The 71,912-nt window shown below is 38.8% G+C and overlaps 3 protein-coding genes and 1 long non-coding RNA gene across 4 annotated transcripts; all 4 read right to left on the reverse strand.

Annotated features, from left to right (window-relative positions):
* Window positions 1-4,314: 4,314 nt before the first annotated feature.
* Window positions 4,315-22,445, reverse strand: LOC128508355 (uncharacterized). The gene is made up of 12 exons (XM_053479649.1): window positions 22,377-22,445; window positions 22,029-22,083; window positions 18,441-20,143; window positions 17,381-17,442; window positions 17,147-17,301; window positions 15,658-17,057; window positions 15,030-15,091; window positions 14,796-14,950; window positions 10,499-12,162; window positions 8,719-8,780; window positions 8,474-8,619; window positions 4,315-4,805 (listed from the first exon to the last, which is right to left on the reverse strand). Exons 2-12 carry the CDS (start codon window positions 22,066-22,068, stop codon window positions 4,720-4,722), a joined length of 5,535 nt encoding a protein of 1,844 aa, XP_053335624.1. The 5' UTR covers window positions 22,069-22,083; window positions 22,377-22,445; the 3' UTR covers window positions 4,315-4,719.
* An 8,029-nt stretch (window positions 22,446-30,474) lies between these two features.
* On the reverse strand, window positions 30,475-35,001 carry LOC128508467 (serine-rich adhesin for platelets-like). Its single transcript, XM_053479814.1, has 4 exons — window positions 33,469-35,001; window positions 33,304-33,365; window positions 33,050-33,204; window positions 30,475-32,963 (listed from the first exon to the last, which is right to left on the reverse strand). The coding sequence occupies exons 1-4, from the start codon at window positions 34,999-35,001 to the stop codon at window positions 30,688-30,690; spliced, it is 4,026 nt and encodes a 1,341-aa protein (XP_053335789.1). The 3' UTR covers window positions 30,475-30,687.
* A 61-nt stretch (window positions 35,002-35,062) lies between these two features.
* On the reverse strand, window positions 35,063-35,783 carry LOC128508365 (uncharacterized). The gene is made up of 3 exons (XR_008355906.1): window positions 35,470-35,783; window positions 35,305-35,366; window positions 35,063-35,205 (listed from the first exon to the last, which is right to left on the reverse strand). It is a non-coding gene; the product is annotated as an uncharacterized LOC128508365 (long non-coding RNA).
* Window positions 35,784-37,262: 1,479 nt separating this feature from the next.
* Window positions 37,263-40,382, reverse strand: LOC128508468 (probable serine/threonine-protein kinase dyrk2). Its single transcript, XM_053479815.1, has 7 exons — window positions 40,104-40,382; window positions 39,915-39,976; window positions 39,661-39,815; window positions 38,895-39,574; window positions 38,729-38,790; window positions 38,560-38,629; window positions 37,263-38,189 (listed from the first exon to the last, which is right to left on the reverse strand). Exons 1-7 carry the CDS (start codon window positions 40,284-40,286, stop codon window positions 37,263-37,265), a joined length of 2,139 nt encoding a protein of 712 aa, XP_053335790.1. The 5' UTR covers window positions 40,287-40,382.
* Window positions 40,383-71,912: the final 31,530 nt, after the last annotated feature.

The following is a 71,912-nucleotide window of genomic DNA, read 5'->3' on the forward strand; positions in this document are numbered from 1 at the left end:
AGGGAAAAATTGCAAACCCCATGCACACAGAGACATGGCCGGGAATATAAGAACGTTGATGCAGAGTTTCAACCCATTTGACCTAATGATATTCAAAGTTAAGGATTAAAGTGTCCAGCCCAATACAATGACTGATTATACAGGTGTGTGTTAGAACCCAACTGAACAATAAAACACAAAGCAATAAAACAGTGATGAATTAGTGAATAATGGATTAATATAAAGATTAAAAGCCAACACAAAAGATAATCATGAGAAGCTGTTAGATGAGTTTAATCATTATTTTCCTCAGACACTGTGTCTCACATACACTCTCTAACGATTCAGTACTTGGGTTTGTTTTGCAGCTGCTTGGCATCCCGTATGGTTTGGGAAGAGGTGCAGTGAAGAAGGGGAAATGGTGCAGAGGCCCTAAGCCAATAAAAAGTTCTCACCTGAACTTCATGGCAGGGACCTCCCAGACATCCCCATATTCAATAAAATATTTATTTATATAGCGCTTTTAACAATGTTTTTAAAAAAATGTGTATAAAGCATAATGATTAGATTGTCCCTGATAAGCAAGCCACAAGCAATAGCAATGGTGGCAAGGAAAAACTCCCTTCGATTGCATTACGCAGAAACCTTGAAAGGAACCAGATTTAATAGGGAACCCATTCTCATTTCAGTGATAACGGATAGCAGGGATTGATCTGCAGTCATACTGTGTTTTAGACAGCTGATAGTTCATAATAACAGAAGATGTCTAAGTTAACACAGAGTCCAGTTCAGCACCAGTTCGGCACCAGGATGAGTCAGACAGAGTGAACACATGACAGATAAGTATTTTATAATATAATAATTTAAAATGCTTGTTATATCATTAGTTTTAATTGTTTTACAGCACACCTGCTTCTAGCCGGCTAGCCTGTTAGCATTGCTAGCCCGTTAGCCCAGCTATCATAAGTTTGCCTACGCTTTTTCACACTAAACACCATGCCGGTTGTGTGTCTGCCTATGAGTGCAGGTGAGGATACATTCGGTGATGGACACTACAAACCATTTAACTGGTGGTAAGTTATACCATAGATTTTAATTATAATAGCCCCTTTACTCACTATACTGATGGACGCGCACACATTGTTTATCCTATGGAAACTATGTCGTTTCCCGAATAGTGAGAAAAAAGAATAAAATACGTTAAAAGCTCTCGAAATAACCTAATAACCATAAAATTAGAAAAAGGCCAAATAAGTCACCAAAATCTATTTCTAAAGTTTGGGCTTCTTAACATACAGTAAGATCCCTTGTGTCTAAAGCACTAATTATTAATAAAATTATCCCAGGTTACTGTCTTGACGCACTCGAAACCTGGCTTAGACCAAATTAATATATTGGTCTGAATATGTCCACACTGAATGAGTAAGATACTCCGTCAAGATATTTCTATAAGCACAAGCCCCGTCAACCTGGTCGTGGAGGTGGTGTTGCAACTATATACAACAATTTACTTACTATTACCCACAAAAAGGAGGCCCAGGTTTAACTCATTCGAAGTGCCTATCATTAATGTTGCACTTACTGACATCCATAATAAATCCCTGAATTTTCTCAAAATTTAGGTTCTTATTAGCACAGTGGCTAGAGTAACACAACCTAAAATATCTGCAGAGAGTACTCCATCACAGTTTAGTAGTGAAGATTTAGTGAATTTCTTTAATGAAATCTATCTAAATCGATAGAATCAGGTAAAACATAATGAAAGTTCAACCTCTAACTGCATCTTGTGTTCAAATCCAGCCTAAAGCTTTACATTTAGATTTTCAGTGCTTTACAGGTATAGGACAGGAAGAGCTGTATAAACTTATCACCTCGGCTAAATCAACAATGTGCTTGTTAGACCCAATACCAACCAAATGTCTAAAAGACATGATATATACAGCTGGAGAGTCGCTTCTAAACATTATTAGTTCCACATTATATTTAGGTCACGTCTCTAAATCTTTCAAGTTGGCAGTTATTAAGCCGCTTCTTAAAAAAATGCTAAAATATGCACATTCTTAAAGGAAAACAACATCCTCAAAGAATTTCAGTCAGGTTTCGGGCCTCATCATAGTACAGAAACTGCACTAGTTAAAATCATAAATGATTTGTTTTTAGCTTCAGACCAAGGCTGCATCTCAATACTAGTCTTACTTGATCTTAGTGCTGCATTCGACAAAATAGATCATAATATTCTCATAGAATACAACATCACATAGGTATTCAGGAACAGGCATTAAAACGGTTTAGATTATACCTGTCTGATCGATACCATTTTGTAGACCTGAATGGAGAACTGTCTGGTGTAATGCCAGTGAAATATGGGGTCCCACAAGGGTCAGTTTTAGGACCTCTGCTGTTTTTAATATACATGCTTCCCTTGGGTAACATCATTATTTCCATTGTTTTGCTGATGATACCCAATTATATATCAAGCTGTCCAAGATATAAAAGATTGGTTGACCGATTATTTTCTTTTCCTTATTTCAAATAATACAGAGATATTACTTATTGGCCTAAAAACCAGTACACACCAGCTCTCAGAATTCAGCTTGCATTAAGAAGGATGTACTGTTACCACCAGCTCGACAATAAAAGACCTGGGCGTAATATTAGACAGTAACTTATCCTTTAAAAATCATATTTCCAATATTACAAAAACAGCCTTTTTCCACCTTAGAAATATTGCCAAGCTTAGGAACATTCAATCCATATCTGATGCAGAAAAGCTAGTCTGGCATTCATTCATGACCTCCAGACTGGACTATTGTAATGCATTACTAGGTGGTTGTCCTGCATCCTCAATAAACAAGCCACAGTAAGTCTAAAATGCAGCCGCCAGGGTTCTCACCAGATCCAGAAAATATGATCATATAACCCCAATATTATCATCCCAGCAATGGCTACCTGTTCAGTTTAGAATTAATTACAAACTAGCATTAATTACATACAAGGCTCTAAATGGTTTAGCTTCCTTATACCTAGCCAGTCTTCTGACACATTACAATCCACCACGCTCCTTAAGATCACAAAACTCGGGACTTCTGGTAGTTCCCAGAATATCAAAATCTACAAAAGGGGGTAGAATGTTCTTATCTTTAGCTCCTATGCTTTGGAATAGCCTTCCAGACAATGTTTAGGGCTCAGACACAGTCTATCAGTTTAAATGTAACTCAAGGTGCATCTCTTTGTACACAAGTATATCTAAATGCACACTTCTATTTAATGCTGCTAATATTCTGAACGGCATCTACGTTTTTTTTTTTTTTCCACCTGTTTTTCCTTTCTCTAACTATCCCGAGGCAACCGGGGATTGTGCCAGGTCCGATAGGCAGAGGTCAACCCTGCGAAGATCTTAAGGCATCGAGAGAAGGACCACCTCCAGCTGGATTCTGCTTCATGATGGTTTGGATCTAAGCATGCTGCTCCTGAGCTTCTAGTGATCCAGACCCCCCTCTGTCCTCTGCACCTGCTGACTCATCCCTCATCCCGGGTCCGTTTTCACCCAGATGAGGATGGGTTCCCTGTTGAGGCTGGATCCTCTTATGGTTTCTTCCCATAGCCATCTTAGGGAGTTTTTCCTAGGGAGCACCGTCACCCTCGGCTTGTTCATCATTCTGATTTACATACATTTACATTTCATCCATAATTTCTTTTGATTGTGTAAAGCTGCTTCGTGACAATGACAATTGTAAAAAGCACTATAGAAATAAAATATAATTAAATTGAACTGAATAGTCAGCCTACCCTTTTCTGTTCTGTTCAGCTGATCACTGGGTTTCTCCTGGAAGTTTTGTGAAAGTAAATGGAACCAAAAAACAAATGTGTAACATAAACAAAATATAACATGTGGGGATTCATTATAAAGCACATAATAATAATAATAATAATAATAATAATAATAATAATAATAATAACAAACATCTGCAGCCTTATTTAATATATATATATATGTGTGTGTGTGTGTGTGTGTGTGTGGTTGCGCTACATGGCAGGCCCAAGGATTATAGGAAAATGTCTATGAAACTCATATGTACCTCTCTAATTTTTTTAACAAATCTATGGAATTCCACTAGCTTTTGGAGTATGGCTTTAAAGATTTTTTAATTGGTGAGGTGAGGATCAGATGGTGAGGCCTGGGATGTAGTCAATCTTCAGTGTTCAAGGTGATTGAGTTCAAGACCCTGTGCCACTCAAGTTATTTTAGTCCAACCACAGGAAATCATGCATAGGCGTGGTCATGTTTACACATAATTAAGTAGTGCACTGTTATAGTATTACATTAGATGCATAAAGGTGTGCAAAGCTTTATTTTCATACATACATTAATCACTGTGCATAAACATATAGACATAAACAGTAATAAGTAGAGTTAGATATAGATTTAAATGTTTATAAATTATGCTGAATAGAACAACAATGATTTATAAAAATTTTTATGCAATAGTTTTAAAGAAATTCAATGCATTTAAATAAAGTATATTTGTTTATTTATTTATTTGTTATAGAATGTGGAGAATTGTTCAGGCAAATCCGAACCCTCATTAAGTCTCCAGTATCAACAATTCAAAATATATATTTTTTGCATTCTTTTCTAAAGATATTTGGCTTATGGCAAAAAATATATATTTTTTCTTTCATGAATTATATATGAGGATCATATATATGTTTGTTTATGTTTTATAATTGGATCTGGAGCTACAAGTGCAGGGAAATCAGAAGTGATAGAAGAGACATCCATATCATGGAAACTGAGCTGGCAATCACTGGCGGCATAGAATTACCTGCAAAAAATAAGCATATGAATACAATTTAATGCACATAAATACATATTATAACTTTAAGTAATTTTCATTAATTCTAATTGATAAGCAATAAGTAGTCAAAACCTTTATAAAACATTAAGGTCACTAAAAATGAATTTCTCATTTGAAATTCTTTATAGTAACATTCATTTGAAATTCTTTATAGTAACATTCATTTGAAATTCTTTATAGTAACATAAGTGTATTTAACTATATTAAGTCAGCTCAGTCGATCCCGCTAATTGTCATTTACAGACCTCCAGGGCCGTACTCGGAATTTCTTAGTGAATTTGCAGATTTCCTCTCAAACCTAGTCATTTCTGTAGACAAAGTGTTAATTGCTGGAGATTTTAATATTCATTTTGAAAACCCAGAAGACCCTCTGAGAACTGCATTTATGTCTATACTGGACTCGGTAGGAGTAAATCAGTGTGTAGTAGGACCCACTCATAAAGCAGGTCACACTTTAGATTTAATAATATTATTTGGATTAAGTATAAGAAATTTATTCACAATACCACTATCTGAAGTTATCTCAGATCACTATCTTGTCTCAATTCAAGTGTGTCACAATAATAATGTACACACAGCGCCGCGCTACCGTATGAAACGTACATTCACATCAACTACCAAACAGAGTTTTATCAGTAATCTCCCAGAGTTCCCAACTTCGATTAGATTACCGTCTGACCCCACAGAACTCGATCAGGCGACTGAATATTTAGAGTCGACATTTCGCTATACCCTAGATAATGTAGCTCCAGTCAAAAGAAAAATTATTAGAGATAAAAAACTTGCTCCCTGGTATAACGATCACACGCGCACTTTAAAACAGACCGCTCGGAAATTAGAACGTAAATGGCGTCAAACTAAATTACTAGTATTTCAAATAGCATGGAAGGAGAGCATCCTGAACTATAGAAGAGCTCTTAGTGTAGCTAGATCAACATATCTCTCCACTCTTATAGAAAATAACAAAAATAATCCTAGATTCTTATTTAATGCTGTAGCCAAATTAACCAGAAATAAGACCACTGCAGAAATCTCCACAACGACATCATGCAATAGTGAGGACTTCATGAACTTTTTTAATAATAAAATTGTAAATATTAGGCATAAAATTGAGGTTTTGAAACCGAACAATGTAATTGATGCAGATGTTAATCTAGCCATGTCAGACCAGAACCTAGAATACTTTACTCCCCTTGAAGAGAATGAACTAATTTCACTCATCTCTTCTTCAAATTCATCAACCTGTATATTAGATCCTGTACCGACACATTTTCTTAAACAGATAGTACCAGCAATAATAGAACCCCTGTTGAGAATAATTAATTCTTCACTCAGCATTGGATATGTTCCAAAATCTTTTAAATTAGCAGTTATCAAACCAATAATTAAGAAACCTGACCTCGACCCCTGTCAGCTGTCCAGTTACAGACCAATATCAAACCTCCCCTTTATCTCTAAGATCCTGGAAAAGATAGTAGCGGAGCAGCTATGCTCATATATACATAGGAATGGCATACATGAACTGTATCAGTCAGGATTTAGGCCTCATCACAGTACAGAGACGGCGCTCGTTAAAGTAGTAAATGACATTCTATTGGCCTCTGATCAGGGTTGTGTAACTATGCTTGTATTACTTGACCTCAGTGCAGCTTTTGACACTGTTGATCACGCTATTCTTCTTCACAGATTAGAAAATGTAGTGGGAATTAAGGGTACAGCCCTCTCCTGGCTCAGATCCTATCTGACCCATCGTTATCAGTATGTAGACTTAAATGGTGATTATTCTGCATGTTCTCTAGTGGAGTTTGGCGTTCCGCAGGGTTCAGTTTTAGGTCCACTGCTTTTTTCCCTTTACATGCTTCCTCTGGGCAACATAATCCGTAAGCATGGTATTAGTTTTCATTGTTATGCTGATGATACACAGTTGTATGTCTCAGCAAAACCTGATGAGAAAAAACAGCTTACTAAAATTGAGCAATGTGTGCAGGACATAAGAAATTGGATGCTAACTAACTTCCTTCTGCTAAATCCGGATAAGACAGAAGTTCTAGTCATAGGACCGCATACAGCTAGGAGTAAAATTTTAGATCATACCGTAACTTTAGATGGCCTTTCTGTTCCATCAAATGCAACAGTGAAAGACCTTGGTGTGATTATTGATTCCAGCCTTTCATTTGAAGCACATGTAGATAATATTACCAGGATAGCATTCTTTCACCTCAGAAATATTGCCAGAATAAGAAATTTATTGTCGCTAAACGACGCAGAAAAACTAGTTCATGCTTTTATCACCTCTAGGTTGGACTATTGTAATGCCTTACTGTCTGGTTGTTCAGCTAGATGCATAAATAAGCTTCAGCTAGTCCAGAATGCAGCAGCGAGAGTCCTCACCAGAACCAGAAGATATGAGCACATCACCCCTATCTTATCTTCACTCCATTGGCTCCCTGTGAAATTTCGCATTGATTTTAAAATACTACTCTTGACATATAAAGCATTAAATGGTCTCGCGCCGCAGTACCTGAGCGAACTGCTAGTGTCTTACGATCCGCCACGCCTACTTCGATCAAAGGATGCAGGCTGCTTGTCAGTACCGCGTATTATGAAAAATACAGCTGGGGGCAGAGCTTTTTCTTACAAAGCCCCAAAGTTATGGAATAGTCTTCCAAATAGTGTTCGGGACTCAGACACAGTCTCAGTGTTTAAGTCCAGGCTAAAAACCTATTTATTTAGCCGAGCATTTTTATAAATAGATTTGCCATAGGTAAAGGAGCAGATCTGGGGGACTCATGGACGTAGAGTATTATGGTGAACTGGTATGTTTGGATGCTGTCCTCCTCACTCTCATTGATCACTCAGGTTTGCTGACGGTGAGGGTGTGACTGTGACCATACCTAACTGCCATCTCTCCTCTTCTTCTCTTTCCCCCCCTCTTTCTTTTTCCTCTCTCCTCCTGTCCCCCCCTTTCACTCTTTCTCTCTCTCTCTGTCGAGCTACACATGTCGTTCCTGAGCTGCCAGTGATCCAGACTCCCTCTGCCCTCCGGACCTGTCTGACCCGTCCTGGTGCCCCGCTTCTGGCTGGAGATCTCGTCGCATGGATGCCCCGTGTGTCTCTCTGGGATGCGTCTGGTGTCTGGGAATGATTCTCTCTGCCTAGAAGATGGTTCTGGCCTTGACTGGTGTTGGCAGCTGTTTCTCTGGGGACTTGACAGTTCGATAGTTCATGACTGGAACTTCTTACAAGTCTACCTGGGTCTTCAATAACTACCTGGACTCCATATTAACATCAATTAACATCAGCTATTATAGCTGAACTGCCTCCCACCCTACACACTGTATAAATGCAGATCATTTACTGCTTTTTGTTTCACCCAAATGAGGATGGGTTCCCTGTTGAGTCTGGTTCCTCTCAAGGTTTCTTCCTCTTACCATCTCAGGGAGTTTTTCCTTGCCACTGTCGCCCTCGGCTTGCTCACCAGGGACAACCTGACCATTTTGATTCATACAAATTCACATTCCATACAAACCTAAATAATTCTTTTGACTGTGTAAAGCTGCTTTGCGGCAATGAAAATTGCTAAAAGCGCTATACAAATAAAATTGAATTGAATTGAACTAAAACTGAATACTCACCTAAAACCTGAGTGACATTAAAGGAGTTTACAGTAAAATTGTAGTTGTTAATTCCACTTCTAAAGGTGTCTGAAATTTGGGTGCTAGTAACGTTTGAGCCATTCGAATTGAAATATAAAGTGGTGTTTGCCACAGTAGAACCGCTCCTAAAGGGACACACATGTAGAGATACAGGGTTAAATTAAAATATCAATAAAAAGTATTTAATAAGAAATTAATATTCAAACCCATATCTTAATTTTTACCAGAAATTAAAAATGCGCATGATGAGGAAGTTTTTATAGGCTTTCTTGAATACTGGTTCAACCTAAAGGAAGGAAATTAGTAACAATTAGAATTAGAATAAAAAAGAGAAATAAATCGAGGTGATAAACAACAGTGTCAAACAGACTGATAATCAAGTCAGTCACATTTAGTACTAAATATTTAAAAGTTACATCTTAAAGTAATAATAAACATTCTTTCCCCCCCTTTTTATTATCATCCTTCTCTGTCAATGTCCCAAATCAATCACTTCCTTAATATTCAGCTTATATTATTATTATCTTCTTTTACCTCGTCTCTCTTGTGCCAACTTAACCTACTCAGCCATCAGTCCTATCGCATGTGCAATTCTTTAATATGTGTGCTATACTGTCCGTCCTTAATGACCAACCCTCCAGGTGGACCTGTTTAGTCTGCTAAGTATATTTATTTTATAAGTTAATCATTTTCCTCGCTAATAACCATCCTCTTTGTTATATGGACATTAACAAATTACATGGATTGCACAGTGTTTGTTTTCTGCCAGTATGTTGGAGACAGTTTTTCTCTGCAAATCTGATTGCAAAGTTTAAATAACATTTTCACAGAATGTGTCCTTAAGTCTGTATCATCTCTGCGGTGATTTTATCTTCTCTGTGTGTCTTCCTAGGTTCCAGCTTCTGTATTTCAAATGATATCTTCCTCAGTATATTTAGAATGACTTAATGCTGGTAAGTAATTCAGAATAAAAATGTCTCCTAAATTAAATGTACAAAAGTTCAAAGTGTTTCCTTCTTTTGTTTTTTATCTTTTCTTTATCATTATTATTTTTTTTGCTTCTGGAAATCTATTGGTCTGCCATAAGAGTTTTACCCAAGACATTTTCTGCTATGCTGGTGTATATCTCCTTTACACAGTGCCAGATTTGATTACAGTATTAGGACTTCCGATTAGAACTTTCTGCTATTTATGATCTATTATCTGTCTATATTCTCTTTTAATGGTTTATTCTGCATTTTATAGACTAGCAATGTTTTGAGCATTCCTTGCTTTAAGTTTACTTCTGTTTAGTTCATTATGCCACGATAATAATTCAGTAATCCGACCTCAGGCCTCACTAATTTACTAGCACAACATTTATCATGTTTCTGCCTGTGCCATTTGGTGACTCCAAGACTTTATACTGTCATTTGTTTGGTATGTATCAAGGCTCATTTCCAAATATTCCCCATCTTTAGGCTCGCTGTTGGGTCTATACCATGATCCTTTACACTAAAATGTCCTTCAGTGTCTTTTTTTTAATAGTTTCTCAGATTTGCCATTTCGAGTGCAATCTTCAGGTTTATAAGTGTAACTGGCCGAACCACCAACTTGTCCCACCACAATCTTGTTAATATTACAATAACTAGTAATTCAAAACTAAACTACTACACAATGCTCATCCACTAACCTCTATAGTAAGTGAACACAGTATATCACTGTAGTTCCAAAAAAATTATGAATAAATAGAGAAAAATGAATACAAAGAGACTTAATGTGCTAGTTCACATATTATGTTGCCCCGTGGCATTTTCTTGGAATATGAATTCGCAATATTCCTATATTTTAATAAAACTAATATTAAAATATATGAAATATGAAAATGAAATGAGTGCAACAATGTGTACCATCATGAGTTTTTTATGTATTTTTTCATGGCAACAGAACTTTTTGGTAGTGAAATGTTTCTTGCGTAGTAAAATCAAATAGACTAAAAATTAAAGCATTACAAATAAAACCTACCTGATTACGAATATTCATAACCTTTGCTGAAAACTGTGGAGAGTTGTTATCGGCTAGCGCTGGATTGAAGGTTTCTGTTATGCTGAAGATCAAGTTAAAAATTGCAGTTGTATCTGGAGGCACTAAAGGCGTGCTTGTTGTTGAGCTGGTAGAAGTGGTGCTGGTGGATGAGGTTGTGCTTGTTGTTGAGCTGTTACTAGCTGTGCTGTTAGATGAAGGCGTGGTTGTTGTTGAGCTGTTACTAGCTGTGCTGTTAGATGAAGGCGTGGTTGTTGTTGAGCTGTTACTAGCTGTGCTGTTAGATGAAGGCGTGGTTGTTGATGAGCTGTTGGTAGCCGTGCTGTTGGATGAAGGCTTGCTTGAGCTGTTGGTAGCTGTGCTGTTGGATGAAGGTGTGTTTGTTGTTGAGCTGTTGGTAGCCGTGCTGTTAGATGAAGGCATGGTTGTTGACGAGCTGTTAGTAGCTGTGCTGTTGGATAAAGGCGTGGTTGTTGATGAGCTGTTGGTAGCCGTGATGTTGGATGAAGGCGTGGTTGTTGATGAGCTGTTGGTAGCCGTGCTGTTGGATGAAGGCTTGCTTGAGCTGTTGGTAGCCGTGCTGTTGGATGAAGGCGTGGTTGTTGATGAGCTGTTAGTAGCCGTGCTGTTGGATGAAGGCGTGTTTGTTGATGAGCTGTTGGTAGCCGTGCTGTTGGATGAAGGCTTGCTTGAGCTGTTGGTAGCTGTGCTGTTGGATGAAGGCGTGGTTGTTGATGAGCTGTTAGTAGCCGTGCTGTTAGATGAAGGCGTGGTTGTTGATGAGCTGTTAGTAGCCGTGCTGTTGGATGAAGGCGTGGTTGTTGACGAACTGTTGGTAGCCGTGCTGTTGGATGAAGGCGTGTTTGTTGACGAACTGTTGGTAGCCGTGCTGTTGGATGAAGGCGTGGTTGTTGACGAACTGTTGGTAGCCGTGCTGTTGGATGAAGGCGTGGTTGTTGATGAGCTGTTGGTAACCGTGCTGTTGGATGAAGGCTTGCTTGTTGTTGAGCTGTTGGTAGCCGTGCTGTTGGATGAAGGCGTGGTTGTTGATGAGCTGTTGGTAGCCGTGCTGTTGGATGAAGGCGTGGTTGTTGACGAACTGTTGGTAGCCGTGCTGTTGGATGAAGGCGTGGTTGTTGAAGAGCTGTTAGTAGCCGTGCTGTTGGATGAAGGCGTGGTTGTTGATGAGCTGTTAGTAGCCGTGTTGTTGGATAAAGGCGTGGTTGTTGACGAGCTGTTAGTGACTGTGCTGTTGGATGAAGGCGTGGTTGTTGACGAGCTGTTAGTGACTGTGCTGTTGGATAAAGGCGTGGTTGTTGATGAGCTGTTGGTAGCTGTGCTGTTGGATGAAGGCGTGGTTGTTGATGAGCTGTTAGTAGCTGTGCTGTTGGATGAAGGCGTGGTTGTTGATGAGCTGTTGGTAGCTGTGCTGTTGGATGAAGGCGTGGTTGTTGATGAGCTGTTAGTAGCTGTGCTGTTGGATGAAGGCGTGGTTGTTGATGAGCTGTTGGTAGCCGTGCTGTTGGATGAAGGCACGCTTGCTGATGAGCTATTTGTAGCTGTGGTGTTGGATGAAGTGTTGGGTAATGAGCTGTTTCCAGCTGTGCTCGGAGCCAAAGTTGGGTTTGTTGATGAGCTGTTTGTTACTATTATATGAGAGATTAAATATAAATTACAATATTTACACAAACAAAATGTTATTAAAATGCAGTTTAATGTATAAGTGTGTACTGACCAGAAACCTGAGCGACGCTTATGGTATTTGTAATAATGTTTAAGCTTGAGTTGGTGTTCGTCGCATTAATGAGGATGGCTTGTACTGTGGAGTTAGTTGGGATGGTGCTGTTCCCACTATATTCAAGGCTGGAATTTACTACAGTAGAGCCGTTCCTAAAAACATCCTTAGTTAAATACACATTCAAATCATCAAGAGAAAAAAGTTTCAGAGTAATTTTATATTATTCCTCACCTAAAGTTAAAAATGTTCATCCTAATGAAGTTTGGGTTTGTTCGTCTGTATAATGGCTCAACCTGGAAGATAAAACATAATAAAAAAATCAACAACATCATCATATTATAAACAATGTGCTGATCACGCTCATCACTCATGCTCACACTCAAGTCATTAAACAAGGCATTAAACAGTTCTTATCCAGTTCTCCGGCGTTTTAGGAGACTACAACCGCTATTTTTTGAAACCAGGTCCCAAAGTGGATAAATCTGAAAACGACACTCTTGCGGTTTCGTGAGTACGGCCAATCCGTATATTTTGTGAAACGATGATGTCATCACATCACATGTCGGCTGCGTCACACGTAACAGCAACAACAATAATGGCGGACTACATGATTGTGTTCATGTTGCTACAAAGCCTACTAGCTTAATTACAGCAAAATCTATTTCTTCTATGCAACTGTTATGAGCAACAAGCGATAATGGACAACACCATCTTGGTTCGTATACAGCGCAAAGGTTATGCGCATGCTCAAAGTCTTCTTCTCCGTGTATAGTGTATCTCTATGGCGGAATTACAGCGCCCCATACTGGTCTGGCATATATACTACACCGTTTTCAGTGGGTTCGTGTGTACACAGATATTTTTTGAGACGACGCCATGTTTACGCAAAAAAAATGGGCGGATAGGGAACGCACCGGCTTCATGTGGACGAAGTCTTAGGCATACTTTGTGAATCATAATGAACCGTACTTACGGCCACCGCGTGAAACTGCGTAGGTGAGTTAGGGGTATTAGTAGGTGAGATAGGGGTATTAGTAGGTGAGATAGGGGTATTAGTAGTTAGCAGATTATGGACCAAACTTCACTGAGTGATAATGGTAGAATAATCATAAAGGTCTTGACTAAAACAACATGCATAAGGAATCACAAAGGAGTTTTTATTTTCTGCAGTGGAAAAGTACTCGAACTAGTTACTTTTATCAGAAAGTATTACTGTAATGTAACTGATTACTTTTTAATGACGGTAATTTTGTAATGTAATTGGTTAATTTAAAAAACTCAACACTGGTGTTCACACAGAGCCACCACATGTACCATCATGGGTTTTTCACATTTTCTTTTATACCAGCAGAACGATTCATGAAGAGTTATTTAATTTGTATTGCACAATTTCTATTATTAAGAAAACATACCTGATCACGGACACTTGTTACTTTTGCCTTAAACTGTGGAGAGCTGCTATTGTCCAGTGCCTGGTTAAAAGTTTCATTAATGCTAAAAACTAAGCTGAATACTGCAGCTACTTCAGAAGTGTTTGTCAAGACGCTGTTTGGAGCTGAGCTGTTGGATGAAGGCGTGGTTGTTGATGAGCTGTTGGTAGCTGTGCTGTTGGACGAAGGCGTGGTTGTTGTTGAGCTGTTGGTAGCCGTGCTGTTGGATGAAGGCGTGGTTGTTGTTGAGCTGTTAGTAGCTGTGCTGTTGGATGAAGGCGTGGTTGTTGATGAGCTGTTGGTAGCCGTGCTGTTGGATGAAGGCGTGGTTGTTGATGAGCTGTTACTAGCCGTGCTGTTGGATGAAGGCGTGGTTGTTGATGAGCTGTTAGTAGCTGTGCTGTTGGATGAAGGCGTGGTTGTTGATGAGCTGTTGGTAGCCGTGCTGTTGGATGAAGGCGTGGTTGTTGATGAGCTGTTAGTAGCTGTGCTGTTGGATGAAGGCGTGGTTGTTGATGAGCTGTTGGTAGCCGTGCTGTTGGATGAAGGCGTGGTTGTTGATGAGCTGTTAGTAGCTGTGCCGTTGGACGAAGGTGTGGTTGTTGTTGAGCTGTTGGTAGCCGTGCTGTTGGATGAAGGCGTGGTTGTTGATGAGCTGTTAGTAGCCGTGCTGTTGGATGAAGGTGTGGTTGTTGATGAGCTGTTGGTAGCCGTGCTGTTGGACGAAGGCGTGGTTGTTGATGAGCTGTTGGTAGCCGTGCTGTTGGATGAAGGCGTGGTTGTTGATGAGCTGTTGGTAGCCGTGCTGTTGGATGAAGGCGTGGTTGTTGATGAGCTGTTAGTAGCTGTGCTGTTGGATGAAGGTGTGGTTGTTGATGAGCTGTTGGTAGCCGTGCTGTTGGATGAAGGCACGCTTGCTGATGAGCTATTTGTAGCTGTGGTGTTGGATGAAGTGTTAGGTAATGAGCTGTTTCCAGCTGTGCTCGGAGCCAAAGTTGGGTTTGTTGATAAGCTGTTTGTTACTATTATATGAGAGATTAAATATAAATTAGAATATTTACACATACAAAATGTTATTAAAATGCAGTTTAATGTATAAGTGTGTACTGACCAGGAACCTGAGCGACGCTTATGGTATTTGTAATTATGTTTAAGCTTGAGTTGGTGTTCGTCGCATTAATGAGGATGGCTTGTACTGCGGAGTTAGTTGGGATGGTGCTGTTCCCACTATATTCAAGGCTGGAATTTACTACAGTAGAGCCGTTCCTAAAAACATCCTTAGTTAAATACACATTCAAATCATTAAAAGAAAAAAGTTTCAGAGTAATTTTATATTATTTCTCACCTAAAGTTAAAAATGTTCATCCTAATGAAGTTTGGGTTTGTTCGTCTGTATAATGGCTCAACCTGGAAGATAAAACATAATAAAAAAATCAACAACATCATCATATTATAAACAATGTGCTGGTCACGCTCATCACTCATGCTCACACTCAAGTCATTAAACAAGGCAATAAACAGTTCTTATCAAGTTTCTGTAATATAAATTGTTTTCTTACTTGATTTAGCCTAATAATTTGACCATTTTAAAATGGTCACTGCTTTTGAAGCCAGGTGGTGTACATGACCAGTGTTGGGTGTAATGCTTTACAAAGTAATGCTTTAGAAAACTGAGTAATCTAACGCATTAGGTCCCGCATTTAAGTACTTAATTAGTATTTTTTTTAATGCAATCCCTTATTCAGACAATTTATGTAACCTGTAATTTTGTAATTTTGAAATGTAATTAGTTACTTTAAAAGTAACGTCCTCCAACACTGGTGTTCACACAGAGCCACCACATGTACATTCATGGGTTCTTCACATTTTCTTTTATACCAGCAGAACGATTCATGCAGAGTTATTTAATTTGTTTTGCACAATTAAAATAGTTTTGAAAATGGGTTTGTATTTCTATTATTAAGAAAACATACCTGATCACGGACACTTGTTACTTTTGCCTTAAACTGTGGAGAGCTGCTATTGTCCAGTGCCTGGTCAAAGTTTTCATTAATGCTAAAAACTAAGCTGAATACTGCAGCTACTGAAGATGTGTTTGTCAAGACGCTGTTTGAAGCTGTGCTGTTGGATGAAGGCGTGGTTGTTGATGAGCTGTTGGTAGCTGTGCTGTTGGATGAAGGCGTGGTTGTTGATGAGCTGTTGGTAGCCGTGTTGTTGGATGAAGGCGTGGTTGTTGATGAGCTGTTGGTAGCTGTGCTGTTGGATGAAGGCGTGGTTGTTGATGAGCTGTTGGTAGCTGTGCTGTTGGATGAAGGCGTGGTTGTTGATGAGCTGTTGGTAGCTGTGCTGTTGGATGAAGGCGTGGTTGTTGATGAGCTGTGGGTAGCTGTGCTGTTGGATGAAGGCGTGGTTGTTGATGAGCTGTTGGTAGCTGTGCTGTTGGATGAAGGCGTGGTTGTTGATGAGCTGTGGGTAGCTGTGCTGTTGGATGAAGGCGTGGTTGTTGATGAGCTGTTGGTAGCCGTGTTGTTGGATGAAGGCGTGGTTGTTGATGAGCTGTGGGTAGCCGTGCTGTTGGATGAAGGCGTGGTTGTTGATGAGCTGTTGGTAGCTGTGCTGTTGGACGAAGGCGTGGTTGTTGATGAGCTGTTGGTAGCCGTGCTGTTGGATGAAGGAGTGGTTGTTGATGAGCTGTTGGTAGCTGTGCTGTTGGATGAAGGCGTGGTTGTTGATGAGCTGTTGGTAGCTGTGCTGTTGGATGAAAGCGTGGTTGTTGATGAGCTGTTGGTAGCCGTGCTGTTGGATGAAAGCGTGGTTGTTGATGAGCTGTTGGTAGCTGTGCTGTTGGATGAAGGCGTGGTTGTTGATGAGCTGTTGGTAGCCGTGCTGTTGGATGAAAGCGTGGTTGTTGATGAGCTGTTGGTAGCTGTGCTGTTGGATGAAGGCGTGGTTGTTGATGAGCTGTTGGTAGCCGTGCTGTTGGATGAAGGCGTGGTTGTTGATGAGCTGTTGGTAGCCGTGCTGTTGGATGAAGGCGTGGTTGTTGATGAGCTGTTGGTAGCCGTGCTGTTGGATGAAGGCGTGGTTGTTGATGAGCTGTTGGTAGCCGTGCTGTTGGATGAAGGCGTGGTTGTTGATGAGCTGTTAGTAGCTGTGCTGTTGGATGAAGGCGTGGTTGTTGATGAGCTGTTAGTAGCTGTGCTGTTGGATGAAGGCGTGGTTGTTGATGAGCTGTTGGTAGCCGTGCTGTTGGATGAAGGCACGCTTGCTGATGAGCTATTTGTAGCTGTGGTGTTGGATGAAGTGTTAGGTAATGAGCTGTTTCCAGCTGTGCTCGGAGCCAAAGTTGGGTTTGTTGATGAGCTGTTTGTTACTATTATATGAGAGATTAAATATAAATTACAATATTTACACATACAAAATGTTATTAAAATGCAGTTTAATGTATAAGTGTGTACTGACCAGGAACCTGAGTGACGCTTATGGTATTTGTAATTATGTTTAAGCTTGAGTTGGTGTTCGTCGCATTAATGAGGATGGCTTGTACTGTGGAGTTAGTTGGGATGGTGCTGTTTGCACTATATTCAAGGCTGGAATTTACTACAGTAGAGCCGTTCCTAAAAACATCCTTAGTTAAATACACATTCAAATCATTAAAAGAAAAAAGTTTCAGAGTAATTTTATATTATTTCTCACCTAAAGTTAAAAATGTTCATCCTAATGAAGTTTGGGTTTGTTCGTCTGTATAATGGCTCAACCTGGAAGATAAAACATAATAAAAAAAAAACATCATATTATAAACAATGTGCTGGTCACGCTCATCACTCATGCTCACACTCAAGTCATTAAACAAGGCAATAAACAGTTCTTATCAAGTTTCTGTAATATAAATTGTTTTCTTACTTGATTTAGCCTAATAATTTGACCATTTTAAAATGGTCACTGCTTTTGAAGCCAGGTGGTGTACATGACCAGTGTTGGGTGTAATGCTTTACAAAGTAATGCTTTAGAGTACTGATGTAACAAGTAATCTAACGCATTAGGTCCCGCATTTAAGTACTCAATTAGTATTTAAAAAAATGTAATCCATTATTTAGACAATTTATGTAATCCAAATACCCCACACCCCCCACCCACCCCCTGTTATTCCTGCTGTTATATCGCTATCTCACCTATACGGTTTAACTATGCAAGGACTGACGTGCGGAAAGATGGAAACCTACAGCGCCAAACTCGCAGTAAAACATGATGAACTGTACTTAAGGCTACCACGTGAAACTGCGTAGGTGAGTTAGGGGTATTAGTAGGTGAGATAGGGGTATTAGTAGGTGAGATAGGGGTATTAGTAGGTGAGATAGGGGTATTAGTAGTTAGCAGATTATGGGCCAAACTTCACTGAGTGATGATGGTAGAATAATTATAAAGGTCTTGACTAAAACAACATGCATGAGGAATCACAAAGGAGTTTTCATTTTCTGCAGTGGAAAAGTACTGAACTAGTTACTATTATCAGAAAGTATTACTGTAATGTAACTGATTACTTTTTAATGACGGTAATTTTGTAATGTAATTAGTTACTTTAAAAGTAATGTCCCCCAACACTGGTGTTCACACAGAAACACCACATGTACTTTCATGGGTTCCTTACATTTTCTTTTATACCAGCAGAACGATTCATGAAGAGTTATTTAATTTGTATTGCACAATTAAAATGGGTTGTAAATGGGTTTGTATTTCTATTATTAAGAAAACATACCTGATCACGGACACTTGTTACTTTTGCCTTAAACTGTGGAGAGCTACTATCGTCCAGTGCCTGGTCAAAGTTTTCATTAATGCTAAAAACTAAACTGAATACTGCAGCTACTTCAGAAGTGTTTGTCAAGACGCTGTATGGAGCTGAGCTGTTGGATGAAGATATATTTGTTGAAGAGCCATTTGTAGATGTGCTGAAGGATGAAGATGTGTTTAATGAGCTGTTGTTTGTGGATGGACTTGGGGGAGAAGTTGAATTTATTGACGAGCTGTTGGTCGATGGGCCCTGGGGTGAGAATGTGTTTGTGGAAGAGCTGTTTGTGGAGGGGTTAGATGCCAAAGATGTGTTTGAAGACGGACTCGGGGATGAAGATGTGTTTGAGGATGAGCTGTTTGCAGGTGGATTTGGGGGCAAGGTTGTGTTTGCCAATGAGCTGTTTATGGATGGGCTTGGTGGCAAGGATGTATTTATGGATGAGTTATTAGATGGGCTCAGGGTGGAGGATGTGTTTGTTAATGAGCTATTGATGAATGGGCCCTGGGGTGATGATGTGTTTGTGGATGAGCTGTTTGTGGGTGGGCTGGGTGGCAAGGATGTGTTTGTGGATGAATTGTTTGTAGATGGTCTTGGGGGCAAGGTTGGATTTATTGATGAGCTGTTGGTGGATGGACTCTGGGGTGAGGTTGTGTTTACTAAGGAGCTGTTTATGGATGGGCTTGGTGGCAAGGATGTATTTGTGGATGAGTTGTTAAATGGGCTCATTGAGAAGGGTGAGTTTGAAGAGCCATTTATAGATGGGCCCAGGGGTGAGGATATGTTTGTAGATGAGCTGTTCGTAGATGGGCTAAGTGCCAAGGATGTGTTTGTGGATGGGTTGTTTGTAGATAAATTTGGGGGCAAGGTTGTGTTTGCCAATAAACTGTTTATAGATGGGCTTGGTGGCAAGGATGAATTTGTGGATGCGTTGTTAGATGGGCTCAGGGGGGAGGGTGTGTTCGTTAATGAGCCATTTATGGATGAGCCCAAGGGTGGGGATACGTTTGTGAATGAGCTGTTCGTGGATGGGCTGGGTGCCAAGGATGTGTTTGGGGATGAGTTGTTTGTGGATAGTCTTGGGGGCAAGGTTGGATTCATTGATGAGCTGTTGGTTGATGGGCTCTGGGGTAAGGAGATGTTTGTGGATGAGCTGTTTGTAGATGGATTTGGGGGTAAGGTTGAGTTTACCAATGAACTGTTTATGGATGGGTTTGGTGGCAAGGATGTATTTGTGGGTGATGGACTCAAGGGGGAGGATGTGTTTATTGATGACCCATTGGTGAATAGGCCCTGGGGTGTGGATGTGTTTGTGGATGAGCTGTTGTTTGTCGACAGGCTTTGGGAAGAGTTTGGATTTGTTGATGAGCTATTGGCTGCTGGGATCAGGGGTGAGGACATGTTTGTGGATGAGCTGTTCGTGAATGAACTTGGGGGCAAGGTTGTGTTCGCTGAAGAGCTGTTAAAGGGCGGACTTATGGGCAAGGACATATTTGTGGATGAGTTGTTAGATTGGCTCAGAGGTGTGGATGTGTTTGTTGATGAGCCATTGAAGGATGGGCCCTGGGGTGAGGAGGCGTTTGTGGGTGAGCTCATGTTTGAAGTCAGGCCTGTTGAAGTTGTGTTTGTTGTAGTTGAAATACTTGAATTGGTTTGTGCTGCACTTGCGGCTGTCAGACAAAAAAAGATAAAGTTTTTTTGCCAATATACTTAAAGCATATTAAAATTTTAAACACTTGCTGATGTTGACAGTGAAGGTCAATTTTATTATTAGAGTTGTCAGCATGTTAAAAAAAAATAAAATTAATAATAATAATAATAATAATAATAATAATAATAATAATAATAATACATTTTAATAGAATTTAGAATTTTAAACGGTAGGCAACTTAGAGCCAATGGAGATCAGACAAGATTGGAGTTATATGAGCAGTAATATCATTAAAATAATAATTATAAACCTAAAATGCTGAAGGCTGTGGCATACTGCTTAAAATGAGATATCAGGTAAATGCAGAAGAAGCTTTTTTACATGGACAGGTAAAGATTTCCTGAATAATTTTTGTCTGCCACATCTGCAATCTTCGTTACACATGTCTCACAACAAAACATACAAACATGGTTGCCACATGCAACAGGCTCTGTAAACATGTTCACATATCACTAAACATAGATAAACAGAATTTGGGAAAAAGTGTAGTTAGATCCTTAGCATAAAAACACTTTTTCTTACACACACAATCACTTTCACAAAGGAGTACAAAAGGCTATTGTTAGTTAGTTATTGTAAATTTTTTTGTTCAAAGTTTTTGATAGGCTATGTAACTGATTAGACAATTTCCATCAGGCCATCTCAATTCCATATTCAAATAACATCATATACTTATTTTAAAGAAACAAAATCAAGCTAAGTAGAAAATGAAAAAAGCTTATTATGTTGTCTTTCACTACATACATTTAAAATAATTTTGCTGTACACTATATAGCCAAAAGTAGGTTTTGACTAAACTGGAACCACACGGTTATAAACACACAATGTACTTTTTGCACAAAAAAGCCATTTTTATTTTAATGTGATTACTTCTTTTTTAATTCATTTAGTAATCGTACAATCGCAGCTTCATTTAAAAGAATGAACCAGTTGTTGTAAACTAAAATAGGGCTGTACTATCATAATTATGAATACACAGCAATACAGATAATAATAATAATAATAATAATAATAATAATAATATAAGTACAATTAATTTGTGCCTATCTCTTTCACACACTGTTGCGTTAATAGAGAAGTTTTTACTGGTAAGCCCCTTAGTTTTGGTTAAACTATCTAAACTTAAACAACTGCAATTAAGAGGACACAAAGCCAGCTCCATGAAGACATGGTGTGTCAAGGTTGGGCCGGAAGAACTCAAATGTCCTGGACAGAGCCTTGACTGAACACAACCCAACCAAACCATCACATTAGGGAACCAGACCTAAGCTCACTACACTTTAAGCTGAATAAACGCACAATCACCACAACTACGCCATAGTTCACAGACCAGCGCATTATAACAGCAAACACAGGGAATAAATCTGTAACAGGTTTTTCAACAAGTCCTCTCTCTTTCACACTAATATGCACATTAACTGACAGACAGGCCTGATTAGTCTGGCTACATACTCAAGCATAGATATGAGTCTAAAGTGAAATGAGAAACTGATCATTCCTTTGTGATAACGGATCAAGCACTTAACACAGTTAGAAAAACATGTATATTGGACAAGTATGACAAGTCTGGGTTTTTTTTGTTCATATTCTGATTAGTCGTATTGTGTCAAAAATGATGTCATTATTCTATTGTGGTTTTAAGTCTTGCTTTTGACGGCTGTCTGATTCATTTGCTGTATAATACATGCTATAAAATTCGGCTGCTCCTTTGCCGGGAGCAGCCGAAAGACCAACAACAACAACAGTGATTGTAATGTACAGTAGTGTGTAATAATAATGTAATATATAAAAAAACTGAGAAACTGAGATAGAATTTATACACTAATGGGGGGAAAAACACTTACCAATCAAACCCAAAATAGGCAGTAAAACCCTCCAGTCCATTGTGCTTTGTCTAAGCTGAAAAAAAGTTAAAATAAAAGGAAAAAAAACATAGATTTTAGATAATTTTTTTTGTAATAATTACAAGTTAAGTAATTACTTAGTTACTATATTGTAAAATAAATAATGACTAATGTACATAAGATTATTTATATAATATCTTTACGTTTAATGTTTCAGTGAATACCTCAATGATCATCTTTATATTTAAGTAGTTTGTAGTTTGTAGCAGATTAATAAACGTTTATGCAGTATCTTCTTTCCGTCTGATTATTCTGCATAAAGTGATAACAGAGTAAGTAATGACTCACCTATGTGCACGGGTCGTGGGTATGTAGTGTTCTCAGGCCAGTGGCAAAGACAGCATAGAGAGTACAGGGAAGGTAAATGGATTATTTAACCAGAGGAGGTAACACAGTATATACCTTAAAATATCAAACCCATGATGTCAAAAGGGCCCGAGAGCCAATCACAGCTTGCTTGCTTGTTATTTACCTTGACAACCTGAAAAACTGCATTACAAACAAATAGATGTTCTGCATTGTGGTCGAATTTCTTACAGCATGATAAAGATAATGTGCAAAATAAAGTGATGTACAACTATATGTATCTATCTCTCAGTGGGTCTTCTTTAGTTCACACTGTACATTGATACCAGAAACTAGTGTCACTTTTCTTTAGGCACAATTAACAACAAAACTGAACGACAACAAAGAGAAAGTTGATGTGTTTGTTAATGTATGAAAATACACCAGTGTGCCAGCTTTTATTTAGATCAGAGCGGAAAGAGGAAACACCAGGAGACATTTAAAAGGTTGAAAAAGAGTTTAAAAACTTCTCTTACAATTTAGAACAAATTTAGAATGACTTGATTTGACTTGTAGCTTAGCTGAACAAGCTAAACCTGTTAGCTGAACATGTTTAACTTAATCCCCTAACCAGTCGCTCAACTGGATATGATTGAAATGTTACTTGAACAAGAACCATGTCAAAGGCAAGTCAAATGATAAAGTATTTGTGTTATGTGCTGAGATACCAGCAGAAGTAAGAGGAGTAAAGAGTTAGACCGCCCAAATGCTGTGTTGGCACCACGGTGAGACCACATCTGCCCTTCTACAATGTTAACTCATCTGTTGGAGTTAAGAACAAGTTTACTTGTCACAAAGTACTTGAAGCCCTGAATTCAGCCTCATTAATTTTTACAGTAGTCTCACAGGGTGAGTACAGTACGTATACTGTATGTAGCAGACTCATGAAGACCACAGTATCCACTGGCAGTTTCTCCTGTCATGTTAAAGACAGAGGAATATGTTAGAGGCAGCAGAGGGTTTGGCACTTTTTATCAGATGATAATAATAAAAAAAAATAATAATAATAATATTTTTTTCATTTAGATAGCGCCTTTTCAGAGCTCAAGGACACTTTACAATGAATGTAACAAAAAGAGATAATACAGACACAGATCTGTTGCCTAAAATGTTTTCCACTTTTAACAGATCCAGAGTGCTATCTCACGGCTCCTTTTCTATAGTAGAAATATTGGTATTCTTCCACTGAAAAAAAAAAGAAAAGAACAGTTGTTCAGTAAATATAAAAAATCTGTGATTTTACACACAAAAATGCAAGATCATTAGAGGTTTATAAATTCTTTATGTTCTGTGCTAAATGATTAAATGTAAATATGTTGCGAAAACCTGTTGTAATTCCACTGTAAATCACAATAATGTTTATTTAATTTATTAATGTTTATTCTATCAGGGCCAGTATTTACTTTTTAGCAGTTTATGCCTCACTAGCTTTTCTGTGGGATCAGACCAGATAGACTCGTCAACACTCTCTACTTGCTCTTTTTTTTCTGCTTCCAACTGACAGATTAGTTAACCTGTTCTGTAAAGTCTTCTCCAGCCCATCCCAAAGACTTTGGAGTTAAGGTCAGGACTTTGTGGTGTCCAGGTCATGTGCACTAATAATAAAATAAGTGTAAACTCGATAGTCTGCTGAAATTGCTTCTGCATCCTGAGGTCCGAGTTCTTATTTTTATACTTTTTAATTGCCGAGTTAAAGGTAGAGAAAAAATCTGATGGTATTTTTTTTTTTCTTTAAATGTTTTACAGTGTCTTGATTGATTGGAAACAAATTTAGGTGCAAATTATATTTTTAAGAGTAAGCAAAGAACAAATGAAACAGCTGAAGGTCACCTAGGGTCAGTCACCGATGTGAGGTGAGGCCTGAGATGCAGTTGATGTTCAGGTCAAGGCTTTGAGCAAGCCAGTTAAGTCCTGTTGCTCCAACTTTTGAGAAACCATGACTTTATGGAGCTCACATTATAATTTGAGTCTCTCGTTATCTCCAATAACGAGAAATCTTAATTCTACACCAGGGGTATCCAGTCTTATGCAGCAGGGACTGGTGTAGGTGTAGATTTTGAGATGAGTTAAGCCTTCATTTGTCACATATACACTATTGCACAGTGAGGTTCCTTTTTTTATATTCCAGCATGGTGCTCCGGCGCCCCTGGAGCAGATAGGGATCATGTATTAACCCTCAAGGGCAACCTGGTGGAGCCTGGAGTTGAAACGACGACATTTTAAACAGTAACTCTTAACAGTAACAGTAACAGAAGCTGAGAAAGGAAGAATGTTGTGAAGTCTTTAGGGAGGAGTTGAGACAGGCTATGGGTGGTCAGGAGGTGCTTTCAGTTGACTGGACAACTACAGCCAATGTGATCAGGGAGACAGGTAGGAGGGTCCTTGGTGTATCATCAGGTAAGGGGAAAGTGGACAAGGAGACTTGGTGGTGGAATGAGGAAGTCCAGGAGTGTATACAGGGAAAGAGGCTAGCTAAGAAGAAGTGGGACACTGAGAGGACTGAAGAGAGTAGACAGGAGTACAGGGAGATGCAAAGTAAGGTGAAGGCAGAGGTGGCAAAGGCCAAACAAAGAGCATATGAGGACTTGTATGCTAGGCTAGACAGTAAGGAGGGAGAGGGGGATCTGTACAGGTTGGCAAGGCAGAGAGATAGAGATAGGAAGGATGTGCAGCAGGTTAGAGTGATTAAAGATAGAGATGGAAATGTACTGACAGATGCCAGGAGGGAATGGGAAGATGGAAGGAGTACTTTAAGGAGTTGATGAATGAGGAAAACGAAAGAGAACAAAGAGTAGAAGAGGTGACTGTTGTGGAACAGGAAGTAGCAAATATTGGTAGAAGTGAGGTGAGAAGGGCGTTGAAGAGGATGAAGAGTGGAAAGGCTGTTGGTCCTGATGACATACCTGTGGAGGTATGGAAGTGCTTAGGAGAGGTGGCAGTAGAGTTTTTGACAATTTTGTTTAACAAGATCTTGGAGAGTGAGAGGATTCCAGAGAAATGGAGGAGAAGTTTATTGGTGCCAATTTTTAAGAACAAGGGAGATGTGCAAAGCTGTGGCAATTATAGAGGTATAAAGCTAATGAGCCAGACAATGAAGCTGTGGGAAAGAGTAGTGGAAGCTAGGTTAAGGGCAGAGGTGAGCATTTGTGAGCAGCAATATGGTTTTATGCCTAGAAAGAGTACATCGGATGCAGTATTTGCTTTGAGGATGCTGGCGGAGAAGTACAGAGAAGGTAACAGGGAGTTGCATTGTGTCTTTTTAGATTTAGAGAAAGCGTATGACAGGGTGCCAAGAGAGGAGCTGTGGTATTGTATGAGGAGACTGGAGTGGCAGAGAAGTATGTTAGAGTGGTGCAGGACATGTATGAGAGCTGTAAGACAGTGGTAAGATGTGCTGTAGGTGTGACAGAAGAGTTTAAGGTGGAGGTGGGTCTGCATCAAGGATCGGCTCTAAGCCCCTTTTTGTTTGCTCTGGTGATGGACAGGATGACAGATGAGGTAAGACAGGAGTCCCCATGGACTATGATGTTTGCAGATGACATTGTGCTCTGTAGCGAGAGCAGGGAACAGGTGGAGGAAAATTTGGAAAGGTGGAGGTATGCTCTGGAAAGCAGAGGAATGAAGGTTAGCCGCAGCAAGACGGAATACATGTGTGTAAATGAGAGGGACCCAGGAGGATCGGTGAGGCTACAGGGAGCAGAGGTAAAGAAGGTGCAGGATTTTAAGTACTTGGGGTCAACGGTCCAGAGCAACGGAGAGTGTGGAAAGGAGGTGAAGAGGCGGGTACAGGCAGGTTGGAATGGGTGGAGAAAAGTGTCAGGTGTGTTGTGCGATAAAAGAGTATCAGCAAGAATGAAAGGAAAGGTGTACAGGACAGTGGTGAGACCAGCGATGCTCTACGGCTTAGAGACAGTGGCGCTGAAGAAAAGACAGGAGGCAGAGTTGGAGGTAGCAGAGCTGAAGATGTTGAGGTTCTCTTTGGGAGTGACAAGGATGGATAGGATTAAGAATGAGTTTATCAGAGGGACAACCCACGTTAAATGTTTTGGAGATAAAGTCAGAGAGGCCAGATCGAGGTGGTTTGGACATGTTCAGAGGAGAGATTGTGAATATATCGGTAGAAGGATGCTGAGGTTGGAACTGCCAGGCAGGAGGTCTAGAGGAAGACCAAAGAGGAGATTTATGGATGCAGTGAGAGAGGACATGAAGTTAGTTGGTGTGAGAGAAGAGGATGCAGAGGGAAAGGGAACAGCCGAAAGACAAAGAAGAAGAATCGGAGAGTGAATCACAGATGAGAAATGGTAAAAGTAGATAAAAGGATAAAGATGAAGTTTTGTCTTAAAACCACTCCAGCGTGTTAAAATTCACTTTTACCACTTCAGCGCTGTTATTTCAACCAAAGTGAAAATATGAACTAATCCCAGTAAAAAAGGAGGAGCAGGGAGGAGGAGCTTTTCATGGGAGAAGTGGTGAAGGGTTTCAGCTAAGGGGAAAACTGGGTGGATTCGGAGCGCCGCAGGCAGCTGGAGCCGGTAGGTGACAGGATTGATTCAAAGGGTGAATGCGATATGGTCCGATGTACCTGGGGGAAAGATTCCGAGATTCGGTATGGAGATGTAGATTTTTTGACAGCTATACCTTATCACCTACATTGTACAATCGTCCCGGAGGGTGTCGACGGCGATGCTGGTTGTTATATCAATGGTTAGCTTGTTGGATGGCGGCGTTTGCTTTGTTCCACAGCCACCGACACCTGCGGACCAACTGTTGGGCTGATGGTACATCAATCTCCGGTTCTTGGCGTTCGAACATCAGAGGTTGGAAACCATGGCATACCTCGAATGGGCTTAAGTTGGTGGCTGAAGAGGTGTGGAGGTTGTGTGAGAGTTCGGCCCAGATGAGGTAGCGAGCTCAGGAGTGTTGGCGATCAGCGACAAAACATCTTAAATAACGCTCCAGTTGTTGGTTGGTCCGCTCCGTCTGACCATTAGTCTGGGGGTGGTATCCAGAAGAAAGACTACAGGTAGAATTGATCAGATGGCAGAAGGCCTTCCAGAACCGGGCGGTGAACTGTGGCCCTCTGTCCGAGACAATGTCTTTTGGGAACCCATGCAAGCAGACTTCATGTTCTAATATCAGCTCGGCTGTCATTTTTTCTGATGGGAGTCCAGCGAGAGCCACCAGGTGCATCGCCTTGGAGAACCGATCCACGATAGTGAGGATGGTGTCTTTTCCTTCCGAGGCCGGCAGGCCCGTAATAAAATCTACGGCAATGTGTGTCTAGGGTCTACGGGGGATGGGGAGTGGCTGGAGGTCCCTCGGTGGCGGCTGGTTGGTGTCTTTGGCCCTGGCACACCCAGGAAAGTGGTGGAGCGCTGGCACCAGAGAGGGTGTCCAGGGCACAGTTGGTAAGAGGCAATGGGTGTCGATTTTTAATGGTGATGTTATTGAGCCCCCAATAGTTGACACAGTTCGCCCCCTTTTATCTTAATAAAAAAGGACCCCGTGGCGGCGGCCGAGGAGGAGGGTCGGATGTACCTTGTCGAAGTGCATTAGCGACGTACTCCTCCATAGCCTGGGTCTCGGTGCCCGATAGGGAGTAGAGATGGCCACATGGCATTGGTGTAGACGTCGGGGGCCTCAGACTTCCTAGAACACGTCCCAGCCGTTGCCCGTAGGCAGAGTTCAGAACAGGTGATGATGGGTGGAGAAGAGATGGATGTAAGGTGAAATTTGAATTTTTCTTGGTGCTGTTCGATGATCAGTGTGATGGGTTGAGTTGATTGATGATAGGGCTGGAAGAAAGGGGCCGACCGTCGACAGATGTAACTTGAACCGGCTGGGATAATGCCTCGATTTCCACTCCCAGTTTTTTGGCAAAGGTAGAGTCAATGAAGTTACCGACGGCACCAGAATCGATGAACGCCGTACTTCAGACCCGTTTGTAGCCAAACTGGAGGTGTACCTGAACCGTGAGCTGAGAAATATTGGTGATGGTCCTGGAGAGTTGGAGGGAACCTGAGCCTAAGCATTTCCCGGTCGGATAGGGCAGATGGCTCGATGATGCGCCGCGGACCCACAGTAGGCGCAGAGCCCCTCTCTGAAGCAGCGTTCTCGCTAAGCTGCAGTTAGGGAGGCACGTCCTATTTGCATGGGTTTCCCGGCTCCGTTGTCAACCATGGCAGGAGGTGGAGAGCCGACATTACCAGGGGTAGTGGGAGTGAAGGTGGTCGATGGGCGTGGAGTCATGTAGGCAAAGGTGGGTGCTGGCGGCAGGGTTCTAGGGGCTGGCTTCGGGCGAGAGAGGAGGCGCTGGTCAATCCGGAGAGCGAGCTGAATCAGTCTCTCCAGTGTGACAGGGAGCTCTCGTCCAGCTAGTTCATCTTTGATCCGGGAAGCTAGCCCCTCGTAGTAGGATGTCCGGAGCGCTGCGTCTCCCTAGGTGGTTTGTACTGCGAGGGTGCGGAAGTCAGCAGTATAGCGACTGACAGACAATCCACCCTGTCGCAGGTGGTATAGCTTTGTGTCGGTCTCCACCTCGCCCGCAGGATGTTCAAAGGTAATTTTTAACTGCCGGGTGAATTCATTGTATGAGTGGGTGGTGTCAGAATCAGAACGAAGGACTGCCGTGGCCCACTCAGCTGCCTGCCCTGACAGCAACGAGACGAGGAGGGCATTGCGCACTCAAACCGTGGAGTATTTTGTGCATTACCCTGTTCGGTAATCGGAGAGTGAATCACAGATGAAAAAATGGGAAAAGTAGATTGGATAAAGATGAAGTTTTGTCTTAAAACTACTCCAGTGTGTTAAAATTCACTTATACCACTTCAGCGCTGTTATTTCAGCCAAAGTGAAAATATGAACTAATCCCAGTAAAAATATTCACTTTATTTTTTCTAATTAATATCTATTGGTGCAGGTGTTTGTTTACATTGAGACAGTAGCGCATTAGTAGATTATTTTAAAGTACATTATTAAATCCCACACATAACTGTTTATAACATCACTTTTACTCAACATTTAGATTCACTGATGGTGCAGATTAAACTTCAGGCGGAGATCTAAGGACTGCAGGAGATTCAGTAAATTCTGTCCAGACAGTTTTGTGTAATAAAATTATGTTGTAATTGTTGTTTTTGTAGCAGTTATGTAGGGGACAATTCGTGCCAGGGCGGCATTTTAGCACATAACATACGCTTCATGTATTTTACACGCCCTCACCTTGAACTGCTGTGGATATGTTTGCTCTAATGACTTCTGATAATGCTTTATCTCATAGTGGTGCTTAACATTACTGCTTTTTATCAACACCACAGTTTTGGTACATATGAGAAAAAAAATGGTTTTGAACTTATTGCACAAAGAATAAATATACATTGATGTGTTTATAGAGCTTTAAAGGTTTAGTTTTCATTGTCTACTTTCTTTTATTTTTTTATGGAGTAATTCATGTTTAATTTATTTTTTGAGTACGCCATGTTGGGTCACGGTTTTGTATCTGTTTCTTGAGGATTTTGACAGATTGTTGGTGTATTACCACTGTTTCTTTGTCTTCAACATACTTTGTATATGCACGATAAACTATTGCATTGATTGGCTCTGTTAAATGACATGTATAACCATACCCACCTCAAAGGAAAAAGCACAAAAATAGTAAAAAAAAAAAAAAAAGGGATTGATGCTGTGACATAATCTGGCACTTAACTTGCTCATAACTTTACTTGACTCCACATTGTTGTTTCACTTATGCCGCAGGTTTAACTTCAGTCAAATATCAAAGTACTGCCAAAGTATTCTGTGCAGTCAGTTTTGCGTAATGCTGTGAATCTGGCTGGACAGATAGACATAGAGAATACAGATTCTAGAGATTTTTTTTCCTCCAATGTGTAAAAAAATAAATGTGCAAAGCTTTATTTTATACAATGTTTATTATCAGGGTACAATGATATAAAGAACTTTGATTTATGTCGGTTTGCATAATCAAGTGATAAGAAAGTACACAGTATAGAACAAGATTAAGACTATAAAATATGCAGTTTAACAATCAATTTAAATATGGATTTAAATATAAGTGAAATAAAATTCCTTACAGACAAGCATCTGAAGAATATTATAAGAATCTAAATAAGTTGGTATTTCTTATGTAAAGATACATTTGTTTATAAGAATAAAACATTTCCCTAAATTTTATTTATTTTATGACTAATTATATGAATCATATATACAGGTCTTTGTGTATGATTCTGGTCTAGAGCTAGAAATGCAATGCTAGTGAAAGTAGAAGTGATAAAAGTGACATCCAGATCATGGAATTATGAATCATGGCAAGTGATGTGCTGTTTGTAGCTGTGCTCGGGGTAGAAGATGTGTTTGTCGATGAGCTGTTTAAAGCTGTGCTCGGGGTAGAAGATGTGTTTGTAGATGTGCTATTTGAAGCTGTGCTCGGGGTAGAAGATGTGTTTGTCGATGAGCTGTTTGTAGATGTGCTTGGTTTTGAAGATGTGTTTGTCGATGAGCTGTTTGTCGCTGTGCTTGGAGTGGAAGATGTGTTTGTCGATGAGCTGTTTAAAGCTGTGCTCAGGGTAGAAGACGTGTTTGTCGATGTGCTGTTTGAAGCTGTGCTCGGGGTAGAAGACGTGTTTGTCGATGTGCTGTTTGTAGATGTGCTCGAGGTAGAAGATGTGTTTGTCGATGAGCTGTTTGTAGCTGTGCTCGGGGTAGAAGATGTGTTTGTCGATGGGCTGTTTAAAGCTGTGCTCAGGGTAGAAGATGTGTTTGTCGATGAGCTGTTTGTAGATGTGCTTGGTTTTGAAGATGTGTTTGTCGATGAGCTGTTTGTAGCTGTGCTCGGGGTAGAAGATGTGTTTGTCGATGAGCTGTTTGTAGCTGTGCTCGGGGTAGAAGATGTGTTTGTCGATGAGCTGTTTGTAGCTGTGCTCGGGGTAGAAGATGTGTTTGTCGATGAGCTGTTTAAAGCTGTGCTCGGGGAAGAAGATGTGTTTGTCGATGAGCTATTTGTAGATGTGCTTGGTTTTGAAGATGTGTTTGTCGATGAGCTGTTTAAAGCTGTGCTCGGGGTAGAAGATGTGTTTGTCGATGAGCTGTTTGTAGATGTGCTCGGGGTAGAAGATGTGTTTGTCGATGAGCTGTTTAAAGCTGTGCTCGGGGTAGAAGATGTGTTTGTCGATGAGCTGTTTGTAGCTGTGCTCGGGGTAGAAGATGTGTTTGTCGATGAGCTGTTTGTAGATGTGCTCGGGGTAGAAGATGTGTTTGTCGATGAGCTGTTTGTAGATGTGCTCGGGGTAGAAGATGTGTTTGTCGATGAGCTGTTTGTAGATGTGCTTGGTTTTGAAGATGTGTTTGTCGATGAGCTGTTTGTAGATGTGCTCGGGGTAGAAGATGTGTTTGTCGTTGTGCTGTTTGAAGCTGTGCTCGAAGTAGAAGATGTGTTTGTAGATGTGCTATTTGAAGCTGTGCTCGGGGTAGAAGATGTGTTTGTCGATGAGCTGTTTGTAGCTGTGCTTGGAGTGGAAGATGTGTTTGTCGATGAGCTGTTTGTAGCTGTGCTCGGGGTAGAAGATGTGTTTGTTGATGAGCTGTTTGAAGCTGTGCTCGGGGTAGAAGATGTGTTTGTCGATGAGCTGTTTGTAGCTGTGCTCGAGGTAGAAGATGTGTTTGTCGATGAGCTGTTTGTAGATGTGCTTGGTTTTGAAGATGTGTTTGTCAATGAGCTGTTTGTAGCTGTGCTCGGGGTAGAAGATGTGTTTGTCGATGAGCTGTTCGTAGCTGTGCTTGGTTTTGAAGATGTGTTTGTCGATGAGCTGTTCGTCGCTGTGCTCGGGGTCGAAGACGTGTTTGTCGATGTGCTGTTTGTAGCTGTACTTGGGGTAGAAGACGTATTTGTGGAGGAGCTGTTTGTAGCTGTGCTCGGAGTGAAAGATGTGTTTGTTGATGTGCTGTTTGTAGCTGTGCTTGGTTTTGAAGATGTGTTTGTTGATGAGCTGTTTGTAGATGTGCTCAGGGTAGAAGACGTGTTTGTTGATGTGCTGTTTGTAGCTGTACTTGGTTTTGAAGACGTGTTTGTCGATGTGCTGTTTGTAGATGTGCTTGGGGTAGAAGACGTGTTTGTTGATGTGCCGTTTGTAGCTGTACTTGGTTTTGAAGATGTGTTTGTCGATGAGCTGTTTGTAGCTGTGCTCGGGGTAGAAGATGTGTTTGTAGATGAACTGTTTGTAGCTGTGCTCGGGAACGAAGACGTGTTTGTGGATGAGCTGTTTGTAGATGTTTTTGGGGTTGAAGATGTGTTTGTTGATGAGGTGTTTGTAGGCATGCTTGGGGATGAAGACGTGTTTGTTGAGGAGGTGTTTGTGGACGTTTTTGGGGTTGAAGACGAGTTAGTGGTTGAAGATGAAGATGAGTTTGCGGAAGAGCTGTTTGTAGCTGTCATGGTGGATGAACTTGTGTTGGAAGATGTGTTGTTTGTAGCTGTACTTGCGGTTGACGTTGTGTTTATTGAAGAGGTATTCATGACTAAATAATATAAACCAAAACATATTAGAATATGCATATGTACTAATTCTTTTTAAAATCCAGTACTTTTAAAGTTGTACACTTACCAGAAACCTGGATGACGTTTATAGAATTTGGAATAATGTTCAAGCTTGTATTGGCAATACTCGCACTGAAAAGTATGATTTTTACAGTGCTGTTAGTTGGGATGATGTCATTGTTGTTGAATTCAATGCTGAAGTTAACTATAATAGAACCATTCCTAAAACACAAGCATAAACAAATACAGATTAACAATGTTAATCATCAAATGTAAAGAAAAAAAATATATAGTGTAATGTCCATGAATAAATTTTCTCACGAGAATCCAAGAATTTGAATCCCAGCAAAGTTGTTGAAGATTTTGCCTAACATTGGTTCAAACTGCAAAATAAGATAGTTAACAATTTTCAGTATTTTTTTAATAAACACTGATCTTATATACATTAACAAGTTGATAGTTTTGTGTTGAATGTTAAAATCATACCATTTCTTTGAGAGCGCTAGCTAATAATGCAAACTGCGGAGAGCTGGCGTTGGCCAGAGCTGGAGTAAAGGTATCATTAATGCTTATGGTCATGTTAAATACTGTAGCTACTGCAGGAGCATTTGTCACTGAGCTGTTTGTAGATGTTGTTGGGGTTGAAGACGTGTTTGTTGATGAGCTGTTTGTAGCTGTGCTCGGTTTTGATGATGTGTTGGTCGATGAGCTGTTTGTTGATGTTTTTGGGGTCGAGGATGTGTTGGTGCTCTGGTTTGAAGTTGTGTTTGTTGAAGAGGTGTTTGTAGATGTTTTTGGGGTTGAGGATGTGTTTGTCAATGAGCTGTTTGTACCTGTGCTCGGGGATGAAGACGTGTTTGTCGATGAGCTGTTTGTAGATGTGCTTGGTTTTGAAGATGTGTTTGTCGATGAGCTGTTTGTAGCTGTGCTCGGGGTAGAAGATGTGTTTGTCGATGAGCTGTTTGTAGATGTGCTTGGTTTTGAAGATGTGTTTGTCGATGAGCTGTTTGTAGCTGTGCTCGGAGTGAAAGATGTGTTTGTCGATGAGCTGTTTGTAGCTGTGCTCGGGGTAGAAGATGTGTTTGTCGATGAGCTGTTTGTAGATGTGCTTGGTTTTGAAGATGTGTTTGTCGATGAGCTGTTTGTAGATGTGCTTGGAGTGGAAGATGTGTTTGTCGATGAGCTGTTTGTAGATGTGCTCGGGGTAGAAGATGTGTTTGTCGATGAGCTGTTTGTAGATGTGCTTGGGGTAGAAGACGTGTTTGTTGATGTGCTGTTTGTAGATGTGCTTGGGGTAGAAGATGTGTTTGTCGATGTGCTGTTTGTAGCTGTGCTTGGTTTTGAAGATGTGTTAGTCGATGAGCTGTTTGTCGCTGTGCTCGGGGTCGAAGACGTGTTTGTCGATGTGCTGTTTGTAGCTGTACTTGGGGTAGAAGACGTATTTGTGGAGGAGCTGTTTGTAGCTGTGCTCGGAGTGGAAGATGTGTTTGTTGATGTGCTGTTTGTAGCTGTGCTTGGTTTTGAAGACGTGTTTGTTGATGTGCTGTTTGTAAATGTGCTCGGGGTAGAAGACGTGTTTGTTGATGTGCTGTTTGTAGCTGTACTTGGTTTTGAAGATGTGTTTGTCGATGAGCTGTTTGTAGCTGTGCTCGGGGTAGAAGATGTGTTTGTAGATGAACTGTTTGTAGCTGTGCTCGGGAACGAAGACGTGTTTGTGGATGAGCTGTTTGTAGATGTTTTTGGGGTTGAAGATGTGTTTGTTGATGAGGTGTTTGTAGGCATGCTTGGGGATGAAGACGTGTTTGTTGAGGAGGTGTTTGTGGACGTTTTTGGGGTTGAAGACGAGTTAGTGGTTGAAGATGAAGATGAGTTTGCGGAAGAGCTGTTTGTAGCTGTCATGGTGGATGAACTTGTGTTGGAAGATGTGTTGTTTGTAGCTGTACTTGCGTTTGACGTGGTGTTTATTGAGGAGGTATTGATGACTGAATAATATAAACCAAAACATATTAGAATATGCATATGTACTAATTCTTATTAAAATCCAGTACTTTTAAAGTTGTACACTTACCAGAAACCTGGATGACGTTTATAGAATTTGGAATAATGTTCAAGCTTGTATTGGCAATACTCGCACTGAAAAGTATGATTTTTACAGTGCTGTTAGTTGGGATGAGGTCATTGTTGTTGAATTCAATGCTGAAGTTAACTATAATAGAACCATTCCTAAAACACAAGCATAAACAAATACAGATTAACAATGTTAATCATCAAATGTAAAGAAAAAATATATATAGTGTAATGTCCATGAATAAATTTTCTCACGAGAATCCAAGAATTTGAATCCCAGCAAAGTTGTTGAAGATTTTGCCTAACATTGGTTCAAACTGCAAAATAAGATAGTTAACAATTTTCAGTATTTTTTTAATAAACACTGATCTTATATACATTAACAAGTTGATAGTTTTGTGTTGAATGTTAAAATCATACCATTTCTTTGAGAGCGCTAGCTAATAATGCAAACTGCGGAGAGCTGGCGTTGGCCAGAGCTGGAGTAAAGGTATCATTAATGCTTATGGTCATGTTAAATACTGCAGCTACTGCAGGAGCATTTGTCACTGAGCTGTTTGTAGATGTTGTTGGGGTTGAAGACGTGTTTGTTGATGAGCTGTTTGTAGCTGTGCTCGGTTTTGATGATGTGTTGGTCGATGAGCTGTTTGTTGATGTTTTTGGGGTCGAGGATGTGTTGGTGCTCTGGTTTGAAGTTGTGTTTGTTGAAGAGGTGTTTGTAGATGTTTTTGGGGTTGAGGATGTGTTTGTCAATGAGCTGTTTGTATCTGTGCTCGGGGATGAAGACGTGTTTGTCGATGAGCTGTTTGTAGACGTTTTTGAAGTTGAGGAGGTATTTGTTAAAGATGTGTTTGTAGACATTTTTGGTGTTGAAGTTGTGTTTGTGGTTGAGCTGTTTGTAGGCATGCTCGGGGACGAAGATGTGTTTGTCGAAGATGTGTTTGTAGACGTTTTTGGGATTGAAGATGTATTTGTGGATGAGCTGTTTGTAGATGTTTTTGGAATCGAAGATGTGTTGGTGGATGAGATGTTTGTAGCTGTGCTCGCGGTTAAAGTTGTGTTTGTGGAAGAAGTGTTCGTAGATGTTTTTGGGGTTGAGGATATGTTTGTCAATGAGCTGTTTGTACCGGTGCTTACGGATGAAGAAGTGTTTGTCGATGTGCTGTTTGTAGATGTACTTGGTTTTGAAGATGTGTTTGTCGATGAGCTGTTTGTAGCTGTGCTCGGGGTAGAAGACGTGTTTGTTGATGAGTTTGTTGCTGTGCTCGAGGTAGAAGATGCGTTTGTTGATGAACTGTTTGTAGATGTTTTTGGGGTTGAAGATGTGTTTGTTGAAGATGTGTTTGTGGATGAGCTGTTTGTAGATGATTTTGGAGTCGAAGATGTGTTTGTTGATGAGGTGTTTGTAGGCATGCTTGGGGATAAAGACGTGTTTGTTGAGGAGGTGTTTGTGGACGTTTTTGGGGTTGAAGACGAGTTAGTGGTTGAAGATGAAGATGAGTTTGCGGAAGAGCTGTTTGTAGCTGTCATGGTGGATGAACTTGTGTTGGAAGATGTGTTGTTTGTAGCTGTACTTGCGTTTGACGTGGTGTTTATTGAGGAGGTATTGATGACTGAATAATATAAACCAAAACATATTAGAATATGCATATGTACTAATTCTTATTAAAATCCAGTACTTTTAAAGTTGTACACTTACCAGAAACCTGGATGACGTTTATAGAATTTGGAATAATGTTCAAGCTTGTATTGGCAATACTCGCACTGAAAAGTATGATTTTTACAGTGCTGTTAGTTGGGATGAGGTCATTGTTGTTGAATTCAATGCTGAAGTTAACTATAATAGAACCATTCCTAAAACACAAGCATAAACAAATACAGATTAACCATGTTAATCATCAAATGTAAAGAAAAAAAATATATAGTGTAATGTCCATGAATAAATTTTCTCACGAGAATCCAAGAATTTGAATCCCAGCAAAGTTGTCGAAGATTTTGCCTAACATTGGTTCAAACTGCAAAATAAGATAGTTAACAATTTATATGTATTTTTTTAATAAACACTGATCTTATATACATTAACAAGTTGATAGTTTTGTGTTGAATGTTAAAATCATACCATTGCTTTGACAGCGCTAGCTAATAATGCAAACTGCGGAGAGCTGGCGTTGGCCAGAGCTGGAGTAAAGGTATCATTAATGCTTATGGTCATGTTAAATACTGCAGCTACTGCAGGAGCATTTGTCACTGAGCTGTTTGTAGATGTTGTTGGGGTTGAAGACGTGTTTGTTGATGAGCTGTTTGTAGCTGTGCTCGGTTTTGATGATGTGTTGGTCGATGAGCTGTTTGTTGATGTTTTTGGGGTCGAGGATGTGTTGGTGCTCTGGTTTAAAGTTGTGTTTGTTGAAGAGGTGTTCGTAGATGTTTTTGGAGTTGAGGATGTGTTGGTGCTCTGGGTTAAAGTTGTGTTTGTTGAAGAGGTGTTCGTAGATGTTTTTGGGGTTGAGGATGTGTTTGTCAATGAGCTGTTTGTACCTGTGCTCACGGATGAAGACGCGTTCGTCGATGAGCTGTTTGTTGACGTTTTTGAAGTTGAGGAGGTATTTGTTAAAGATGTGTTTGTAGACATTTTTGGTGTTGAAGTTGTGTTTGTGGTTGAGCTGTTTGTAGGCATGCTCGGGGACGAAGATGTGTTTGTCGAAGATGTGTTTGTAGACGTTTTTGGGATTGAAGATGTATTTGTGGATGAGCTGTTTGTAGATGTTTTTGGAATCGAAGATGTGTTGGTGGATGAGATGTTTGTAGCTGTGCTCGCGGTTAAAGTTGTGTTTGTGGAAGAAGTGTTCGTAGATGTTTTTGGGGTTGAGGATATGTTTGTCAATGAGCTGTTTGTACCGGTGCTCACGGATGAAGAAGTGTTTGTCGATGTGCTGTTTGTAGCTGTACTTGGTTTTGAAGAAGTGTTTGTCGATGTGCTGTTTGTAGATGTGCTCGGAGTGGAAGATGTGTTTGTTGATGAACTGTTTGTAGATGTTTTTGGGGTTGAAGATGTGTTTGTTGAAGATGTGTTTGTCAATGAGCTGTTTGTAGATGATTTTGGAGTCGACGATGTGTTTGTTGATGAGGTGTTTGTAGGCATGCTTGGGGATAAAGACGTGTTTGTTGAGGAGGTGTTTGTGGACGTTTTTGGGGTTGAAGACGAGTTAGTGGTTGAAGATGAAGATGAGTTTGCGGAAGAGCTGTTTGTAGCTGTCATGGTGGATGAACTTGTGTTGGAAGATGTGTTGTTTGTAGCTGTACTTGCGTTTGACGTGGTGTTTATTGAGGAGGTATTGATGACTGAATAATATAAACCAAAACATATTAGAATATGCATATGTACTAATTCTTATTAAAATCCAGTACTTTTAAAGTTGTACACTTACCAGAAACCTGGATGACGTTTATAGAATTTGGAATAATGTTCAAGCTTGTATTGGCAATACTCGCACTGAAAAGTATGATTTTTACAGTGCTGTTAGTTGGGATGAGGTCATTGTTGTTGAATTCAATGCTAAAGTTAACTATAATAGAACCATTCCTAAAACACAAGCATAAACAAATACAGATTAACAATGTTAATCATCAAATGTAAAGAAAAAAAATATATAGTGTAATGTCCATGAATAAATTTTCTCACGAGAATCCAAGAATTTGAATCCCAGCAAAGTTGTCGAAGATTTTGCCTAACATTGGTTCAAACTGCAAAATAAGATAATTAACAATTTATATGTATTTTTTTAATAAACACTGATCTTATATACATTTACAAGTTGATAGTTTTGTGTTGAATGTTAAAATCATACCATTTCTTTGACAGCGCTAGCTAACAATGCAAACTGCGGAGAGCTGGTGTTGGCCAGAGCTGGAGTAAAGGTATCATTAATGCTTATGGTCAGGTTAAATACTGCAGCTACTGCAGGAGCATTTGTCACTGAGCTGTTTGTAGATGTTGTTGGGGTTGAAGATGTGTTTGTTGATGAGCTGTTTGTAGCTGTGCTCGGTTTTGATGATGTGTTGGTCGATGAGCTGTTTGTTGATGTTTTTGGGGTCGAGGATGTGTTGGTGCTCTGGTTTGAAGTTGTGTTTGTTGAAGAGGTGTTCGTAGATGTTTTTGGGGTTGAGGATGTGTTTGTTGAAGAGGTGTTCGTAGATATTTTTGGGGTTGAGGATGTGTTGGTGCTCTGGGTTAAAGTTGTGTTTGTTGAAGAGGTGTTCGTAGATGTTTTTGGTGTTGAAGTTGTGTTTGTCAATGAGCTGTTTGTAGATGTTTTTGGGGTCGAGGTTGTGTTGGTGCTCTGGCTTGAAGTTGTGTTTGTTGAAGAGGTGTTTGTAGATGTTTTTGGGGTTGAGGATGTGTTTGTGGTTGAGGTTGAAGATGAAGAGCTGTTTGTGGCTGTGATGGTGGATGAACTTGTGTTGGAAACTGATTTGTTTGTAGGTGCACTTGGGGTTGAAGTTGTGTTTACAAAAGAGGTATTCATAGCTAAATAATATAACACAAAACATATTAGAATATGTACATGTGCATATGATTATTAAAGTGCAGTACCTTTAAAGGTGTACACTTACCAGAAACCTGGATGACGTTTATAGAAGTTGGAATAATGTTCAAGCTTGTGTTGGCAATACTCGCATTAACAAGTGTGCCTTTTAAAGTGGTGTTAGTTGGGATGACATCATTGTTGTTGAATTCAATGCTGAAATGGACCACTATAGAACCATTCCTTAAACACAACCATGGACAAATACAGATTAACAGTGCTGGTCATCAAATTTAAATAAAACAATTATGTAGGGTAGTATATCTGTGTGTAAGTTCTTACGAGAATCGAACAATTACAATATGATCTACGTTCTTGAAGGATTTCCTCACAATTGGTTCAATCTGCAAAATTAGATAATTTAAAATGTATAGATTTTTTATAAACACAGGCTTCATATACATTAACAAATTTTGTGGTAAAGGATAAAATGCACTGTAAATGGTTTAACATGTCAAAAAAAAATCATACCTTGTTTTTCATAGCTGTTGCTGTTGATGCAAACTGCGGAGAGCTGGCATTGGCCAAAGCTGGATTAAAAGTTTGATTGATGCTTAAGCTCAAGTTAAATACTGTAGAAGTGTTTGTCAGTGAGCTGTTTGTAACTGTGCTCGGAAAGGAAGCAGTATTTGGTGAGAAGCTGTTGTTAGCCATGTTGTTGATTCCAGAAATGTTTATTAATGAGCTTAGTAGGTCTCTAATGTTCTTTGAAGTTGATCTTCCCTTACAGCCTTGTGATGCTATTCTGCTCTTTGATGCTTTATTCAACGTTGACATCATTTTGTTTGATTTTGTCTCAGCTGTCTGCGTACTTGCGGCTGTCAGACAGAAATGATAAATGTCGATTGCTACAGCAAATATATTAAGAATATCCACCACTGCCTGGTGTAACCAGCTGGAGAACTCTTCATATTTACATATTACATGTATATCATCAAATACAGAACCTGCAGTTCATGCTGTAGATATTAGTCTGTATTTACTGTTGGAAACCAAAGATTAGTAACATATCAGTGCCAGTTAATAGGTTGAATAAGATTACTAAAAATGTAAGTGAAATATAATTCCTAGAATGACTTCAAAGACCTTTATTTATATCTTTTTGTTTTTGAAGTAACGTAACACAAGAGGGAAGGAATATATAAGGTATTAGTTGAAAGGCGTCTAAGCAGCTTGTATAGTGAGTTTTTAAATGTGGTTATATTAGGATAGTTTTACTAGTACAAGTATTTGTGCATGTATTGAGACAGTATTGAACCCAACATACGCAGGCAAACATGCGGGTGGAGATGTGAGTTTTAACTTGACAAAGCAGAGAGTCTGGGACACATAATCCCATCTCTATTGTATTGTTTCAGATTTGTTAAGCACTCACGCGCTTTGTTATTCACTTCTTATTCACTTTAGATGCATTGTGTTGGCTTTATGTGTGCTTTTCTACATTGACAATACAGTTGAATCTTATTGTTAATCTAATACTATGACACTCTCAGTTTACTGGGAATGAGAAAACTTTTTGAGATATTGAGATATTTACCATTTTTTCATTGTTTGCTGCCATTGAAATGTTTTTCTGATTGTCTTCTGATTTTGTCGGTTTTATTTATTTATTCATTTTTAGTTGTCACATATGAGCTTTCATAAATGAACTAAACATATTTTTGTGTGCCGAATGGGCTACAGTACCATCTTGTTTGTTTGCTTGTAAACACACTATCTGGATTAAAATCTCAGTCTCAGTCTCTTCCATGTTTCTCTTTATTTTAATCAACTTGCTCATTCGGATGTGGATCGTGTCCTTCAAAAAATCGATTCTCTCTCCCTTTCCACTGTAAACATGATGAAATTAATGACACATCTTGACAGATCAAGACAAAGCTTCAATCGAAATCAAATATTAAAGTGTGCAGCCACAAACAGTGACTGATTTTATACACCTATCAGCCATAATATTAGCACCACGTAACATTAACACATAGCATTGATTATCAGTTATACACCAATAAACTGGTGTCAGAATTATGGGCACTCAAGCCTCACCCATGCCTGCGGGGATCAAAGGCAACCCATCTGGGCCAATCCAGCCATTGCAGTACAAGTGAATGTTGGTCATGATAGAAATGCACCAGAACACCAACACACTACAGCCCACCAGACCCCAAACTCCCAGATCTTAAGGACCAAAGGATCCCCTGGTGCCGTACACCACGGCATACCCCCAGAGGTCTTGTGGATTCACACTGTTATTAAACCTTTTCGACACACACAAAAACATCCTCTAAGTCTTTCTGACTCCCAGTCATACACTCACTGGTACAGAGGCTTTCGGTGTGGGAGGGGGCACGGGTGCGTGTCAGAAGACATGCACCACCCAAATTCACAATAACACTGAATTATATGGCCAAAAGTATATGAAGAGCAGATCATCACACCCATAGGTGGACCATTCCAAAGTTCTTACCGCACAGTTGAAAGCACACAATGAGCCATTTGAACAACTATTTATTCGTTTTATTTAATGGAATTCTTGCTTTTCCAGTTTGTTTACTACAGTAAGCTTATAACGTTTCACATGGTCTCCTAAAGAGGAACGTCAATGTAATTGAATATCTAAAAATATCTGCTAGGTTATGTCTCATGAGAGAGAGAGAGAGAGAGAGAGATTCTGAATCAAATCAGTCATCAGACTTGTACATTTCAATATATTGTCTTACTCTAAATAGCATACTGCAGATCACTGTAGTAAATAGTGTGTGAGAGAAAGTGGGGATTGGATTCCCAAAAAAAAGACGGTTTAACACCATCCTTTTATGTTTTGATAATGTGTTAAAGGGTTTTTAACGCAGTTTCTATTCTCGATATTGTTTTCTTTGCTTAATGCATCACAATACAGTAATTTGGCTCTTCTGAAGGGGCAACTTCTTTAGCCAGGCAGTGTATTAGCTTCAGTTTGTCTTGTTGTTTATGTGTTATTATCCTGGTTCTTCCCCTTTTGCACGTTGGGTTTTTAAATTCTGAAAAGATTTAATTTAAAGATCAATGATGCTGTGCTTTACTTTTTACTCCCTCTGGTTTTGGTTCAGAATTTCTGGTGCTAAGAGGACCAAACCCTTTACCATCGTGATAAAGAGTTCCCTTCACTGAACTTAACCTACTGAATCATCAGCTTTGGGATGAACCGAAACCGGAGCCTCCTCGGCATCTCAACATCACTGCCTGAGCTCGCTAATGCTCTTGTTGCTGAATGAACACACATTATAGTCACGCTCCACGTTCTAGTGCAAAGCTTTCTCAGAAGAGTGGAGCACATTATGAAGGCAAACATGGGGAATAAATCCAGAAGGCGACATTCAACAAGTACTCGCTCTCTCTCTATAACATGTACATGCACTTTTGGCAATTATTGAAATAAAATAAAAAAGATTGTACAAGAAGTCTGTGGTCCTGTTGTTATCGGTCACAGATGAATACTGACAGCTTTTGTTGTGATTTCAGGTATTGTTTATGACAGCTAAATAATTTGTTATAATCCATAAAAATATCTATGGATTTATTAACTGTAAGTGTGTTATATTTGACCCGAATAATGAGAGTAAATAAAGAAACTAAAATGGAAGTTATAACTTTAAGAGGGAAAAAAAATTACTTACCAATCAGGCACAAAACAGTCAGCATAACCTTCCAGTCCATTCTGCTGTTTAGAGTCTAAAAATAAATAAATTTATACCAATTAATAATAAATGTATCTAATTACAGTTTAAAATAATTACAGATAGATAGATAGATAGATAGATAGATAGATAGATAGATAGATAGATAGATAGATAGATAGATAAAATTAGATTAGATTTAAAGTTAAATAAAAAAAAGTTACAAATAAAAAATAAAAACAAATGAAAAACTTCAAGTATTAGTTTGGGCAATCCGTATGCCACATGATGTTAAAGAAATTAAATATAATTTATGCCCTGTTTATGCCATTTATTAACTTGGTTTATATTTAATTTTATAATTATATTTAAATATCAAGGATATAATTAAAATTGTTATGATTTAACAACTACTTATACATGTAATCTGTAGATTTTAAACATTTTTGTTCATATTTTTACAAATATTCCATCACAGACCCTTTATACAAATATGTATTTTTTAAGCATATTGTTTTAGTCAACAGAACATAATTAATATCTGAATTTATAACTAACCATTACATTTTTATATTGTCTCTCAGTCGACATGAAGTGATGAGAGAGAAAATAACTGAGTGAAATGACTCACCTTCGTTCACAGTTAGTGGATGTGGAGTGATCGTAGCCGAGTGGCCGTGTCAAAGACTAATAACTAATGCAGATATAAGGGATATTTATTCAGAAGATTTAACAATGCATGTATCATAATTACGCCAAACCCATGATGTTAAAAGGGCCTGGGAGCCAATCACAGCTTTGCTGCTTTTTATTTACAGTGAAAGAATTATTAACAAAGACATTTCCAGACTTTTGTTTGACATGGTTACAGCCAGGAAGGAAAAAGGTCAACCTAAAGTCAGGAGTGATGGTAACCTATGGTGATGATGAGCTATATAATCTTAAGACAAAAAATATGGAAACACATGGCGACAGGAGGATTTTAAATAAATTGGATAAATAAAATACACATTTTACATAGTTGTATTAATGTCAGTTAAAGCTACTGTAGTGACCTGTTTAGCTTGTAAAAGCGAAGCTCTTCATTAGAACTTTATACACAAATACTGTCTTTCTTGACACTGAAAAGAATATTTTAGAAGGTAAAACTGTAGTCATGGATTGTACTTGCATTAGCATTTTTAATAAACCTACCTGATTATGGATATGTGTAGCTGATTAGAGTCCTGCACGTTACACAAGGATCCCCGTAAATACCAAAGTTCATGTTAGTGTTGAAATGGAATGGAATGATAAATAGAATGATAAACTGATCTTTTTCCTTATCACACACACTCTCACACACAGACAGACACATGCACACACAAAAATAAACATAAACAATGAGAGTGAACTTCAGGAAAAGCAATCACGCCAGAGTGTGTGCTCGTCTCTTTAAATTTGATGTCAGTATCGTTAAAGTGATGTTGAGTCAGTCATTACTCACAGACAGGTAGCTGAGCAGTTTTTCTCTTGCTCTGTCTGTGCATAGCCTGCTGACATGGTACATGACAAAAAGTCAAAAAACTATTTATTAGTTTTTTGCAAATAGAAAATACAGAGTGGTCTCACATTCATATTCATGTGCATGAAATTATACTTGCACTTTCCATCCAGACAATATACAGTATGGACATGATGGCACTCGTCATGAACGACACAATTCATTTTTAAGATGAAAGGGATTATCTAATCTTGCGATCATAGTTCAATTACTGCTCTGGATTATTGCAAGATGGAAAGCAGTGGATTGACACTGACTGTTGATTAAATATTGTTAAAGTTAAAGTATTGTTTTAAGTTAATTCTTTTTTTATTTTTAACCTGCACAGCAAATTTTCTGCTACGAAGCCAAAGCTGCGGCTGCCGATCGAACACAATTGAGAACACTCGTTGTCTTATGCACCGATCGCCGCGCGAGGCCTTAAGTTAAGTTAAGGTTTGAGGATGTGTGTTTGAACGAGCTCTTTGTGCTGTTTCCTCAAGAAACTGTTTCCAGTGTAAACCAGCTGTTTGAGCTGTTTTCTCAAGACTGAGGATCTGTTTATAAATCAATACTGTGAAGTTCTGTCAATCGTGTCAGTCTAACTGGAGCATTTAACTGAATATGAGTGAAAAGTAGAACTCTATCTTCTTTGTCTTTCGGCTGTTCCCTCTCAGGGGTTGCCACAGCGAATCATCTGCCTCCATCTAACCCTATCCTCTGCATCCTCTTCTCTCACTCCAACTAACTTCATGTCCTCTCTCACTGCATCCATAAATCTCCTCTTTGGTCTTCCTCTAGACCTCCTGCCTGGCAGTTCTAACCTCAGCATCCTTCTACCGATATATTCACAATCTCTCCTCTGAACATGTCCAAACCACCTCAATCTGGCCTCGCTGACTTTATCTCCAAAACATTTCATATGGGTTGCACCTCTGGTGGACTCATTCTTGATCCTATCTATCCTTGTCACTCCCAAAGAAAATCTCAACATCCTCAGCTCTGCTCCCTCCAACTCTGCCTCCTGTCTTTTCTTCAGTGCCACTGTCTCTAAGCCGTAGAGCATCACTGGTCTCACCACTGGCCTGTACACACCTCTTCACCTCCTTTCCACTCTCTGCACCTTCTTTACCTCTGCCTTAGTGTTCCACTTGGGTCCTTCTCATTCACAAACATGTATTCTGCAGCTACCCTTATTCCTCTGCTTTCCAGAGCATACCTCCACCACTCTAGGTTTTCCTCCACCCGTTCCCTGCTCTCACTACAAAGCTCAATGTCAACTGCAAACATCAAAGTCCATAAGGACTCCTGTCTAACCTCATCTGCCATCCTGTCCATCACCAGAGCAAAGAAGATGGGGCTCAGCCCCGATTCTTGATGCAGACCCACCTCCACCTTGAACTGTGTCACACCTACCAACCTAGCATAAAAGTCCTCATATGCTCTTTGTTTGGCCCTTGCCACCTCTACCTTCACCTTATGCTGCATGTCGCTGTACTCCTATACTCTTATTGGAGATATATATATTATATTATACCTATATAAGAGGTATAATATACTCTTGTTGGGACTGGCACAAGAAGACACTAAATTGTGTCAGACTCATGTGGAAGGGCATTCTATCACAACCCACCAGACCACATCTACACCATGAACCGCATGTTGACGAAGCTGGCTCTGTCCCCTCCATGCTCCAGTCTGCATCCTACCTTTTACCACCTTAGTCATTTCTCTGAGCACACTTGTGGCTACTTTGGTCTTATCATTATCCCATATATATGACAAAACCACTTCCTACCAAATGATTGTGTGCCTTCCAAGCCCAGTATTTTCATGTTTTCTTACAAGCCTTTACCATGATCATTAGCCTGTTTTATGTTTTTAACATGCTTTAATGACCTTGATACTGCCTGTTGTTTGGATCATATTATGTATGTGGTATAAACTAGTATTTACTCCTGTGTTCGTCATGTAGCAGCAACTGAACTGTAAATGCTTTTCCATATCATTCATTAAGCTCTGCACTTGTATACTTCTGCTGTCTGTGAGTATAATCTGGCCGATATGGATGTACTGAAACTTTTCCCTGACCGCTTGAATTCATCAGATGGAAGCCCCCGGCCTCTGTTTCTGTCACTCTGTTACCTTCTCCCCCGGCCAAAAACACAAAGGGCACACACTTTAATCTTTCCTTCGCCTGCCTTTTGCTTCGATTATAGCCACGTCATGGTTTCCATAAGCTGATGTAATTTCAATAAAATAAAAAAAAATCAATTAATTGAGAGTACCGTGGTCTTCTTCTTTGTCTTTCAGTTGTTTCCCTTCAGGGGTCACCTCAGTGAATCATCTGCCTCCATCTAACCCTATCCTCTGCATCCTCTTTGATGGAAAAACTTGATCAATCAGTATAAACAGGTCATCAGCTGACCTAATTTTAGGGCACATAACGTTGCTGAACCTCGACCTGACCAACAGAAGCACCCCAGATTATAATACTGCCGCCACAGACTTGTATGGTAGACTGCATGATGGGGCATCGCTTCATCAGTCTGCATTTTTACCCTAACGCACCAAAACAAGGTAAATCTGGACTCATCAGACCTCATTCTCATCAGTCCATTCCATATTGTCTTTAGCAAACTAAAGTATTTTTTTCAATTAGTTTTCTTAATGCTACACAACTGTGTTATCTCACATTATACTTATTCAGGATGTTTTTCTAACCACATTTCTTCCTCGAAGATGACAGGTCACCACTATCCTTCCAGGATTTAATAATATATTTTTAGTCCTTTCCCAATTTTAGCAGTTTCAGCAATCTTATTAGTTGTTTTCTTTGCTTGATGCAAGTCAATAATTTCTAAAACAGAGGAAAGTCTTTTCCATGCCCATGGGATGTCCTCTGACATGGTCGTTTAAGCAATGAGAAGCTCCTCACTGTATCATTTGGGGTAAAATAACTTGTTGCAGCTGAACCATATTAATCACTGCATTAAATATCCAATGAAAAACTCCTAACTATTAGCTTGTTTTCTTTTTGACTAGTCAGTGTATATATAAATACTGTATATATCCTGCTTTTTATGGACATTGCCTGCTTATACCCTTTTCATAGCATTATTAAGTCTGTACTTACTGCACATATTCACTGCATAGCTGTATTATATACTATTGACTGTATTTATATATTTATATACTACTAACCCACATTTGTTCCTTATGAGCAAGCCACGGGCAATGGTGCTGAGGGGAAAACCCCCTGTGACGGCAAAAGGAAGAAACCTTGTGGGGAACCAGACTCAACAGGGAACTATTTGCACTGTAGTGTTTTGTATAATGAGTACCTGCACTACAATAATACAATGCAATGACAATAAAGCTATAAATCTATCTATCTGGTTTTGCTTAGCTTGCCAATACATTCCCTTCTTTGTGAGAATGTACCAAATGATTGATTTAGCCACTCCCAACTTTCTGCTATCTCTCTATCTCTCTGTTTTTCCCCAGCCTAATGATCACCTACTTTACCAGCTACTAAATGCAAATTCGTTACTCGGAATCACCTCCAAAGCTTTTTACATGAACTTGCCTTTACAATTCCCACAGACAATACAATTTTATTATTTTGCCCAGACATTTTAAATGTTTTAATCATTGGGAGAGGCTGTGTAAACATGAACCAGAGATCCCACCACATGAAAATATGAACTAATCCCAGTCAAAATATTCACTTTATCTTTTCTAATTAATATCTATTGGTGCAGGTGTTTGTTTACATTGAGACAGTAGCGCATTAGTAGATTATTTTACAGTAGATTATTAAATCCCACACATAACTGTTCATAACATCACTTTAGTGTCTGGTTTCAGGTCCTCCAATGTATGAAACAAATATCATTAAAAGGCATTTCTTTTATTTATATAGATAGTCTAATTTAAAATGTGCACAATTAAAGTGTAAGTATTTGTAAGACATTATAGCCCTTCACTCATTATTTCAGATATGAACATAGAGACACCAAACAGCTTATATAATGAACAGAACCTTAAACCTTAAACATGAACAAGAAGACAAAAATCCATTTAAAACTTTATTTAATCCATAATCAATCTTTTTTTAAAAGCTATAAAAATCTGCTGTAAAACGTGTACATGACCGATGATTTATTAGATCTGTTGAGTATAACAGATGTTATTTTACCTTCATTTCCACTAAAGCTGATGAGAGTAAATATGACTGGATGACCTCCTCAGGGGTTAAACTCACACTTTAACTGGGAGTTACAGATGAGAGGGTTTTATCCCTGTAGCTACAGAAAGACTTACGGAAACACACGTGTGTTTACTGCAAACACTGACGCATTGTCTCTGTTTACTGCACGGTGAGGAGTGCAAAGGTTAGTACACCCTCAGGACAACATCAGAAAGAGAAAGGTATATATATACATGTATATAAAATGTGTTTGTGTGAGGCTTCACGACAGATGATGATATAAAAACAGAGTCGGAATCTCAAATGTTTCTCACATATTTCTCATATTCCTGGACTGTGACGTCTCGGGTACAATGTCAGGAAATAGAGGAATTACACACAATAACTAACTTCATGGCTTTCGATTGGAGCATTGGTGATTTACAGACAGTTCTATGAGATGGCTGAAGGCCACACCCCGTCCACCATCGAGTCGGAGGGAAGAGGAGAGCTGCTTCTGGTCAGATTCGGGTTCTGCAGCTGATTGTGTGGGGATCATTAAAACCACCGGTGTTTAGTTCACACCTCTGGTGTAAGTTTAATGCTTCAGTATGTAGTTGAGGTCTGAATGTCTGAGGCATGTCTACAGTAGGTCTGAGGGGTGAATGTGTGTAGTTTCAGGATTAAACCCTCACTGGGAGAATTGTTTACAGGATTGTACAGTAATCCCAGATTATTTTACAGTAGATTATTAAATCCCACACATAACTGTTCATAACATCACTTTTACTCCACATTTAGATTCACTGATGGTGCAGATTAAACTTCAGACAGAGATCTAAGGACTGCAGGAGGTTCAGTAAAGTCTGTACAGCGGTCGATTTAAGACACAATTTTCAGTTTATAATATGGCACAAAACTCATAACTTGACCTCTACTTAACATTTAAATTTAATTGATGGCGCAGGTTAAACTTCAGGCTATTTCTTCAGGCTATTCCAGACAGTATTGTGTGATGCTATGGAGAATTATGACTGGACAGACAGACAGACATACAGACAGACAGACAAACAGACGGACAGACAGACAAATAGACAGACATAACATTTTCTGGGACTGTCCATTTAAATGTAAATAAACACTGCCAAACCTGTCTGTACACACACACACACACACACACACATAGACAAATGCAGGTCTTAACACACCCATGTTCCCAGCTTTTATGTTTCCTTTAAAACTTGTAAGTTCACATTGCTGAGCTCAGGTCTGGCTGTTTATTATGCACTGTTTGTATGAGAGGTGAGAGGTGGGTGCAAGAGCAAGAAGGCATTATGTCTTTTTTCATAAGTTCTAATAAATATGACTATAACTGCTGTGTGCAATAAACAGGTGATTTTGGAATCTGTCTGTTGTAGAAGCCTGTGGTCGAGTGCATTCCTGTGTTTTAAGCCACACGATCCCAAATGACTAACACTTACTATCAGAATGGTGGTTTATTCCAAAGCCTATTAGTAACCTCAGAAAGTCCAGATATTGCTGTGCTTTGGTTGTAATACTCGTGGTGTTTGAGGGACAGAAAAGTGACAACTCTATGCCCAGGAATATGATGCGGTCTTAAGTTAACTATACGGGGAAAGGTTTTGGCTTCACAAGTTTAAGTTCACATTTAGCACTTTGATCTTGGTGTCATTGTTTGGACAACAGGTCACTCAAGTTTTTCCACCAGGTAGTCTCATGTATTAATGTATATGAGTCCAACCAACATTTATGTTACTATCAAGTATTAGCAATTCATGCAAATTGTGATTTATGCCAGCACCCCTGCGGAGTATCCATGTGCACAGTTTGTGTGAAGGATCGTGTTTGTTGTTGTTGTTGTTGTTGTTGAAAATCCTGACTGTCTGTCCCTGTCCCCATTCATCTGAAAACCCAGTATGCAGTTACAGATGGAACATGTGCATGTCTAATTTATTCGGTTATTAAATAACATCCTAAAATAAGCGATTCTCTTTTCCAAATCTGTCAAAGCAATCTTCAGTAATCAAGCAGCATCTCCATCACAGATGTTCACCACTAACTATAACGTGGGTTGTAGTGCTGCTGTTTGGGAAGTGCATAACCAGTTTTACTTTGCACGTCATCACAACAGATATCAGTTTAATAGTAGTTAAACAATGATTGTTTTGTGTACACAAATCTGGGCTTTATGTGCGTGTACGTCTTTGATTACTCTGCACACATCAGCTGGAGCTTCATGGCCTCTTTATGATCTCTTGGCTTCCTCTGGAACCAGTCGATTCTTCTTATCCAAAGCACAAAAACAAGAACATCAAACAACATAAATGTTATTCTGTATTTCTTAACATACAACATAAAACATATACACAGAGGAGAAGAAAATAAAAAGCGTACGACCAGAATAAACAAGCTCCGCCTTTGAGACCGGATTTAAATAGGAAGAGAGAGGACCTGTGTGATGTCACACACCCCATTATCACAATTTCTTAAACTATTATACTAATTCTAAATATTATATTACAAGCCGCTAATCCAAAAAGTTGGGACAAAACGGAAATTTGCAATAAAAATCCAAAAGAATTGTGGTTGTGCAAAGAATGGATGGTTCCTTTTTTACACTTGATTTATTTATTTGTTTATTTTGTAGAATTAAATAATAAACCCTGTTTGCTTTGAACTTGATTGCATATATATTATTTTTCAGCCTAATGATGATGGATCCAGCTGTGCCTGTGGTCACACTGCTTTACCTCTAACACTTCACTTTCACTACCTTATTAAACACATCCTAAAGAGCTATTACAACCATATTAGTTTATTATTGATTCTATTATTCAACACAATAATAGCCTTTATAACATTTCTAATTACGAGCCTGTAAATAATAGGTGTAGTGGCGAAGGTAGGGGAGGTAATTAAACAACAAAGACTCGACTGAGTGTCATCTCCTCTGTGTCTTTAGAAAGGCTGAGATTTAAACACACACTGTTCAATCATTTTCCAGCTAGTTTACATACAGCTTTTAAAATAAATCTCATAAGGGAAAAGTTGTTGTTGCTTTGCTAACTAACCTTTCTGCGTTTCCAAACCTTCAGTAGTTTCGAGGTTTCGATTCTATTATTCAGACGTTTGTACTCTATTCCGCTGTCGTAATAGATTAATTTTTTTATCAAATATGACACGCGACAATATTTTAAAACTGACTACACATATAAATCAGAAGTCTGGACACAGAACTGATTAAATCTTCTGTTTGTCCAATGAATCATCATGTCCTAGGTTTGGTCATCTTTTAAGTGCAAATTATGCTTTGATTAGAACTGGTTGTTCCTGTTCCTATTCCAAAATCTTCTCCTTCGCACGTTTTCAAATCAAACCAGGATTTGCGGTGGAATGTCTTGTGAATGAAGGTGTAGGAGTGGTTGACATCTTTTGAAGACTTGAAGCACGCACTGTAATAAGACTCTTGGTCCGTCCAGCTTATCTCCCTCCTTTCTGTGGCAGGTAAAGGGTTGGGTTAAGGAGTCAAATTAAGACATTGAGTTGCCAGCTCAATGCCTAATTGTCATTCATAGACTTTGGCGATTTGGGCACGCCAATTACCCTAATCTGCATGTCTTTGGACTGTGGGAGGAAACCAGAGTACCCGGTGGAAACCCTCCTAGCACGGGGAGAACATGCCAACTCCACACAACTAACTCGAGGTGGAAATCAAACCCTTAAACCTCAAAGGAGGCCGTACATCCACATGAACGACGATCCGAGCTATGAATGCTCTGAGCAAACTGCAGTGCGTTTCCCTAAACCAGAAGCAAAGCACAGAACTCTCGGGTCTATAAAAGCTCTTCCTTTTTTGATCCATGTCTCTCACTTTTCATAGCAGGCTTGCATTGCATTGCCGCTTTGGTGGTCTCGGTACTCAGCGCCAGTTTCTCCCCCACTACAATACCCATACTGTGGACATTCAGTGAGTGGAATGTCAATCTTCGGTTCTTGCAGGACAGTGTACAACCTGAAACAGCCCACCAAATCACTTTCACATCACTGGAACTCCACTGGGAGTTATTGAGCCATTTGCACATGTTTATATATGTCGCGTTTATGTACGAGTTGACACATACCAACCCTGCCTATTTTACTATTTATTTATATAAAGCAAGTTATTTTAAAGGGTAATTTAGGTCATGATGTTAACAGGTCCTGTTTAACTGGTTATGCAGGCAAGTGTGCAAAAAAGCCATCATTAAAGCATAAAAGAATTACTGTAATTAGAAACAAATTCCAAAGTTAATTATATTAAAGAATGGAGAATACAATGCAGTCTGACAGAACTTTAATAATCCCAAACAGTTTAAACTGATACATGAACGAGAACTGGGAACCATTACACAAACAGGAGGTCGGTCAGTATCCAGTGTGGAGAGCGCGGCATGAACAGTAACGGGAGGGTCAGGAACAACGTCAGCGCTAGCGAATAGCTGGCGAACCAGATCTAAATATACGTGTTCCAAAAGAGTCTCTTCCAGAAGAGTCTCTGGGTGCCGTGGGTTGGGGTAGATTAATGAATGAAAAGAAGCGCTCATGCTAATAAGTTTAACAAAAAGCAAGTGTCCTTAAAATAAAAGTTGCCATATCAAAACAGTTTATTGTGTGTGTGTGTGTGTGTGTGTGTGTGCCTGATCTACAGCAGCAGCAGCACCTTAGTGGTAAACATGGTTTGTCTGTGCACATTTTTGGCTTTGTGTCTTCACACACACACACACACACACACACACACACACACACACACACACACACACTGTTCCCGTCTATAACCATCCTTTGTTATCGTATAGGTTTCCAGTTTTGTGACTTTTTCACGGGAGTGTTTTACCTTTCAGTAAGTGTCACACAAACACACCACGTTTACCGGATGTTTCGCGCAGGTGCGTCACGCATCTCCCCGTGAGTTTATCTTCTCCATCACTGTCGGCTCCTCTGACGCTCAACCTCAACTTAAACACAAATGAATGACATCATTCTGCATCTGAAACACAGCATCTGATTGTCAGGTTAAAAGGATTAAAAGGGTGAAAGGATCATATTAATCTTTTCACACTGATAAAGAGCAATCCATGCATCAGTACAGTCCAGTTGAGGGCAGAATCTCCACTCAGATCAGGTGGAAAGAAATTTACAGTGAATAAGTGATTAAATAGAACTAAGTATAATTGAAAAAAACTATTTATGTCAGTAAATTTAACATTAATATGTAAAATATCTATGCGATGGAGCCTGCTGGTATATTTTATGCAAAAATCCTTAATAAATAACTGTCTGGTCAGCCTCAGCGTTTAGTACCCCCGTATTAATCGCTCACAACGAAAACTTTAAAGCATGAGGGTCGTGCCCTTCCATTAGGAGTGAAATGACGGAAATATGCAGAAGCTGGGACTCCTGAAACCCCCTAGTTGTTTTATGTTGAATGAGTTTAACCAAACATCGGCTGTTCTCGGCTGTTCTTCCCCAAAAATAAATAAACACATCAATAAAATCAATACGGATCAATAAAACATTTGAATTCTGCCGTCTGCACCAGAAGTGAGTTGAGTAATTGCAGTTTTGTTAAAGAACAGCCTGTTTAATTATCTGACATGTGTACACAGTGTTGTCTCCGGCATGTCATACACCTACACCTACACCTACACCTACACTGCAGGCCGGGTTCTCAAGGGCATACCTGCCATAATAAACCCCACCTAAAGGAGTTGAGAATTTGTGGTATGAAGAAAACAGTGCACAGATCATTGGTGAAGAATCTTAACGTAAGTAAGTGACTAATTTCATAGATATGTTTAGGGAAAAAAAGTTTTAGGAATCGTTTTTAGGAAAAACAAACATAATAAACATATGATGTAAAAATAACAACAACAACAACAGGTGAGGAATAAACATGAGCATGTTAGATTCAGGTCATTTCTTGTTATAAGTGTTTGTTTGTTTGTTTGTTTGTTTGTTTGTTTGTTTGTTTTCGAACAGTGCGACTATTTCCTAAGGAAAATTCTGCAAATTCAGCTTTTACTGTATTTACTTGACACTCCATTAATCAAAGAGAATGACGTTCATGATGGCTTCAATCCATTACTGGTTTTCAAGATTAATTTGTGAAACTTATTCTTATTACAAGACACAAAAGCATGCGGTTTAGAATTGTAACTTATAGATTTTTATGTTTTTATTTTGGGTTTAGTGTTTACAACTCATCAGACCCAAAAACAAAAACAAACAAAAACAAACTATGACTCTTTAATGAAAATTAATTCTAACATATGCCACCCTAATTCAGCGCCATCTACTGCTCTCTGCCACCACGGCATAAAGAATTAAATAATACTTTCTTTGTCACTTGTTTTTTTTTTTTAACACATCTCTTTCCCTGAAATGTGCACGTCATCATTCCTGCCGGTAAAACTTTATTCTATAGGCTAATTAAAGTGACAAAACTACAGAGGTGCTTCAGGTCTAATTATATGCCTTAAGGTACGAGACTGCATACCGTAACGTCTCCACCCCAGAAACACAGACACACTCGAGTTTAGGTGATTTTTTTTAGAAAGTGTCTTTAACTTTACACCAGTTTTTTGTGTTAATTCTGACTCTGATGAAGCTGCTCTTTATCATCTAGTATGTAAATAAAAAAAGAATTGCATTTGACATTAGCTGTTACGTCCACGCATATCAGACACAGACATGCGAGCGTACTGGAACAAACGCCACTGTCAGTAAAAGTGCAGAACATTGAGTATAAACAGACTGAGACATGTACATTAGACTCTTAAATTTAAGGACGTATGATATTGATGTGTATTCCGAGATCTTCATTTAAATGTATAATATAAAAGTATAATAAAGTATCTATGAATTAAATACTCTGTCTGTTTATTTATTATGTAACACAAATGCAAGAAATATTTCGACCTTTTGAACATCAGTAAATAAATATTAATTAAAAGTTTAATTGGAACTACGCCCCAGATCGCACCTGGAATGAGGAAGTACTAAAATAGAACCTGGGCTATATTTATGCACACAATTATGACGTCTGTGTCAGGAATGTAAGGCGTAGAGCACATGGGTGCAGGCACTTCACTTAACATTATTCAAACACTGAAAACAAAAAAACAGGGACTATATTTACAACAAAAAAAAACAGGAAGATGAATTAGATGGGACTATTTGCTCCATGTTCCATAATACACTTAATAATAACAGATGCAAAGTGAAGATATGGTGAAAAAGCCGTGGAACTTGAAGAACGTGTTAAACGAGATGCCTCCTGGGCGCTGCCCTGACAGTAAGCAGGAACCCGTCGGGGAGATCTGTGGACATTTGTCGCAGTCATTCCTGTAATAACGACACATTTATTCTGAGCTGTTATTGTAAATACACACTGCAGATAACAGATAAGTGCAGATACTGAGATACTGTAAGAGGGAAGATTCAGATTCTGTTACAAAACGCTCAGACTGGAGGTTTAGTGAACCTGTCCCTGAGAATGAGCTGTTACTATAAAAACATTAACACATACACACTTTTAATACATTAGAACGCATTCATTACACACAGACTGATATATTTCTGATATTTATTTCCTTTAGGAAATCAGGTTGGTCTGATAGTGGCCTTCAGCTCTTCTGCATTGTCGCGTCTGGTGTCTCATGTCTTCCTCTTCACAATACTCCAGAGATTCTTTACAGGGTTGAGATCGAGGGAGTTCGCTGGCCAATCAAACATCTCTATAAATCTGGTCAGCAAAGGGAAGCATTAAAGGCCCTAAAACTAGATGGCTGCACTGACCTCGGACCTGACCAGTGGATCAACACCAGTAGATGACAGGGCTCCTCAAAACGCCACTGACTGCAATTTTTATACTGGACGTCAAGCTTGAATTCTGTACCTTTCCTCTCCTCCTCCAGGATCTGGGACCTTTATATCCAAATGAAATGATAAATTTGCTTTCGTCCGAAAAGAGGACTTTATCCCACGTATAAACAGTCCAGTCCTTTTTGTCCTTAACTCAGGTAATATATGCAAAGGGAGACCCGACCAAGTACTAAGTCTTGGATTTTTATTTGCTGTAAGCCATAATCATCAAAATAAAAAATAAAAAAATAAAGTCTTAAATTATATGAATCTGTGTGTCTATGTATGAGTTTGGAGATAAAGTCAGAGAGGCCAGATTGAGGTGGTTTGGACATGTTCAGAGGAGAGATGGTGAATATATCGGTAGAAGGATGCTGAGGTTGGAACTGCCAGGCAGGAGGTCTAGAGGAAGACCAAAGAGGAGATTTATGGATGCAGTGAGAGAGGACATGAAGTTAGTTGGTGTGAGAGAAGAGGATGCAGAGGATAGGGTTAGATGGAGGCAGATGATTTGCTGTGGCGACCCCTGAAAGGGAACAGCCCAAAGACAAAGAAGAAGAAGTCTATGTATGAGTTTTAATTTTTTTATTTATTTACTGAAATAAATCAACTTTCGGATAATATTCTAATTTATTAAGATATATATATATATATATATATATATATATATATATATATATATATATATGTGGAATTCCACATCCTAAACCAAGACCTCACTTTGTGACTGACCTTTAATGTGAGTCATCGCTGAGAACTTTGTGTGTGTATGACTGACTGTTAAACACACAGCACAGGAGACAGACACATAGTGACGCCTGGAACTCGGCCAACACAGGGTTTGGTCGTACAGTTTCATTGGGAAGAACAATTGCTCTTTGTCTGGGTGCTTAAACTTTAAAGAGCAAAAAATATATATATACATGTGGATATTTGTTTAAGCTTCTCTGGGTGCAGTAATGTCAGTGGTGTGACATCATAATGTTGATGTCATTGATGATGACAACTCATGGTACATATAATCTAAAGTTAAGAAACAGTGTAACATTTTCGACTTCCTGTTAGTATTTGTACCCCTGTCTCACCTATATGCGGTGTGACTCACGGTGAGATGCGGTGTTAGGCACTAACGACGTTCCGCTGGCGTTCAGCGAAGTTCTGCAAGGGCCGCAAGCTTCCGGGGGGGCCACCAAAAAAATCAAACATGCTTCATTTTTCACGCGGAAAGATGGAAACCTACTCACAGTGCCAAAACTCACAGTGAATCATAATGAACCGTATTTACGGCCACCGTGTGAAACCACGTAGGTGAGATAGGGGTATAATCAAGTGTTATTGCCGTGTGTTACATTAACATGATCTGAACTTTGATGCGATGTCAAGAATTTACGCTTCATGGTAATTTAAAATATTCTCAATAGCATACATTGTTATCATTTTCCATCTGTCTGTGGTTGTTATTACAAACAAGAAAAGGAATTAGAAGGGACTATACGCTGTACGTCGTGAGAATTTGGCATGTGGACGTGATTACGGTACATCACTCAACACACACAATACAAAATGTACAGCGCATTCAGACCTCACTTCCTGTTAGCGTGCTTAGGTATGTTCGATATTACGTTACCGCGGCAACACTTTTTGAGACATCAAATAGTCTTTAGCGATTTAATGCCATGAATGCCTTGTCAACGTCTTTGTCATCAACTAGTACAAATCAGTTGTAGCCCCTAGACGCAGGGGAAAAAAACTTTAGACACACACACACACACACACACACTTCTCACCTGTGTAGCAAGTTTTGTCAGTTTATGAGCACGCTAAGCTTCTTAGAAATGCTAAAGGTGCTGAAAAATGGAAAGAAAAGAGGCACAAATGTTTTAGATCAAGAATAAAAAGTGATCATTAAACAATATTTAAGTATTTCAGGAATATTTTACAAAAACAAATACATTTATAAATGCATGAAAGGTTTATGTCTATTCATTTTTGTTTTTTATCTTTGCCATGTATTAATAAAAGCAGTTGGACTTTTTGATGGACTGCCTTGGGACATTTTTTGTCTGCTTTCAAATATTCCACAAAACAATTTCTTTGTTTGTTTTATTAAGCATAAAATATTCTTATATATATTTTGGTGTAAATCTTTCTTCCTAAAAACGTACGGCACTTCCAAGTCCATTTTGTTTTTCATGACGTTTCCCAATGTGATTTAATAGACCGGCCTTTGGTAAGGTTTAAAATAAGAAGATTAGGAGAACACTAAAGAGAGAAATAGAAAGGCAGATGTAATGTTTGAATGATTAAAGAAAGTTTTGAGATCAATCTGTTCTTTTCTCGTATTTATTAAGATTACGGTTAATTCACCTATGATGAATTTTACACTATTTTTATGCCACTAATGTGATTAAATCTTAATTATTCTTAATTATAATTAAGTGAGAAGTTAAAACTTCAGCTTCAGGTTAACTCTTCAGTTAAAGATCTATCCGGTGTAAATTAACATATATATCATATTACATATAATATTGATTAAATGTTTTGGGGATGTTTAAAGGCAATTATTTGAATAAAGATACCTAAATAAAATGTAACAAACAATAACGCATGCAGCTGCTAAAGTGGAAGATTAGAAGTTGAAGAAAATGAAACACCCAATTCAAAGTAATGCCTAAAGCTTACTGAAATGAAATGTTCAGGTTTGAATAGATTATTAATTGATTATTAAGCAAGAAGAAACTGCAATGGAATGAAAAATATGGCATTGGGAATTTTTAATGCAATTAAAATTAAAGTGAGATATTAATTAGAAGCATTCTCGGCACGGACAGAACACACACAGCAGTTTGAGCCACATGATACCTGCCATTTAAAGTCCATTAATAGACGCTAATGACGCACAAGTGGGTAATTATCTTACGTAAAAACAGTAACTGAATGGATGAAAGTACAATAACCAGTAAAGAGTTGTAACAACATGGATGATCCTGCGGTGAAGATGACTAATCCTAAATAATAAAATGCTTCAACAGGACCTCGCCCTAAACGTCAAAACGAAGAAGAAGAAAAAAAACACAACCGTCAGTTCAGCAGCTGCTTCCAGTTTCATGCTGCCACCATCAACCTGCACAGCAAGCGGGAGAAACTAACTAAAACAGTGTGTTTTTTTATTATTGGCACCCCTTTACCAGGACTATCGGTGAAAAAAAAAAAGATTTTAATTACAAATATAATTACACACATACAAGTGTGATGTTAAAAGTCTGACTTAATAAAGTGTCAGTTGATTTTATATATTAAACTAAAAATTACATGGAGTTAAACATCTAACATCAACTAGCGGAGGGTATTAGTTAGTTAGAGCCATGCACAGACAGTAGAGACAGCCAGAAAGACAGGGACTTTTAAAAGTTCGGGAATGGGAAGGACAAGTGGAGGACAACCCACATGGAAGCTCTACTAGAATTAAGGAAGAGACATTAATCAGAAGTAAAAATGACTTCTCCTTAACTACTCAGAACAAACAGACACAAAGTATGGTTATTTTGAACTCGGACAAGAAACAGCTTTTAATTGAAGGCCTGTGCTGGGAGATTGGGGAATGAAATGGTAAATGGAGGGACTGATAGCTCATAATTATACATCATAATGGGGGGGGGGGGGGGGGGGTGTTTACAATGGGATGTGAGAAGTCTTGTTACAAATGGGCTAGAATGTAAAACATTTGTGTCAAACTCACTCACCAGGCAACCGTCAAATATAGCAGAGATGGTCATGGGACCATCCATAGGGGGCGGAGTTTATTTATAGAGAAAGGGACTGGATAAAGGGTGAGTAATAGCTGGAATGAATGTGATGAGTCAATAGAAGTTAGAAGTAAGAATGTCGATAGAGAAAGACAGATAAACAAATTATGAGTTATTATAATTTGTGTAAAAATATAAACAATAGTAGAACGAAAACAGAAGTGCACAGAGTGAAATAGCACAGTGTAGTGACCTGAGTGCACATAGCACGGAGTGGGGAAGTAGAGTCATGGACACAGAGAGCGCCACTGATCCTCCATTGGACTCGGGATGTGTGGACGCAGTCACCGCTTGCTCGTGATCGCCATCATCGTATAACTGCTGTGACTGTTATGAGGATGCACCAGAAAAATAACTTTATTAACTTACAAAGGTGGATTTTAGAGAAAGCGAACTGGGAGAGGGTTTTAAAATTGTAAATTGGATGCAGTGAGCTGTTCTAAAGTAACACATTAGATATACAGTAGAGGAATAAAATGTAAAATTGATGACTATCTGAGATATGAGCACTGATGCTGTTAAAAATAGAAACACAACAGATTAAAGCATGGTGATCTAGAAGAACTGGTCCAATAGGAAAGAGCTCAAGCAACAGTCTGGGAAAACCATAGGATCTGCTAAAAGTCCACTCTGAAGGCAACAGTGAAACACAATCGAGTGGAATAAGAAGCAACTATGGAGTTCTGGTTCTGCATTTTACCGATCAAACAGCAAATAATGATATAGAGAAGGCAGAACTATATATATCGCAAAAACATTTGTAAAGATACAAAGCTCAGAGAGTATACACAGTAACACAACTGCACAACACACTGAAATAACAAGTAAACACAGTTGGTTATATATTCTATTCGGACAATGACCTCATCCCTGAATAGGATGTACAGTAGGCATGTGCCTTCTAGAAAATAGTCTTTCACTCCTCTGCTCCACACAGACTCTTCATTTGTGTCCCACAAGGCTCAGTACTTGGTCCTCTTCTGTTCTTTTTCGATACTTGATCTTTTGGGGAGGTACTAGGGTTGTTCTGCATTGTTCTGCGGATGACACTTAACTCTCTCCTTTCCTGCCTAAGGCAGCCACTTGTGACATTGACTTTGACAATCAGGCAATCAGGTTTCTGCTCAGATGTCAGCATGTCTGGCAGGCATCTCATCTTGTCTGGCAGCTCATCAACTGAAACTTAATCTTAGCAAAACCAAGCTGCTGTTCATTCCAGATCATTCATCCCCCTTCAGGATCTTATGATCTCCATGGACAACAATCAGATCACTCCTTGAGTGATTGCCCACATCCTTGGAGTAACCCTGGACAGTCCACTGTCTTTTTTCCCCCTTACATTGCTAACCTTAATCACTCCTAATGATTTCTTCTTTACCATATTAGAAACATTTATCCATTTCTCTTCACACAGGTCTCTCAGGGGCTTGTTCAGGCTCTTCTCTTGTTAATGTAATATTGGACTTCTGCAACTCACTTCTGGCAGGTCTGCCTACGTGTTCGATTTGTTCTCTGTATTCAATCTTCCTAAATTCTCAGACGCTACCCCACTTCAGAATCTTTGATCTTTAATCAAAAGTTAAAGACCTATCTGTTTCTTAGGTATTTGCAATACAATTATATTTTTATTGACTAAAACATCAAAGCACTTTCACTTCTTTGAAACGTTAAAGCCTGTCTCGATAAGGGACTGCCAAATGCTGTGAATGTAAAAGTTTTTTTTTTTTTTTTATAGTGATTTATGCAGTTCTTAATTTCTATCCTCAATCTATCCATTTGTAGAAATGTAACATTAAGGTGGACGTGATGCTGTCCACAAAGTATACACATAATGTAAATCCTTAAGGGCTAATTTACAAGCTAACACATTTAACGACATTTTAAACAATGTCTTTATTGGTTTATCAAAGATGCAAATAGCATGCCATAAAGTTATAAACAACATATTATCTTTAAAAAAAAAGCAGGTAATTATGAGCCAAGGCAATTTCTCATATCTATAAAGGGTTACAGAGTTACAGAAGCATAGTTAAAACGGCAAGAAAGGAAGAACACAAATGAGTACATTCTCATTATCTAATGTGTTTTATACACAGGTTAGGTTTGTCATACTAATAGTGTTCTACGTCAGGCTTCACAGCACAGCGGGTTATATAAAAGTGCCGCAGAGACATGATGTAATTTATTTATCAGAAACTCACATTTTCTGCCTCACTACCTTGTGAGTAGTGTTAGTTTTCTCAGGCGTGAATCTGAATTTCCACTCAGATCCTAAACGGCACTAAATCGCTTAGTCAGCCTTGCATTGTTCACATGGTCTATAGGTATTTGCTAGATGGCTTTTCAGGAATATTTATGAGTCAGCGCATGGCACATTCAGCCTCACCCCATGCCTATAGGTAATGCACTGTTTGAGCAAACTGTAGCACCCCCTACTGCCACGTGTGTTAACTGCAACTGCCAAAAACATTTAAAAGCTTTAGCATTAGTGTAAATTTATGTTGAAAGGTGATTTCCATTTTTTTTTTTATCATGTCCCAAAACTAAAGGCTATAAATTGGGCTGGTTTTGTCTTGAGATTAGCTTCATGGTGAATTCTGTGCTCTGATTGGTTCTCTATGCATAGCACAGGGGGAAAAGGAATGAATGCTGCATGAAAACTTTTTCTTTAGTACAAGGTTCACGCATCCGACTGTGACAAACAGGATACTTAAAATTTGACAGAAATGTTCCTCTGACCCAGTCCAGGTCATCAAACCTAATCCTGAACATTGTTTAGTTTCAGAACTGAACAATAAGGTTCTATATAAATATAAAGATAACCGAGTTTTATCCACATCAATAGAAAGAGGATGCACTGATGATAAAGGATAATAAAGACGTCATCTTTCAGTAGTTTTCTTTTGAAGCAACAACCTGCATCAGGTTACTGTCCTGTAGTAGAGCTCTAACATTAACTGTTTGCTGGTGTCTCCATCTAGTGTCCAAATATTTAGGACAAAATCCAGAGTCATCACTCCTGCGTGCCGTCAACTCTCTCCTGAGGTCATTAAATAGTACAAATAACTGTAATATTGTACTAATTTATTTATTGTTAATATAAATCTACATTCGCACATTCATACTACACACGCTGTATTTTATAGAAATCATTTTGTTTATTGTTTTTTAAATGATCATGAGGGGTGTGGCCAGGTACTGTACATGACCATAACATGTCTGTAGGCTGTAACTTCATTAACTCCATTACTGTATTTAAGTATAGTTTTTATGTATCGGTACTTTACCTATAATATAGTTTATAGTATTTTTTTTTGTGAATGCTCTTTACTTTAACTTCTGCTTTAACTACTTTAAATTCGATTCTACTTCTTAACTTTTGCATGCTGTTACAGCTGTGTGCAGTATTTGGATGATGTAATAGCTCCACCTGCAGACTATTACATGTAATTACATGGACATTACATGAGACATTTCTTGGTGGACTGCAATCAGGTGAATTTTATTGAAAACAAGCTGTTGTGTTCCTGCTTTTCTTTTTAAATAAAGGTAGCTCAGTGGTTGAACTACGGTTCGGAAGGTCCCAGGTTCAAACCCCATGACCTCCAAGTTACCGCTGTTGGGCCCTTAAACAAGGCCCTTAACCCATAACTGCTCAGATATATAATGTGATAAAAATGTAAGTTGCTCCAGACGAGGGTGTCTGGCAAATGTGTAAAAGTAAATAAAAGAAAACTGATGACATTTTCTGGCAGAATCAGTGTGTGCATGCAATGTGCATTTTACAAATCACTGTTGTTGTTTTTTTTTTTTTGCAAAATGTATCAGGAAGATATTTTTTGATGTGTAGCGTGTTCAGAACATGAACTAAACACACTGACTCTCCTTTAGATTCCCTGTCTTTATTTTTACAAGATAGAGTATAAAGTTCCGTATAATCCCAGTATAACTTAAAGTAGTTCTTGGTTTTCATGCACATAAAAACTCAATTAAGTCAGTCTTAATGTCAGAGTTCAGAGCAGGATCAAATCCTATTGTAATGTACCTATATGCACTCTTTAAACCCCAGAAATACAGTACTGCTATACAAATCACTTCCAAATGGGAAACTAATCCTACAACAAAAATCATTCAGATGAGACGGTCTATAAAATGTTTGTTTTTCAACAAACTGAAGAAAACAAATAAGAAATTACAGCAATAACATGTGTCTCGTTATTAAAAATCAAGGTTTAAACTGATTATACCTGCAGATACACAGTGCAAAAGTGATAAATACATTATATGAATATGTTTATATTTATATGTTTAATATACTGTTTTTTCATGTTTCACCAATTCAAAGTGTTTAAGGTGGAACAAATTATATTCCGTGTGTGTGATACCGTCCTTAACAAAAAGAAAACAAATTCAATTGAAATGCGGACTATTATGCAGGTAGTTCTCTCGCATTGTGTTTGTCCAGGAAATCATCTGACTGCTTTTTGTCCGGCACCTGAAAGAGAAACTAGAGTGTTTCTGGGAACGGCCTATTCCCGCCCTGGTTAGTTTTCAGCAAAGAAAAAAGCCACACCCATAAATCCCCATTCCAAAACATTCAGTATTAACACACATTGGTTTGCCCCTTTCCAATTGTAATGCGCTCCACTCTTCTCAGAAGCCTTTCCACTACGTGTGTTCATCCAGCTTCTGGAGAGTTAGTGAGCTCAGACGCTGATGTCGGGATGCCGAGGAGGTCCAGGTCCAGTTCATCTCAAAGCTGATGGTTCAGTGGGGTTGAGTTCAGTCATGGCTCTGTGCAGAACACCCAAATTCCTCCACTTCAACACCTTCTTAACACACTGTGTTCTTCATGGAGCTGGCTTTGTGATGAGTCATCATTACATTGGTAAAGCTTTTGTTCCTCTCAGTTCCACCGAATTAAAACTGTAACACTACAGCACGCAGAGACATTCTGTCCAACTGTCAGTTACACAAATGGATGTGATGGTCTACAAATGTTTGTCCTGGTCTTCAGTAAGGCCTCGGCACCGCCACAGCCTGATCGCCTCCAGGCCAAGCCACACTGATATAGTGATTTGTGATAAAGGAGCCCCAACCAAGCATCGAGTGCATAAATGAACATACTTGTCAGTATTTGGACATTTGTGATTTGTAAATCATTTTTTGGTTGATCTTTTCTGTTTAAATTCTGCCTAGAGTCTGTGGGCGTGTGAATGTGATTGGGAAAGTTGACCAGAGGTCCCACCGTGGCCACCATTGGCCTCCATGGCTGAATCGTGGATAGATGGATGAATAGAACTCTATTCATATATTAACTTTTGGTTCTAGACTACATTACCCAGCATGCACCTCAAAATCACATGACACTAATTGTATTAAGCTGCAACCTGACATCTCTAATCATCATTTACCTAAAAATAAAAGCTGAAGATGCAATATATGACCAGTAGATGGCATGATAGAATAGACAATAGAAAGTAGGATATAGATAATGCAGTGATTGCTGTTCCCTAATTGCCCTTTGTGTGTGTGTGTGTGTGTGTGTGTGTGCACTGGAATACATCTTCCTGGGTGTACTCATGCCACAAGTCCCCTTGGAATGACCCAGTGAGGGAAGATACCACTTTTGCTTTTTATGAGCTGTAATAATAAAAATAATAAAGAAGAAATATAAAAGTTTAATTTTACATGCAATGAATGTAGAATCTATTTCACAATGAATGAGTTTTACTTTTTGATTAAATTGCAAATAAAGAGGGATTTACTATGTTTGCATTCATCATCTATCACTTGTGTCTAACAGTATTTGGAACATTTCAAGGAAATGCATTTATGACCTCACATCTGATCGCATGCATGGCATCGAGCCATCGGGAAGAAGAACAAAGAAACTTTGCCAGCTGGAAACCACCCTTAATTTATCAGCTCAGTCTAAAAGAACCAAAACAGGTCAGCTTTTGTTAAATGTTTATAAGGAATTCTGTATATATTTATATATCTTGTGGTTTAACAGTTTGGAATGTGCTTGGGGCTTTTTTTTTGTAAAACAATTTTTACATAAAAAAAATAATATCTGCATAACATAGACTCTTGGATTACGAGCATAATTCATTCCGGAAGTGGGCTTGTATTCCAAAACACTCGTACGCTCGTACATCAAAGCAAATTGTCCCATAAGAAATAATGCAAAGTCAAATTATTTGTTCCACAGCCCAAAAAATAAATACATAAAAATAATTACCACAAAATATTAAATAATAAATGTGCATGTGTGTGTGTGTGTGTGTGTGAATCTAAAGCAAGGAGCCCCTTTCCCCCTTTTCGTCTTACATAGTTACCCTTCCTCCACTCTTTCACCCACACACACGGAAGCACTCACTGAAAAAAAATAACTCTAAGATGTAGTAAATGTAACATAATTGAATCTGTGTAATCAACAATAAATAATCAAGTTTGTACGTTTACATAAATATATCTAAGTTAGAAATTAATCTGCATTTGTTAAGAACACAAGACAATGTGCATTTTTTCCTTCCCTTTTTTTTTTACGTAATCCCTGACAATCTTTTTTAAGTGGACACTTAATTGCATTTTAAAGTACAAAATTACACAACTGGTATTTTAACTATAATATTGTGGCGTGGGCGGGGCGGCGGCTGACGACCGTCATGCTTTGCGGTGGGGTTTCAATGTGTTCACCCTGTTGGGGAGAGGGTGTTTGGGTTAGTGGCTTCGGCCATGTTGTGTGTATTAAGTGTGTGTGACCTATTGATTGGGCTCCGGTTCATGCTTAGGCTAAATTGGATATGATTCTCGTGTGAATGTGCTGCTTATGCTCCCAGCCATTGCATTGGGTAGCAGCTAAGCTCATTCGTCTCTCCAGATCTTTCTAGCGTAAAACGCTACAATATATAAGAAATGCCTAGTTGCTAACTAGATAATGTGAGTATATGTAACTTTAAAATGAGACTAGGATATTTAATAAAACAAAGTAGGCCCCACTCCAAGTAATATAGAAACTTAAAAAAAGTTTAATTTCAATTAAAAATACATATTTGAAACTCTTAAAGTTAAGTAGAGCATGGACACAAAAGAATGACTGGGGAAATTATTAAATTAAGTAGGGTTTACTTGCGAAATTAAATAGACTTAACTGGCAAAAAAATATTTTTTACATAAAGAAATGTAAGTAGTAAATACAAAGAATAGTTTTGTTTGAACTACATAATAATCCGATGCAAAAAGTTACCTTTATTTTTTTAAGTAGATCAGGCTGGATATTTTTATCAGTGCTGTTTGATCGCAAAAATAAACAAGAATTCTTTCTAATGACACCCGATTGAGTGACACACTAACGGAATCACTGCTGTAAAGTAAAACTGAAACAAATTAACCTACACTTTACCTTTGAAAAGAATTGCGACAGAGCAGTGTTTCTGTGTAGAGCAGAGAGAAAGAGTGTGTGTGTGTGTGTGTGTGTGTGTCTGTAAACGCGAAAGTTGGAGGGATGTGTGTGTCACAAAGAGACAGGCTGATACAGAGAGAGAAAATGGATCTTTAACCTCTCTAATGAGACTTGCTTTTGCTGTACACACACACACATACAGACACAAAATAAAATGTTTCACACACACACACACACACACACACACACACACATGGTCACAGTGTTGTAGTAAACAGTACACGTGTGCACGGATGTTGATTATACCAGTAAGAAGCACATGCGTGATACATGATACTCGGAACTCGTAAACCAAGACTTGCTTGTTTTTAAGTCAAAATTTATTTAAAAAAAAAAAATCTTTGCTCGTCTTGCAGAACACTCTCAAACTGCGTTACTTGCAATCTGAGGTTTCACTGTACTGTATAACTACAGCATTTACATTGTCACATCAATGATTACATAATATTATAGTCATAAAGGGGATCTATATATTTTGTCTCTTTCTTCTTTTTGGCTTTCTTCTCTTATTTTGAAAATGTCGTGTGGTTAGTTCTATAATTACGGGTACATTTCATATTAACCAAAAAGTGAATAAATCGGTATTGTTTTTTGATAAATATGTTACTGTAATATACCCCCTTAATGTGCTAAAATCATTAATTGCCAAGTGACAATTTTTTTTCTTCTAAAATAAACATTTGGGCCCGGTTTCTCGAAAGCTTCTTATCGCTAAGTAGTTCTTAAGTTGTACCTCAACCTCTCTCTTAACGTTATGGCGCATTTCCCGAAACGTACGTACTCTAAGTATCTCTTAGGTAAGTCACACGTTTGTAAGGTTGGTGTGGACCGACCTTAACTCATTCTTAGCGTAGTTTCGGCTCAAAACGCTAGTCGCCACCACTGAGCAGCCATCTTTATAAATCAGCGGCGTATGGCACGTTATTAAAGTCATATTAATGTTGAAATATACTTTAGACCTGTTTATGTATTTTATTTTATTTGATATTAGAACTAATATAGTGACTTTTAATTAGCCTATTTCCTAATGTGACTAATGCATTAAAATTGGCGATCACTTTTAATATTAAACAGGTGGCAAAAAATTTGGCAGCGATACAGCACTAAACTAAGCTAAACTGAGGAGCTGTGTGGTTCATGTACATTTTTTCTTTTAGACAAAACTTTAGCCCTTTTTATATTTTCCCTAAGGTTGCTATTTAAAAAAAAAAAAAAAAAAAGGTTTCGCCTTTCAAAACAACAGATTATGGAACTTCTTGACCTGCTCAGACCTGCACTTGCCAGGCCAACGCGTCGGACTTACGCTCTATGTCCCAATGTCCAGCTGCTCGCTGCTTTTTATAACTGGATGGACTTTTCTTTTGACACGTTTTATTTTATAAAATTTTATTTAGTTAAATGAGAAAATAAACTTGGGAGTTTCAAACCTAGCATCTATTAATTTTTCTGAGTGATTGTAATGTGTAATACCCCTATATCACCTATGCGGTTTGACTCGCTGTGAGATGCGGTGTTATACCCCTATATCACCCATGCGGTCTCGCGCTGTGGCCGTAAGTAGGGTTCATCATGATTCAGAGCGAGTTTTTGCGCTGTGATTACATTTCCTCGTGGAAGCTTGCAGACCATGCAGAACTTCGCGGAACATTAGCGTAACGTTAGCGGGCAATCGCAGCAGCTCACGGTGCCTAAGATCGCATCTCACCGTGAGTCAAAGTGCATAGAGCCGCCTCGAGTGCCCGCCCGACGTTCCGCGAAGATCTGCAAGGTCAGCGAGCTTCCGCATGTTAAACATGTAAAAAAAAATTTGGCGTGAGAAAATGGAAACGTAATCACGAATCATGATGAACCGTTCTTACAGCCATCGCGCGAAACCGTGTAGATGAGCTAGGGGTATTAAACCTCCACTCTGTCATCTCATTTCATAAGTGCGCTATACAACCCCAAAGCTGTTGAAGAGTGTTGTCAGCTGTTTGTCAATCAACTATGATTGTATACCCGGTTCGTTTCACCGCCACTACAGGTTACATGAAAATATTAGCGACAGTTTGGTGATTAAATTTATATATTTGTCTATTATGGCATGCTATTGATAAGTTAACCCATGTTGAAATAAACGCTATTATTTATTCTTTTGACTATGTAAAGCTGCTTTGCGGCAATGAAAATTGCTAAAAGCGCTATACAAATAAAATAAAATTGAATATTAAAAGAATTTTGTGCAATGTTTAATTAGCATAGAAAGTGCCGTCTTTCTTTAAGGCTGTCATGCAAAAGGAGTCAAAAATTGATTCCTGAGCAACCGATGTCAGCTAATTCAGTACCTTCACTGTAGACAGCGCCTTGTAACGTCGGATATAAGAGGCAGCGACTTAAGAAGACTCCCGAGGGACAGTTCGAGAAATACACTTAGAAAAGTAATTACTTAACTTAAGATATATCTTAAGAGTCTTCTAAGCGCGCTAAGAGTGTGCGTTATCGGGAAACCGGGCCTTGATTAATTATTTTGTCAACTGTGTTATGGATAAATGTTGTGTTATATAAAACATGCATAAAGTACTACACATTTGCGGAAACATTTGTTTCTAAGTTTTTTTTTGTCTATTCTCTAATGGTTTTGAGACTTTCTGTCTAACTGATTTTAAAATATAAATTTTAAACCTTGTAATGGACATTCTGCGGGATGACAAAATAAGATTTATTTTAACATAAATCGACAAAATGCTGAATTTAGAGTAATTGATCATGCTAAGGTAAGACTTCCCTCTCCAGAGATACCCATCATCTTTTCCCTTACAGTTTAGCCAAAAATGTAAAGATTTATAACACAAAAAGCACATGTAACAGTTGACAAGACACAGAAAAATAAGATAAACCTTTTTTAAGATAAAAGCTTGTGTTATGCAATAAAGCTGATGAATTTAAATAAATTTATTAAAAAAATTACAACAAGGCTTAACAATTTATTGAACCTCAAACAAAGCAAACTTAAAGATTTTAAACCCATATTGTCTGTGGTGTCTCTTAAGTGCAGATGTGTGTGTCTGATTGGTGTCTGTGCCCAACTCATCCCACTACCTTAATGTCATTATTATTCCTTATTCTTTTGTGTTTTTTCTTTTCCTTCACAAAATTGTTCTTTTTAAATGATCCGACTTATATTTTGTGTTTCTTTTGCTCTCTCACGTTACTTTTGATTTTAGACACAATTCACTATCAATACGCCATGAAATCATTGTGACATATAATGTAAACCAGATGACTTTATCCATTCTAATGCGAAGCATCTGGTTCAGGCCATACCTATTTAACTACTCTGTAATTTCTGTCTCATAACAATTGGTGGTGGATTTTTTTTATTTATTTAACATCACTCAATGTGAGCACAAATTATGATAATAATAAATAAATATACTGATAATAATAATAAACTGCAAACATTGTTACCTGTGTTAATCTGTTTACATGTGACATTTCGACTATTTTAGGGTGTAACACTAACTGCAGACCTCAAACCTTCATTCACAACATAACCTTCACTAACTCATGTCTTATCCACTTCCCTGTGTCTCAGTAACTATAACGTCTAAAGCAAGTTGATAACACAGTTGATGATTGAATAATCCACTCTATGTACACACAATACTGCTAATAAAATATCGACGAGGAGGAATATTAATTTACCACATTGTTTTCTCCTAATAAGGAAGTGGCATCAC

This window comes from Clarias gariepinus, chromosome 20, assembly GCF_024256425.1.
Source record: "Clarias gariepinus isolate MV-2021 ecotype Netherlands chromosome 20, CGAR_prim_01v2, whole genome shotgun sequence".
Classification (NCBI taxonomy): domain Eukaryota; kingdom Metazoa; phylum Chordata; class Actinopteri; order Siluriformes; family Clariidae; genus Clarias; species Clarias gariepinus.

What these genes read in the sequence shown, in the direction of transcription:
- LOC128508467 (XM_053479814.1), bottom strand. Translation starts at nt 35,001, where the DNA reads ATGCATATTCTAATATGTTTTGGTTTATATTATTCAGTCATCAATACC. An exon ending in CTAGCGCTCTCAAAGAAATG is followed by an intron (nt 33,366 to 33,468) that starts GTATGATTTTAA and finishes CTTATTTTGCAG; the next exon opens with TTTGAACCAATGTTAGGCAA. An exon ending in ATTCAAATTCTTGGATTCTC is followed by an intron (nt 33,205 to 33,303) that starts GTGAGAAAATTT and finishes CTTGTGTTTTAG; the next exon opens with GAATGGTTCTATTATAGTTA.
- LOC128508468 (XM_053479815.1), bottom strand. Translation starts at nt 40,286, where the DNA reads ATGGCTAACAACAGCTTCTCACCAAATACTGCTTCCTTTCCGAGCACA. An exon ending in ATTGTAATTGTTCGATTCTC is followed by an intron (nt 39,816 to 39,914) that starts GTAAGAACTTAC and finishes GTTGTGTTTAAG; the next exon opens with GAATGGTTCTATAGTGGTCC. An exon ending in CTAGCGCTGTCAAAGAAATG is followed by an intron (nt 38,791 to 38,894) that starts GTATGATTTTAA and finishes CTTATTTTGCAG; the next exon opens with TTTGAACCAATGTTAGGCAA.
- LOC128508355 (XM_053479649.1), bottom strand. Translation starts at nt 22,068, where the DNA reads ATGGACTGGAGGGTTTTACTGCCTATTTTGGGTTTGATTG. An exon ending in TAACAAGTGTCCGTGATCAG is followed by an intron (nt 17,443 to 18,440) that starts GTATGTTTTCTT and finishes TTTATCTTCCAG; the next exon opens with GTTGAGCCATTATACAGACG. An exon ending in ATGCGCATTTTTAATTTCTG is followed by an intron (nt 8,620 to 8,718) that starts GTAAAAATTAAG and finishes GTGTCCCTTTAG; the next exon opens with GAGCGGTTCTACTGTGGCAA.